Below are 72,089 nucleotides of genomic sequence, written 5' to 3' on the forward strand. Positions count from 1 at the left end.
TCTGAAATCTGCAGAGCAGAGCAGGGCAACTGGACAACTGGAAACTAAGAAAGGGTTTCTGTGTTGTAGTCTTGAAGATGAATTCATTTGGGAAACCACAGTCTTTGCTCTTGGGGCCCTCAACTGATTGGATGAGGCCTATCTACACTATGGCTGGTAATCTGCTTCACTCAAAGGCTGTGGATTTAAATATTAGTCATATATAAAAAACACCTTTACAGTGACATCCAGATTTGTTTGACCAAACAAATGGGCACCATAGTCTAGCCAAGTTGGCATATAAAATTAAGAGGTAAGAGTGATAGGGGAGGAATCTAGACTTGGAAACCTGGTGCTGCCACTGCCTGGGACAAAGAATACAGGAAGAGGAGGAAGGAGTTTTGAGAGGAAATAATGAGTTTGTATTTTGCCACACTGAATTTGAGATATCTATGAACCAATCATACCCACCAACATGTAGTGTCCTCAAGAAATACACCTTTGTTGTATAACCCTGAGATTTCAGGATTAATTTGACCCTTTAACATAGCCTTGGCTTATCATGACTAATACAAAAGCCAAGGCAATAGCATATTTGGCAGAAGAGAGAACAGTCACAACAGTGTCATACATATCAGAGTTCCAGAAAAGAGAACTTTCCATATATTTCCAGATGTGGAATTATTGAGCCAGTAAGTCCAAACACTTTAGGGGGTTTGGGTTCTAACAGGCTGACAGAGATTTTGCAATGTCTTTTGGATTAACTAACAAATATGTTTGTAAGATTAATAAAGCCAGTGGAGTTAACTTGAACTGGAAATTGACATCACAACACATACACATTATAGTATATTGTAGTTTGGCTCAAAATCTTGAGATGATGATATAAATGCTGATTGAGTTGTCTTTACCTGAGTTCTCCATTTATGTTTTGCAAGAAGAGCAGTATTAATATTTTCCCCTTAGTGCAAGAGATCTCCATTTCTAAACAACTTTTATCTTATATATTTAGTTCTAAACTTAATTTTTTAGAATTCTGGCTCCCCTTTCCTGACTAGGAAGAAGTAACAAAGGATGATTCGTTTCCTAGGCCAGATCCCACAGCCTATTTAACAACCTACAATGTGGCTAGACAAGAAATATATATTATTCCAGGACCTAAATACAACTTACATTATTGATTCTACCCATGGAGAAGCAAACTAAATGTCATTTTACATAAGGCACAATAATAGTCAAGCAGGAAGCTGTGCCAAGTATATATGCATTTTATTTGAAAAAGAAGAATGCCAAATTCTAAAAGTGCATTGATGCAAAATAAAGGAAGTCCAACTGACCCAAATGTACACATCTCATCACAGATTCCAAATATTTGTATAAATAAAAATGAAACATCTTATGAGACTAATAATTATAAAATGTTCCAGCTTGGAAAAATGAAGTTTAAAAAATCACTTAGGGACGCCTGGGTGGCTCAGCAGTTGAGTGTCTGCCTTCGGCTCAGGGAGTGATCCTGGGGCCCTGGGATCGAGTCCCACATCGAGCTTCCTGCAAGGAGCCTGCTTCTCTCTCTGCCTATGTCTCTGCCTCTCTGTCTCTCTCGCTCTGGCATGAATAAATAAATAAAATCATTTAAAAATAAAAATTAAAGATAAAAAATCACTTAAAATATCAAATATACACGAAAATGAGGCTCTGAGTATGTAGCATTTCCAATGTACTCCAGTCCTTCTTCCATATTATTCTCAAAAGAGGTCACCAGAACCTTCTAAGATTTATAAAAAAGACATTTGGGGGTATCCTTAGATACCAAACTCTCCTTAAGTCTTACTTAGTCCAAGTTGTGGTCAAAGCCAAGTCCATCAGTTCTTCTTAGCTATTTGTTAATGGCAGAAAATAAAATGTCTCTACATTCTCATTTATCCTTTTTTTAAAAAAGGATTTTATTTATTTGAAAGAGAGAGTGAGAGGATGATCATGGAGAGGGGAACAGAGGGAGAAGTGGAAGCAGATGCCCCACTGAGTAGAGAGCCTGACATGGGGCTGGATCCCAGGACCCCCGGATCATGACCTGAGCTGAAGGCAGATATTGACCAACTGAGCTACCCAGGTGCCTCTGCACCTCATTTATCCTATACAAATGGGGAATGAAGTAGTAAAGTGAATTTTTCTGATAACTACAGCTAGTACTTAAGCATGGTGTAATTATTTTTATTGACAATATTAATGAGAATTCTCCTATAGCATTTTAGAGACTACAGATGTGACAGATACTTCTCAGAGGTTATATTTCTACATTTTGGTTTTTAAGTGTTAAGGTTATCTAGGGTTCATACTCTCACTGTATTAAAGGTGAATTAACTTCTCAATATACAAAATGAAAACTCAGCAAAATGCTTTGATAATAAAATAAGTTAATACATAAGTAATGCCTATGAATTTATGGGCTTTGTTCTGAATGCCTTACATCTAATCCTCAAAATAATCTTATAGTGAGGTGCTATTATCATCCCAATTTTACAGAAGAGAAAAAAGGCACAGAGTGGTTAAGTAATTTATCCAAGTTCATATCCATATCCATAGCTAGGAAATGGTAGAGCTGGGATTCAAACACCAGTTGTCCAGCTCCAGAACCCCATGCTCCTATGTACTGCATATTGCCTTTCTAGATGGTGTGAGATAAATATGCTCCATAAACTATGTAGAAAGCCATAAACTACCAGGACTTTATCCTCTGATATAAATGTTCTCTTTGTTAATCTGCCATCTTGAGAAAGAACAGTCTCTGCGTACTACAATTTTTTTTTTGGTATTTTATAGGTAAAATTATGATGTATCATTTAACTCTTCTTTTACAAATTATTTTTCCCATTTTAAAAGTTGCCCTAACATCTATAATTGGAATTTCTCATGCCTTTTAAAGTTTTTCTTAACTTTTTAGAATATTTTTAATAATATGTGCTAGTAGAAAACAAAGATAAAAAAGTGTGAACTGGTGCAGCCACTCTGGAAAACTGTGTGGAGGTTCCTCAAAGAGTTAAAAATAGACCCAACAATTGCACCCTACGACCCAGCAATTGCACTGCTGAGGATTTACCCCAAAGATACAGATGCAGTGAAACGCTGGGACACCTGCACCCCAATGTTTATAGCAGCTATGTCCACAATAGCCAAACTGTGGAAGGAGCCTTGGTGTCCGTCAAAAGATGAATGGATAAAGAAGATGTGGTCTTTGTATACAATGGAATATTACTCAGCCATTAGAAACGACAAATACCCACCATTTGCTTTGACGTGGATGGAACTGGAGGGTATTATGCTGAGTGAAATAAGTCAATCGGAGAAGGACAAACATTATATGGTCTCATTCATTTGGGGAATATAAAAAATAGTGAAAGGGAATAAAGGGGAAAGGAGAGAAAATGAGTGGGAAATATCAGTGAGGGAGACAGAACATGAGAGACTCCTAACTCTGGGAAACGAACAAAGGGTAGTGGAAAGGGAGGTGGCCGGGGGGCGGGGGTGACTGGGTGACAGGCACTGAGGGGGGCACTTGACGGGATGAGCACTGGGTGATATGCTATATGTTGGTAAACTGGACTCCAATAAAAAAATTTTAAAAATTTAGATATGAACTGTTCATAACCACTGCTCACCCTTCACATAGTTATTAATAAACTTCTTGTGCCTGATGAAGAGCTGCAAAACTCAGCATCTTAATACAGCTGCCATTTGTCCCATGGATCTCTAGGCTGGCTAAGGTGGCCCTGCTTCATGCTGTCAGTTGTCAGGACCAGAGAGAGGGATGGCTGGGACTATTTCCATTGGTGATGTAGCAGTTTTAGAAAGTGAGGCAGGTCTTCTATGAGCTGTCATGGAAAGATCCTGCGTTCACTTCATTAAGTTATAAGAGCAAGTTACAGAACAATATACACATTATTGCCTATGTATGCCTAAAATCCCTTGTCTTTTTATAGTATGTCTACATATGAAAAAGCCTCAAATCAGCTTTAAAATGACACACATCAGACTGTTCATTGTGGTTACTATTGAAAACAGGGTTGAATTTTGGAGGAATGTTATAAGGGAGACTGTGATTGACCTGTGTCAGATTTTGAAAACAGGGTTGAATTTTGGAGGAATGTTATAAGGGAGACTGTGATTGACCTGTGTCAGATTTTTTTTTATGACTAGAATATATGTACTACTATTAGCTTTGTCATTAAAATGTTTAAATGAGCCTAGCAAGAGAAATAGCAGTTGCGTATTACTCAGATAAAGTTACTGCTACCCGATGCAACACAGAAAACCTGAAATCTGAATGGCTTAACATGACAAGATCTTTATTTCTCGTGTACATAAAACCTGACGGGGGTGATGTCAGGTGATCCAGAGATCCAGGCTGTCTCCATCATGTGGTTCCACATCTCAACACGGGCTCCCCATGTTTGCTGCTGAGTGGAAGAGAGAGCATGGAAGTGGCATACTCACAGTCATGTGCCTTGGCCTGGAGGTTACAAACATGCTTCTACTCACATATCAGTGGTAGGAGTTAGTCATATGACCCTTCCCAACTACAACTGGACTGGGAATGGAATTGCTTCTACATTGTAGGTGCTCAATTAAGAGCTACTGTAGCAATTGGTTATAACAACAAACTGTTCCCTTCTTGGAGGAGTTTTTGAGAAGGTTAAATTTACCCTGAAGTTCATCAATTATTTTCTACTGCATACAATGTAACAGATGCTTTCAAATATAGGATAGCTAATTCTCAAGAGGACCTTCTAGGGCAGCCCCAGTGGCGCAGCGGTTTAGTGCCACCTGCAGCCTGGGGTGTGATCCTGGAGACCTGGGATCGAGTCCCATGTCGGGCTTCCGGCATGGAGCCTGCTTCTCCCTCTGCCTGTGTCTCTGCCTCTCTCTCTCTCTCTCTGTCTCTATGAATAAATAAGTAAAATCTTAAAAAAAAAAGAGGACCTTGTAAATCTTAGCAGGAAGGGCTCACCCCTTGTCCCTCAACAGCACCTTTCTGCATGGCCATTTGCAACAACTTGTATAATCTCAGTAGGCTGAGACTTTTCTCTTACCTTTTGGCATGTGGTTAAAATCATGGCTACCCACCACCCGACTGAACATGCCTGAATACCTGATCAGATGCCATTAAGTACACTGTAAAAACAGCATTTTCCCTGGGACAGATACAGACAAGATTTGCTGGAAGAATGGTGAATTCTTTTTCCTTTTCATTGAAAGTTAGCATGTCTGCTAAGGACTCCAAGATGGGTTTTTAGAAATTTAGCCTCAGTAGACATTTTCTTCCATGGTGATTTCCTCAGTCCTTCCTCATCTACCACTTAGGAGGTAACTTTGGTTCTTGACCACTTAGTTAAGCTCACTCATCAGTGTATGAATTCGGTGGCCACATTAAAGTAAGAAACTCCATTAAAATCCTACTGCAAATATCAGGTTGTTTCCAAAAAAGTCCTCTCCAGCCTCAGAGTTACAAACAGACTCTGAACTTCCATGTCAAATCAGAATGTACCTACTAGCTGATTTGGTAAAAAAACAAAACCAAAAAGCCACAAACTTTGTGAGGTGGAAGGACCCAGGGAGTTTAGCTTTGCTGTCAGAATCACAGTATGAGTAGGAAATATCAGAGAGGGAGACAGAACATGACTCTGGGAAATGAACAAGGGGTGGTGGAAAGGGAGGTGGGCGGGAGGTGGGGGTGCACTTGATGGGATGAGCACTGAGTGTTATGCTGTATGTTGGCAAATTGAACTCCAATAAAAAAATAGAATGTGGTAAACTAGTTCTTGTAAATATTTAAGAATTAGTAACAAAGATATCATATTATAAAAAAAAAGAATCCCACTGAAGGACAGTTGCTGTCAGAGGGGACCATGGGGAAGAATGGGAGCTTCAGGGAGTCAGAATGCTCTAAGTCAGGGCGGGGGGTGAGGGGAATGGGCTGTACGTTCTACCAGGAGCAGATGCAACCTCCAGAGGAGGACACAGAGGGATCTTCCAGCAAGTCAGGTCCCAGTGTGGACGTGAGGGCCCTCTGGGGAGGTCCCAGGGGAGGGAGGTGTCCTGCAGGAAAGTGCCGGGACTGGACACATGTGCTGGGACCAGGGCAGAGCCAGCTCTGCAGGGACCCTGGAACAAGGGGCAGGAAGATCCTAGAAATGAACCTCATGGACAATCCCCAAATTGTGCTTTTCATTTTCACCTTCCTTATTCCTTTTTAAAGACTTTATTTATTTATTCATGAGAAACAGAGAAGTAGAGACATAGGCAGAGGGAGAAGCAGGCTCCCTGTGGGGAGCCCAATGCAGGACTCCATCCCAGGAGTCACGACCTGAGCCAAAGGCAGACTCTCAAGCACTGAGCCACCCGGGTCCTCCACCTTCCTTCTTTAGACGTGCTTTTAGTACTTTGGCCACAGGGTCCTTCTCTCATTGCCTGAGAGACATCATGGAACAGTGAGAAGAGAAAGTAAGAGACATGAGGTTGACCTCAGGCTGGGAGGAGCGGAACAGCATGGAACCAGACCAGGCTCCATTCCTGGTTCTATCAGTTCACCCGCTAAGTGAACTTGAGAATATTTCAAGCTTTTCATCTGCCAAGTGGATTGGAGAAGTCCTGTTCTGTAGGACTGTTGCAACATATGCAATATTTGTGAAGTACCTGGCATCGTGACTGGCAAATGTTGGGTCTTTAATAAATGTTAGTTATTATTATGCTTAGTCTTATACCAGAAAAAACTTTCATGTCTGGGATAGTTTTTTGTCCAGATGTCAGAGACTGCAGTGCTGTCTTCTTGAATGGCAGCTATGCACTGAGAAGACCCCAAAGTGTCCTGCCTCAGAGAATTTATGCTTCACTGTTCTCATTTGCCCCTGTTCCTCATAGCTTTTTTTTTAACTTGTCTTTTACGTGTTAGAGTTCATCATACCCATCTTTCTTATATAATAATGGCTCTTACACTCTAAAAATCTACGTGTAGGGTCTTTACCCTTAGCATCATCATTATTTACAGCCTCCCAAAGAACAGATGCTCAATTAATAATAAGAATAAATAGGGCACTAGGCAAGGAATGTACTTTATTACTATTTAATTTTATCTGCATTCATGAATAAGGACATTCAGATATATATCCTTGAATTTTACAAAAAGAAAGACAAAATGAATAAGACAATCCAAGATTTAACTACATTTTACTTTGTTTCTATTTTAAAACCACAGCTGTATTTTTGCTGGTTCTTTCATATTTCCAAGAATAATCCCCACTCCAACACCATATTATCTTGTTCTGGAACCCAAAGGAGATGCAAAAATTTTCAAGCTATATTACACAATACCAAAACTCTTACTCTTAAACCTGTTTAACTGCAATGTGTGATCTATGTCATTTATAAACTTATATTCTGAATCTAAATAAACATTCTAATGAAAGGAACATTTGTAAGCTACCAAGGACAATAGGAAAAATAAAAAGAAGATACATATTATGATCTTGCCAACCCCACCTTAGGCTCTCACTACTTAAAAGGTTGGCAGCCCTCATCAAACACAGAGGGAAGAATCTGCCTCAGCCCTCTCTAGGGAGGAGTGGAGCGGCTGGATGTGGCCCTGGAACGTGCACTGGCCTTGGTAGCAGAGGCAGCCTTAGCCGTGGCTCTGGCCTGGGCTCGCTCTTCCTCATCTCGCAGAGCCTCTTCATAATGGAATGGGAAGGCACTGGGGACAGTATCATGGACCTTCGCCAAAAACTCTAGGACTCTCATCTTGCTGGTCTCGGCATGGGCTCTCGGGCCCCACAGGAACTCGTAGCGTGGAGGATCACTACCGGACACCTGGCGGTATTCCAGGTACTTTTCCTGCACCAAATCTTGGGTGATGAGCTTCCTGGGCTCCCCAAAAACTACGTGCTTCCTTCCTTCATAGACGCCCAAGATATTCATGAATTCCCAGATATCCTCTTCAGAGGCTCGGTTGCCACTCAGGAAGATCACACTCAGAAGAGGCATAAGAAGACCATTCTTAGGAGGACCCCAGCCATTGCTCACATCGCCATCACTGGTGATGTCTAGGCTGCTCACGAGGGTATAGGAGTGACCACTGGGCTTGATTTCCTTTAATTCTAGGCCAAAGACCAGCTCCAGGTGCTCAGAGGCTTTCCCGAAGATGTCAGGGAAATCTTCCTTGTACCTTTTGTTGATGATCTTCAGCATCTCTGCCCTTATAATGGGTGCCTTCATTGCATACCTTTCTAGCATGAACTGCATCAATATTCCCACCTTCCTGGTTAGAAGATCATTGCGAGCGCTTTCAGGGGAAGTTGAGGCCTGGGAGGAATGTTTACCTCCGTCAACCCGGCTCTTGGCACCTGCATTAGATCTGCGGCGTGAACCACGTGCAGCAGAAGAGCTAGTGGCTTGGGATCCCTGAGGCTTCTGGGAAGCGCCAGCAGCAGAGGAGCTCGAGGGAGCATCCCCAGAAACAGAAGAGGGGGACTTATTGACCTCTTCTGTAGTGGCCTGAGTATCCCCAAGGCCCTGGCTCTCAACACGGGCCTGGCAGCGTTTCTTACGGGCACGGAGCTTACTCTTTTGGCCCCGAGGCATGACTAGGTCAGGGACAGCAGGCACAAGTGTGGGCAGATGATGCCGGCACCTGGAGCAGGGAATATGAGAGTGTGAGCACCACAGCAGGGAGAGACCACCTTGGCTTTTAAAGAAGGCACCTTTGTAGGTTCTGTGAGGGTATGGCTCTAGGACCCCACAGGGTTCTTGCTCTTGGTCATTCTGTCTCTTGAAAACCCAAGGGAGGAAATCAGAGTAGTCCTAGGACTCCCAGCACTAACAACAGGGGTGGTGTCATAAGCTACTCTTTCATTCGGGTATCGAGTGGTCTCCATTTCCTTACTCAGGGTCTTCACCTTGACTCCAAACCCTTCCTGGGGCTCTACTCTCTGCTGCTCTGAGGCCATAACCCTTAGACAAAGGTCCTCATATTTCTGGGACCTGAGTTGACAGCCTCCGTGAGCTGACTGGGGCCTATGCCTGCTAATAGCAGGGGCGAGACTCTTCACCCCCACTGTTCTGGAGTCAGTGGCTCCCTCAGACCCCATTCAGGACTTGACCTTGACTCCAGGTAGGATTTGGGATTCCTCCATCTCCCTGAGCCTACAAGCCTCAGAGCAAAAGGCCTCACCTCCCTGAGTAGCTAGAAAAGAATTCAGGGTGCTGCCCATCTGAGTACCTCACCTAGGGGCTCCCAGATCTGAGAGCCGGGGTGCTGCTGTGTGCAGCTCCCTATTTTGTGGAGAGGGGTGCTTATTAGCAATGATGGTCCTACCTTTACTCCTTTTAGAGCCCAAACTCGTCCCTCCGCCTATGGTGCTGCCTCCTTTACATAAAGGCCTTTCTTAAAAAAAGAAGAAAAAAGAAAAGAAAAGAAAAGAAAAGAAAGAAAAGAAAAGAAAAGAAAAGAAAAGAAAAGAAAAGAAAAGAAAAGAAGTCCTTTCTCTACCAAAACCACCCCCTAGGCAAAAATGAGGGGTTATCTCAGCCCGAATTACTCCAGGGCATTCCAGGACTGCCAGCAGGCGTGGGGCAGCTGCCTTTGGACAAAGGCCCTCTCCTCCCTGGGGCCGTGCAGTCCGTAAGGCCCCGAGGCCAAGCGGTAATGAGGCTGCCGGGACCGCTTGGCCTTATAGGCCGCTGGGACCTCCCTGAGCCGAACCGAAGGGTCAGGTTCAGGGACCCAACTTTATTATGGGAGGCCGAGGGGGGAGGAGGAATCTCTTCGGTTCCCCCTCAGAGTTCTTACCTTGAATTCAGATCAGTCCCGGGAATCCGGCTCCCGCCAAGCGCACAAATATGGCGCCCGGCGGTGGAAGCCCCACCCAGAACGGAAGTCGGGTGAACCGCATCCGGTGTTGGCCGCGGTCCAGGGTCTCCAAGGATCGAAAGCAGAGGCGGGGCTCTGTGCGACTTCACTGCTTAGGGCTCCTCACGCAGGTCCTCACCGCGTCTCTCTGGGCCTGGGCTTCTCTCTCTGCTGGCCCGGGCCTGCCAGCGCCCAGAGCCCCCAGCCTCCCCAGTCCTCTTGCTATTCCCCTGGCTACTCCTTCCTGGGCCACAGAAGCCTGGCAAGAGGGGCGGGACTCTGTGAGCCTCCCACTTTCAGGAGAGATTCCTTGACGGGCCATACCTGGACTGTAGTTATGGCCAAGACTTCTTCCCCTGTAGAGCTGGGACCCATCCTGTTAGAGAAGGCCATTCCTTCTCTGAGACTCACCAGGCAGAATGAGGGGACTCCAGTTAGAGCTCTTCTGGGTCCCCCAGGGCTAAGAATGATACAGGATTCTATTTAGTCCCCTTTGCTTTGGGGGTTCCCTCATAACACTCATGGTCTTCACATGAATTCTTATTAGGGCCCAGGTCCCTCCCTCTGCAAAACTGAGGCAGCTTCCATCAAACAGAGGCCCTCACCTTCCCGAGACTTTCCAAGCTAAAACCAGCCTGACATCACTGCCCAGGGCTTCCCAGGGAGGACAGCATAGGGGATGTTGTAGGGCCTCCTTTTATGCTGTGAGTGCTACTCTTAGTCCACATTTGAGGCCTCACCTTGACAGATGACCAATCCTGTAACTTCACTCTGCTTTCCTGTAGCTGCTTATCTTACATGAAGGTCCTCCTTTCCTGAGAATTCCAAGTTGAAAATGAGGCTGATCCTTGTCTGATCACAGTCTTTGGGTGCCTCCAAGAACAGATAGCAGAGATGTGATGCTATAGGACCTCAATGTTCTGGCTGGGTCCTTTCATCATTTCTCATTCATGGTCCTCACCATATCTTTCAGAGCCTGGGACTCCTACTAAGCTTAGGTCACCATCCTTAGGTCTTTGGATGACCCTAATATGTTGGGGGTAGTTGTCTCTTCAGGACTTATTCATGGGGGTCCTCATCTTGGCTTGTCTCTTGATTAAAGGCTTCCTGGGAAATGACATGTACTTGCAAGTGCTTGACCAATTTCTTTACTGCATGTCTTGCAGAAAATGAGTCCGTGTCCCAAGAGTGATGTAAGATTAGGAAAAAGCAGCATACATCTGGGAGCCCAGGACAGGTGTTGTGGTGTCTGAGGAAAAAAATAAAAGCTGATATATTCCTTCTCTTCACCAGCCATACTTGAGGTAGCTCTAAAAGATTTACCTTTAACAGAGAAGGATAGAGCCAGATGATTTTGTGAGTCTCTGATCTTTTGAGAATATCTGATTTTGCACATGGAGATGATCATATTGTCACTGTCTCTTTCTCTCCTTTATTCATATATCTTATTTGTTTTGGTATTCTTATTGCACTGGTTATGTATTCCAATCCAGTGTTTTGGTCACAGAGTTTTCCTTTTCACCATTTGAGATACATTTTGGAGTAGTAGAAGAAAGTGAATTAAGTGAAGCATGCTCAGCCTCAAGCTGAGAGGAGTGGAAAAGTATGAGCTTTGGACAGATTCAGACCAAAGGTCTAATCCCAGCCCCATCACTTACTAGCTCTGTGAACTGGCTGCATTAGCAAGTTCTATGGGCTTCAGGCTCTGCATCTGTGAAATGGGTTTGTTAAACTTGTCTCACAGGGCTGATGGGACATGGTTCATGTACATAAAGCACCTGGAAAGATGCCTGGAATGCACTGAGACTTTACACAATATCTGTTATTACCATGATTATGATTATTTTGACCTCAGAGGATACTACCCACCCTGATGGAATATGTTTTGATCTAGGAGATATCAGAGAATATATGTCACTCTAGAACATGGAACACCAAATCAGTCCAAAGTGCTGCTAACAGAGACTCTCTAAGTAAATTTCTCCCCAATAAATCATACTTCAAGTGTGGGGGTAGTCTTTTCCAGATGAATACAACTCAAATCTTCTAGAATTGGATTCAAAGATCAATTCTTTCTTCTCAGCTGCCCCTTTACCCAAAGCACCCTATCTTCATTAACTTCACCATCACCTAAAATCTATACCTCTCTTAGAGTTGGTAGAATTAGAGCCAAATAAAAAAACAAAACAAAACAAAACAATAACGCTGAATTTGAATGCTCTTTTAATAAAATGGGTCCTGACTCCCCAACTTAGAGCAAAGAGTTCCTGCCCAGTGGTTTCTGAGTTTCCATCCTCAAAAGAATACTGCCCTTATGACTCAGGAACTCCCTGGAGATGATGTGTAATAAAACACCTAGTGTGTGCTCTGTGTTCCCCTGCACTGGGGACAGAAGCACAGGATATGTTCCATCCGTGCCTTGGGTGGAGGTCCTCTCCGATTTACTCATGTCTCAAAGTAACTGTTAAAGGTCGTTTTCCATTCCAGACTTTAATCTCTCAACTGGAGACCTGGCTTCTGTTCGCCACTTCCACAGCCACCTTTAGCCCACCATACAGCTAACTTGAAATTACTTCCCATCGCAGAGCTTTCAGCTGCCAAAAGGCCCAAGTTGCCTTGCCCTGGGGAATTTTACACTAGAACTCATCTGGAGACCCCTTCCCTCCTTTTCATCCCTTATTTTTACTCGTCCTTTCGTTCTTAGGGAGTATCTTACCACCTACTTTATATGACAGCTGCTCTCAGACTCCACAGTTTTATAGGCAGGGGTTGGGTCTGTTTTTCTTATCACCGCCAGTACTAGGCAGGAGCCCTCCAAAGAGTAGGTGCTAAATTAATATTTGGGCAATTAAAAAGCAAGAGCGCAAGTCAAATTTATTGCGATTTAATTTCATTTTGACTAAGCTAAGCCAATCCGGGTACATATACTTCAATTTTATAAAGGAAGATTAAAAGGAATAAAACAAACCAAGAGCTGACTATATTTCACATTTTTTCTGTATCTTATGATCACACAGACATTACTGTGGAGGAATTCCCTGTTTTCACAAAAACTGCATATTCCACTGTTCTGTTACCTAGTTCTGAATGACAAGAAATGGTTCAAGTGTTTCATTTGTTTTATGAAATACTAAAATTCTTATTTTTAAACTTGATAAACTCCAATAAGTGTATGACTCATGTCATCTATAAACTTGGATTCTGAAGCTAAATAAACCTCTAACTGAAAGGAAAGCCATTGGGGGGAGGCAAGATGGCGGAAGAGTAGGGGTCCTCGTTTCATCTGGTTCCCCCAGCTTACCTAGATGATTTCCAAACCATCCTGAACACCTACGAATTCAACTTGAGATGTAAAGAGAGACCAGCTGGAAGGCTAGAGAGGGAAGTGATGGCTTCTGACAAGGTAGGAGGGCGGAGAAGAGGGCCGGAAGGGATATACTGGAAGATAAACGGGGGAGGGAGCCGTGGAAAGCCGCTGCAGCACAATCGGGAGCTTTAGAAATCTGCGCTTGAGTCTTCCCTGACTAAAAAGTGCTCAGTGGGGAAACAGGGCAGAGTCGCAGGAGGGGCAGTGGAGTCTCAATATTCCTGGGGACACAGTAAGAATAGGGGCGCCCAAGAGAGAGCTCACCGCAAACGTGGGTGGGCCCCCAGGAGAGCTGGACCGCAGCAACCCTCGCGGGGCTTCCGGGAGAGGCGGGCCGGGCCGTAGGCCAGCGACTGAGCTCAGAGCGCCCCAGCGCAGCAGCGGACACAGGCAGGCTATGCTCGTTCCCTCTGGGAGACGCGGACCCCCAAGGTGCAAGTTCGGAGGCTCAGTGCTCACCCCAGGGCGCTGCAGCGGACAAAGCTGGCTGTTCTCGTGACCTCTGGGAGAGGTGGAACCGGGCCGGGCACAAGATGGCGAACGCTCTCCTGCCGCCTGGCGCTCGTCAGCTTGTACAGGTCAGTGCCCCACGCCTGCCCCCGGAGGGTCTAGGCCAGTGTGCACGGAGAGACTGCGGTTCGGTGCCTGCGGGGAGCTCTTGGCTCCGGGGCTGGAGATGTGGCCGCTGCCACTTTTTCCCCCTCCTCTCACCTGGGAGAGGCATGGCCTCTAGGGCACAAAGGCCTCACAGGGACAAACAGCTTCACACTGAGCTGGGCCACCTGGCAAGGGGCGGGGCATCTCCGCTCAGACACCTGAGAATCAGCACAGCAGGCCCTTCGTCCCCAGAAGAACTGCTGGAAGAACTAGGGAAGAGCAACCCTACTGACCAAGCAGTGCTGGAGAGCGCCAGGACTGAGGGAAAATGGTATATAAAACTGGAGGGTTTTTTCCCTTAAGATTAATTTATCTTTCAGGTTAAAAATTCCCAATATTTTTTCTCTTTTCCTGCCTTAACTACAATATTTTATCGACTCTTTGATTTTAGGGTTTTTCCTTTTTGACTTTCATATTTCTACAATTACATGTCTTAGATATAGTCTTTACTTTTGGATTCCTTTCAACGTATTCAATTTAATTTTTGTAGATATATAAGTTATGGGGTTTTTTTGTCTTGTTTTGATTTATAATTGTGGAATTTAGTACCTTCTAACATATGGACCAAAATACACTCAGAACCAAGTGGAGCACTATGTTGGTCCATTCTGTGAGATTATATTCTTTCTTCCTTCCCATTCTACCCCGCCCCCTTTATCTGGTTTCTGTTTTTGTGGTTGCTCTTGTGTCTTTATATAAGTTTTGCTGGCTTATATAAATTTGGAATTTAGCACCTTCTAATATACAGAACAAAGTACACTCAGAACCAAGAGGATCACCCTCTAGGTCCACTCTAGGTTTCACTCTGTGAAACTATATTCTCTCTCTTCCATCATTTCCCCCCCACCCTTTTTTTTTAATATATTATTTTAAAATTTGTTTTCCACTTTCATGGTCTTTTTGTTGTTGTTGTTGTTTTCTTTTTCTTTTATTTTCTGGTCCCTGACCTCCTCGAGAATTGTCTAGGGTGTATTTTACTTAGGTAGTGGCTGATATTTTTGACTCTGCTCACTCATATAGACATTCTGCACTGGACAAAATGACTAGAAGGAAGAATTTACCACAAAAGAAAGAATCCGAAGTAATACTCTCTGCCACAGACTCAATGAATATGGATTTAAGTAGCATGTCAGAGATACAATTCAGAGGTACAATTAAAAAATTACTGGTGGCTCTTGAAAAAAGCATAAAAGACTCGAGAGATACTCTTACTGCAGAATTGAGATCTAATCAGGCCAAAATTAAAAGTACTTAACTGAGATGTAGTCTAACCCTAGCTTTAACTGCTAGGGTTAATGAGGTAGAAAAGAGTGAATTACATAGAAAACAAGTTGATTGGTGGAAAGGAAGCAAGGTGAGGAAAAAAGAAAAACAAGAGTCCACAAGGAGAAGCCTTGGGAAATAAATGATAGTTTGAGAGGGAATGATATTCATCTGATTGGGATTCTAGAAGATGTAGAAAGAGAGAGGACCACAAAGTATATTTGAACAAATCATAGCTGAGAACTTCCCTAATCTGGGGAAGGAAACAGGCACTCATATCCAAGACATAGAGAGGACACCCTCCCCCAAATAAACAAAGATGGATCAACACCCAAACATATAATAGTGAAGTTTGCAAATTTCAAAGATAAAGAGAAATTCCTAAAAGCAGTTCGAGACAAAATTTTTAACTTATATGGGGAGAAATATCAGATTAACAGCAGACCTATCCACAGAGACCTGGCAGGCCAGAAAGGGCTGGCAGGATATACTAAATGAGAAAATGAGATATATACTAAATATATACTAGATATATACTCATTTATATCATTTTTATATATATTATACTCATTATATATCATTATATATCTCATTTAGGTATATACTAAATGAGAATGAGTACTAAATGAGAAAAACATGCAGCCAATAATACTTTATCAAGCAAAGCTACCATTCAATATAGAAGGAGAGAAAAAGAGGTTCCAGGATAGACAGAAACTAAAAGAATATGTCACCACCAAATCGGCTCTCCAAGAAATATTAAGGGAGACCTTGTAAGCGAAGGAGGGAGCCCAAAGAAACAATCCACAGAAAGAAGAACTGTATAGGTAATACTATGACACTAAGTTCATATCTTTCAATAGTTACTCTGTGATTGGGCTAAATGATTGCATCAAAAGACACAGGTTATTGGACTGGATAAAAAAGCAAGACCCATCTATATGCTGTCTACAAGAGACTCATTTTAGACCTAAGGACATCTCTAGACTGAAAATGAGGGGGTGGAGAATGATTTACCATTCAAATGATCCTCAAAAGAAAGCTGGGGCAGCAAACCTCATATCAGATAAATTATATATATTTTACAATATTTTACTTATTTATTCATGAGCAACACAGAGACACACACAGAGAGGTAGAAACATAGGCAGGGGGATCCCTGGGTGGCTCAGCAGTTTAGCATCTGCCTTTGGCCCAGGGCATGATCCTGGAGTCCTGGGATCAGGTCCCACATCAGGATCCCTTCATGGAGCCTGCTTCTCCCTCTGCCTTGTGTCTCTGTCTCTGCTCTGTCCCCCCCGCTCTCTGTGTCTCTCATGAATAAATAAATAAATAAAATCTTAAAAAAAAGAAACATAGGCAGACGAGAGAAGCAGGCTCCCCGTCAGGAGCCCTATGTGGGACTTGATTGCAGGACCCCGGGATAACACCCTGAGTCAAAAGCAGATGCTCAGCCACTGAACACCCAGGTGCCCCAGATAAATTACATTTTATACCAAAGATTGTAAAAAGAGATGAAGAGGGACACTATATCATGCTTAAAGGGTCTATCCAACAAGAGGACCTAACAACTATGAATATTTATGCCCCTAATGTGGGAGCAGCCAAGTATATCAATCAATTAATAACCAAAGTAAAGATATTCATAGATAATAATATATTAATAGTAGGAGACTTCAACATGGCACTCTCAGCAAAGGACAGATTTTCTAAGCAGAATATCACCAAAGAAACAAGGGCCTTGAATGACACACTAAACCAGATGGATTTCACAGATATATACAGAACCTTCCATCCTAATGCAACTGAATATACATTCTTCTCAAGTGCACATGGAACTTTCTCCAGAATAGACCACATATAGGGTGACAAATCAGGTCTTAACCGATATCAAAGATTGGGATTATCCCCTGCATATTTTCAGACCACAATATTTTGAAACTAGAACTCAATCACATGAAGAGATTTGGAAGGAACTCAAACACTTGGAAGTTAAAGAGCATCATACTAAAAGATGAATTGATCAACTAGGAAATTAGAAATAATAAAAAAGATTCATGGAAACTAACAAAGATGAAAGCACAACTGTTCAAAATGTTTGGGATACAACAAAGGCGGTCCTAAGAGGGAAATACATCACAATACAAGCCTCCCTCAAAAAATTTTTGGAAAAATTTCAAATACACAAGCTAAACTTGCACCTAAAGAAACTGGGAAAAGAACAGCAAGTAAAGCTTAAACCAAGCAGAAGAAGAGAGATAATAAAGATTAGAGGAGAACTCAATGAAATAGAGACTAGAAGACCTGTAGAACAGATCAATGAAACCAGCAGCTGGTTCCACAAAATAATTAATAAGATAGATAAACCCCTAGCCAGACTTATTAAAAAGAAGAGGAAAAGACTCAAAATAATAAAATCATGAACGAAAGAGGAGAGATCACAACCAATACCAAGGAAATACAAATGATTTTAAAAACATATTATGAGCAGCTGTATGTCAGAAAATTAGGCAATATGTAAGAAATTAATGCATTCCTGGAAACCTACAAATTACCAAAACTGAAACAGGAAGAAATAGAAAACCTGAACGGGCCAATAACCAGTGAGGAAATTGAAGCAGTCATCAAAAACTTCCCAAAAAACAAAAGTCCAGGGCCAGATGGCTTCCCAGGGGAATTCTACCAAACATTTAAAGAAGAAATAATACCTATTCTACTAAAGCTGTTTCAAGGAATAGAAAGGGATGGAATACTTCCAAACTCGTTCTGTGAGGCCAGCATTACCTTGATCCCAAAACCAGACAAAGACCCCACCAAAAAGGAGATTATAGACCAATATCCCTGGTGAACACAGATGCAAAAATTCTCACCAACATACTAGCCAATATGATCCAACAGGAAGGAGCCACAATGTCCTTCGACAGATGAATGGATAAGGAAAATGTGGTCTATGTATACAATGGAATATTACTTAGCCATCAGAAAGGATAAATACCTACTATTTGCTTCGATGTGGATAGAACTCAAGGGTATTATGCTGAGTGAAATAAGTCAATCGGAGAAAGACAATCATTTTTTTGTTTCGCTCATATGTGGAATATAAGAAACAGTGAAAGGGACTATAGGGGAAAGGATGGAAACTGAGTAGGGAAAAATTAGACAGGAAGACAAACCATGAGAAACTCCTAACTCTGGGAAACAAAGGGTTGCATAAGGGGAGGTGGGTAGAGGGAAGGGGTAACTGGGTGACTGGCATTAAGGAGAGCATGTGATGAGATGAGCACTGGGTGTTATACTATATGTTGGCAAGTTGAATTGAAATAAAATATTTTAAAAAAGAAAGGAAAGCCATTTAAAATTAGGAAGAGGGAATCCCTGGGTGGCTCAGTGGTTTGGCACCTGCCTTCAGCCCAGGGCATGGTCCTGGGGTCCCGGGATCGAGTGCCGCGTCAGGCTCCTTGCGTGGAGCCTGCTTCTCCCTCTGCCTGTGTCTCTACCTCTCTCTCTCTCACTCCCTCTGTGTGTGTGTGTCTTTCATGAATAAATAAATAAAATCTTAAAAAAATAAAAATTAGGAAGAAACAGATATATCTTCAATGTATACATATTGTACAGGAACACAAACATGTTACACACTGTGTTCCTGCAAGTGCCACCTGGGTGGAGAGTGACTGACTGTCTTTGTTAACCACAAAGTGAAGAATCTGCCTCAGCCCTCTCTGGGAAGAAGAGCGGCTGAATGTGGCCTGGGACTCTGCACTGGCCATGTAGTAGAGGCAGCCCCTGCTACGGCTCTGGCTCAGGCTCGTGCTCTCTCCTCGTCTTGCAGGCCCTCTTCATTATAGCATGGGAAGTCCATGATCTTGGCAAAAACTCTAGCATTTTCATCTTGGTGGTCTCAGCGTGGGCTCTTGGGTCTGCCAGGAATTCCCAACACGGAGGATCACTGTTGGGCATCTGTCTGTACTCCAGGTACCTTTCCTGCTCCTAATCTTCTGTGATGAGCTCCTGGGGCTCTCCAAAGATTAAATACCTCATCTTGGCACAGATGCCAAGCACATTTTGTCCTCCTCAGTGGCGTAGCTGCCATTCAAAGATCACACCCAGGAGAGGCATGAGAAGCTCATTCTTAGGAAGGCCCCAGCCACTGCTCACACTGCCATCACTGGTGAGATCTAGGCTGCTCAAGAGGGTATAGGGATGACCTCCAGGCTTAGTTTCCTTCAGTTTGAGGCTGAAGACCAGCTCCAGGTGCCCAAAGATCCTCCTGAGGATCTCAGGGAAGTGCTCTCTCTACATTTTGTTGACTATCTTCAGCATGTCTGCCTTCATATTGGGCTCCCTCACTGCATGCTTCTCCAGCAGGAAGTGCACCCACTTGCTCACCTTCCTGGCTAGGGAATGTTTCAGTGAGCTCTCAGCAGAGGTTGGGGCTTCAGAGCAACTTGCATTTTCTCATCTTGGCTCTTGACACCTTGTTAAGACCTCGTGCATGAAATAGCTGCAGAAGTAATAATGGTGGATCGGGATCTCTGAGGCTTCTAGCAGTGCCAGCAATAAGGCAATCTGAGGGAACATCTCCAAAAGAGAGGAGGAGAGGGAGTACTCTTGCTGCAGTGGCCTAAGCCCTCTTGAGATCCTGGGCCTTACCTCAGGCCCAGTGGCATTTCTTGTGTTGTTGAACTTACTCTACTGATACTGAGGAATGATGACTCTGTGGTCGTGAGCAGTAGGCCTGACCATGGGTAATAAGTGCACCTGGACAAGGGGCAATGAATGAGATGATGTGTGAACCTACAGCAGGGACATTCCACCTTGACTTTCAGCAAAGCCACCTCTGCAGGTTTTCTTGAGGACACTCTAGAAATCTACAAGGCTCTTGTTCTCCTAGTCAGTCTGTTCTGAGAATTTGCTGGAGGCAGAGTGATCCTTAGGCTACAGCCTGCCAGCTCTGTCTTTTCCTGACTAGTGTGACAGCATGGCTGGCAGTGGGGCCACATGTGTTCTAATGTGGCAAAGGGGTCCTCTATTTACCTTCAAAATTATCATAATAACTTCTGGCAAGATTTCATATCCTTTCTCTCTGCTACACTGAAATTGATACCTTAAAGCTCCCTGGGACCCAGGGAAAATAGCAAGAAAGGCACTTAAGCCCACCACCCTTACCAGGAGGCACTCGGTGCTTATAGCTCTGTGGGGACCTCTCTGTACTGGGATTGCTAAATCCTGAGTATCCATTTAGGGTCCTCATTTAGACACCATACAGGGTTGTGGACTGCCCCTCCCCCACACTTTCTGCTGACTGGTGACTGGACCCTCAGACCAAGGATCTCACCTCTTATAGATCTAATATAAAAAGTGATGTGGATCAATGAAAGAAATACTTGATAAGCTAGACATCATTAGAATTAACACTCAGCCTTGCAAAAAATCATCAAGAAAACAAGATGAGCCACAGACTGGGAGAAAATGTTTGCAAAGGATATATCTGATGAAGGCTGTTATCCAAAATAAACAAAGAGCACATAAAAGTCATCAAAAAGAAAACCAGCAGTCCAATAAAAATGGGCAAAATATGTGAACATATATCTCATCAAGGAAGATATATAGATGGCAAAAAAGCATATGAAAAGATGCTCAGAATCATGTCATTAGAAAGTTGCAAATTAAAATAAAAATGAATTGCCACTGCATGCCTTTTAGAATGTCAGAGTTTGCACTGACAGCAGCAAATTCTGGTGAGGATAGGAAGCAATAGGACCTCTAATTCATAGCTGATGGGGATACAAAATGGTACAGTCACTTTGCAGAAACAGTTTGGAAATTTCTTATTATGCTAAACATATTCTACACTGTTGGTGGGAATATAAATCGGTACAGCCACTTGAAAAACAGTATGGAGTTTCCTTAAAAAATTAAAAGCAGAACTACCACATAATTCAACAGTCCTACTTCTGCGTACCTATCCAAAGGAACTGAAATCAGGATTTTGAAGATATATCTGCACTCCCATGTTCATTGCAGTGTTATTCACAATAGCTAAGACATAGTTGCAGCCTAAACACCTACTGATGGACAAAAGGATACAGAAAGGGTGAAACATACATACAATGGAATATCATTCACCCTTTAAAAGGAGGAAACCTTACTAGTTGCAACAGTAAAAAGGGACATTATGCTAAGTGAAATAAAGCAGACACAGAAGGAAAAATACTACATGATACCACTTAGATGAAGAATCTAAAATAATCAGATTCACAGAAGCAGAGAGTGGTGGTTGCCAGGGGCTGGGAGGAGAGGTCTTAAAGGTTACAAAGTTTCAGTTATACAAGTTAAATAAATCCTGGAGATCTACTGGACAGTATAGAGACCACAATTAACAATACTGTATTGTATACTTAAAATTTTGCTAAGAGGATAGATCTGTTAGAGTGTTCCTGTAACACATAAATAAATAAGGTGGAAGGAAACTTTTGGAGGTGATGGATATTTTCATAACATAAATTATTGTGACAGTTTCATGGGTACATACTTATCTACAAGCTCATCAATTGCACACATCAAATATGTACAGCTTTTTGTCTGTCAATCATATCTTAATAAAGTGGTTTTTAAAAAAAATCCAACTAGAGGCATCTGGATGGCTCAGTGGTTGAGCATCTACCTTTGGCTCAGGTTGTGATCCTGGTGTCCTGGGATCGTGTTCCACATCAGGCTCCCTACAGGGAGCCTGCTTCTCCCTCTGCCTAGGTTTCTGTTGCTCTCTGTCTCTTAGGAACTAATACATTTAAAAAAAAATTAAAAATTAAAAATCCAACTAAACATACTATACCATCTAGCTAGCATGCTCTTTGGTATTTAACCAAGTGAGTTGAAAACTTATATCCTCAAAAAAACCTTCACATGGATGTTTACAGCAGCTTTATTCATAGTTGCCAAAACTAGAAAGCAACCGAGATGTCCTTCAGCAGGTAAATGGATAAACCATGACATCCCAACAATGGAATACAGGCTTATCTTGTTTTATTGTGCTTTGCTTTACTGCACTTTGCACATATTGCATTTATTATAAATTGAAAGTTTGTGGCAATCCTGCGCCAAGACAGTCTCTTGGTGCCATTTTTCCAAAAGCATGTGCTCACCTTGTGTCTCTATGTTGCATTTTGGTAATTCTCACAATATTTCAAACTTTTGTATTATTATTATATTTGTTATGGTGATCTGTGACCAGTGATCTGTGATGCTACTATTGTAATTGCTTTAGGGCACCACACATTGCACCTACCGAAGACGGTGAACTTAGTTGATAAATGCTGTATGTGGTCTGACTGCTCCACTGACTGGCTATTCCCCCATCTCTCTCTCTCTCCTCAGGACTCCCTATTCCATGAGGCACGAAAATGTGGAAATTGGTCCAATTAATAACCCTGCAATGGCCTTTAAGTGTTCAAGTGATAGGAAGAGTCGCATGTCTCTCACTTTAAACCAAAAGCTAGAGATGACTGAGCTTAGTAAGAAAGGCACGTTCAAAACTGAGAAAGTCAAAAGCTAGGCCTTTTGCACCAAACAGTTATCCAGGTTGTGAATGCAAAGAAAAGTTCTTGAAGGAAATTCAAAGTGCTCCTCCAGTGAACATACTAATGATAGGAAAGCATAACAGCCTTCTTGCTGATATGGAGAAAGTATTAGTGGTCTGGACAGAAGATGAAACCAGCTATGACATTCCCTTATGCCAAAGCCTACTCCAGAGCCAGGCCCTAACTCTCAATTCTATAAAAGCTGAGAGAGGTGACAAAACTGTGTAAGAAAAGATTGAAGCCAGCAGAGGCTTCGTGAGATTTAAGGAAAAAGTTGTTTCCAGAACAACATACAAGGTGAAGCAGCAAGTGCTGGTGGAGAAGCTGCAGTAAGTTATTGGGAAGATCTAGCTAGAATCATTAGCGAAGGTTGGCTGCACTAAACAGCAGATTTTCAATGTAAATAAAACAGCTTTTACTGGAAGAAGATGCCATCCAGGGCTTTCATAGGTAGATGGGACAAGTCAGTGTCTGGCTTCAGAGCTTCAAAGTACAGGCTGACTCTCTTATTAGCGGCTAATGCAGCTGATGACTTGAAGTTGAAGCCAATGCACATTTCTCATCCCCAAAATCCTAGGGCCCTTAAGATTATGCTAAATCTACTTTGTCTGTGCTCTATAGAAGCAACATCAAAGCTTGTGTGACAGGACATCTGTTTACAACATGGTTTTCTGAATATTTTAAGCCCACTCTTGAGACCTCAGAAGAAAAGATTCCTCTCAAAGTATGACGGCTTATTGACAATGCGCCTGGTCACCCAAGAGCTCTGATGCAGATGTACAATGAGATGAACATTGCTTTCATGCCTGCTAACACAACATCCACTCTCTGGCTCATAAATCAAGGAGTAATTTCGACTTTCAATTCTTATTGCGTGAGAAATATATTTTGTAAAGCTATAGCTACTATAGATAGTGATTTCTTCGATGGGTTTGGGCAAAGCCTTCTTGAAAGGATTCACCATTATAAATGCCACAAAGAACATTCATGATTCATGAGAAGAGATTAAAATATCAGCAGGAATACAAGCTTGAAAAAAGTTGATGCCAAACCCCCCTTGGTGACTTTGAGGGACTCAAACCTTCAGGGGAGGAAGTAATGGCAGATGTGGTAGAAAGAGCAACAGAACTGGAATTAAGAGTGGAGCCTGAAGATGGGATTGCATCACTGCAATCTCATGATAAAACTTTAATGGATCAAGAGTTGCTTCTAATGGATAAACATACATACATACATACATACATACATACATACATAAATGTAGTTTCTTGAGATAAAAACCACTCTTGGTGAAAACACTTTAAAGATAGTTGAAATGACAACCAATGATTTAGAATATTACATGAACCTAGTTGATTAAGCAGCAGCAGAATTTGAGAGGATTGACTCCAACTCGAAAGAAGTTCTGCTGTGGGTATAAACTACCAAACAGCATCACATGCCACAGAGAAATCATTTGTGAGAGGAAGAGCCAATCAATGCAGCACACTTCTGTGTTGCATTGCATCATTTTAAAAAACTGCCCACCACCCCAACCTTCAGCAACACCACCCTGATCAGTAGGCAGCCATCAACATCGAGGTAAGACCCTCCACCAACAAAGAGATTATATGATTCACTGAAAGCTCAGATGGCTAGGACTTTTTTTAGCAATAAAGTATTTTTTAAATTAAAGTATGCATGGGACACCTGGGTAGTTCAATCAGATAAGTGTCCAACTCTTGATCTTGGATCAGGTTGTGATCTCAGTGTTGTGAGATCAAACCCTACATCTAGCTCTGCACTGGGCATGGAGCCTGCTTAAGATTCTCTCTCTCCTTCTGCCCCTCTCCTCTCTCCTCCTCCCTTAAAAAATTAAGGTATGTACATTGTTTTTTAGGCATAATACTATAGCATACTTAACAGATTATAGTAGACTATAAACATAACTTTTATATGTACTGGGAAACCAAAAAAATTCCTTTGACTCACTTTATTGTGATATTCACTTTATTGCTGTGAGCTGGAACCAAACCCGCAGTATGTCTGAGTTATGCCTGTATTGTTTAGTGCTAAAAAGAAATGAGCTAATCAAGCCATGGAAAGGCATAGAGGAACCTTAGATGTGTATTACTAAGTGAAATAAGCCAATCTGAAAAGGCTTATTTCTGTGTGAGTCCAACTATCTGACATTCTGGAAAAGACAAAACTACAGAAAAAGTAAAAAGATCAGTGGTTTCCAGGGGTTGGGGGAGCAGGGAGGAATGAAGGGACAGAACACAGAGGATTTTAGAGCAGTGACATTACTCTGTATACTGTAACGATGGATAGAAATCATCATACGTTTGTCACACCCCACAGAATGTGCAACACCAAGAATAAAGTCTAATGTAACTATGAGCATTGTTGAGCTACTGACGTGTGGATAGAAGTTCATAGATTGTAGTACATGTACAGCTCTGCTGCAGGATGTTGAAAGTGGGAGAGGCTGTATGTATCAGGGAAGAGGGTATATGGGAACTCTGTGATTTCTGCTCAGTTTTCCTGTGAACCTAAGCTTGCTCTAAAAAATGAAGTCAATTAAAAAAAAGTGATGCTGGAGGCCCTAGCCTCATATCCTACCCTGGGGTTTTAAGTCTTGAATGCCAGGGCAGGACCAGACTGTTTTTCCATCTATTCAGGGGTGGGTCATCCTCTTGGTTCTCACTCAGTTTCCTTGATTTGACTCCTGGCAGGGCTTGAGGTTCCTCTCTTTCTTAATCTGAGGACATTTCCCCCAGAAAAAGGCTTATACCTCCCTGAGACCTAATAGAAAGAGATGAGGGTGGCCTTATTTGGCCACACCTGCCATGGTTTCCCACAGGTGACAGCTGTGGCAGGCAGATTGAGGCCCTGTGATGGTGATCCCACTCAGGATTCTAACTCTGCACCCTAAATCTGACTTATGTGAAGCCCCAAGTCTCCTCTCTCTGCTGACCTGGGACCTCCCCACTTTCCGTTACCCCTGAGAAGATATGAAGCCACATATGTCTGACATTTATGGCTAGATTTCTCATGACAGTTTGAAGGGTTTTGTGAGTTTCCACTGATGTGGGTTTGGTGGTCTCTGAACTCTTCAGAGTTCACCTTCCTCTTGGCACACCTTGGAAATTCTACCCCTATTGACCTGATTCAATCAACCTCAGACCAAGAATCTTTACCTTTTTGACCTGTTAAGTGGAAATCAGATACAGCCACATTCTTCCCAGGCTGTTTGGGGGACTCTGGGGGCTGACAGCAGGGTCACACTGTTCTAGGTGGCTGCTTTCTGCTTTCTTCACTCCTTATTCAGAGTCCTCACCTTCATATGTATCAGAGACTGGGGGTCCTCTCTCTACTGACCTGAGGCCAGCCTCCTATGGCAGGATTCGCCTGTTTCCAAAAACCCTGAAGAATAAGTAAGGGGATACTCAGACCTATAACTTTGCCTGGCACGTTGCTCTCCACAGTCCTACTATAAAGGGATCTTCATCATGGCTCCTGTTTCTTGATTGAAGGCTTGCCAGGAAAGGCTATATCCCTGCAAACTCTTGACCATTTTCCCTATTGCAAACCCTTGAGAAACTAGTCCCTGTCCCAGGAGTGATGTGAGATATGGAAGCTGCAACACAAGGCAGAGACCCCAGAACAGATATGCTGCCAAAGGAAAAAAAATGCTTTAACCTATTTCTTCTCTTCAGTAACCAGACTTAGCTTTTAATGTAACTTCTGTTTGAATAGATGTAACTTTCTTTATGGAAGGAGCTAGCCAAGATGATTTTGTAAGCCCCTGATCTTTCGAGGTTGACTTTGGATATATAGATGATCCTATTGTCGCTGGTTATTATCCCTTTCTCTCCTTTATTCACACTTCTCAATTATTTTGAAATGGTAATTGCTCTGGTTATATATTCCAATCCAGTGTTTTGGGCACAGAGTCCTTTTTAGTACCTGAGATAATTTTTGTAGTAGTGAGAACAAAGGGGAATCAAGGAACATGAATTTGGCCTCATGCTGGGAGGAGTAGAAAAGTGTAGAATTCAGACTAATTCAAGCCAGGAGTCTGGTTCCAAACGTGTCATTTAGCAGCCATGGGCAAAGTACCAAACTCTGGGGGCTGTCTTTTCATCTGTGAAATGGGTTTGATAAGCTCTCTCTTGGGGACAAATAGAATGCCCATAACGCATATAAAAATACATGGCACATTGCCTGGCCTGTAGTGAGCTTTAAAAGAGCCAGTTCTTACTTTGATTAATTTGTCCCCCGGAGTTTCAACTCACTACAGTGAGATTTAATTTTTAATGCAGGGGATGTCAGAAACTCTGCAGTGCTCTAGAACAACAACAACCAAAAATTCTATTAGACACAATGGTGCTTAGCAAGGAACAGTAAGTAATATTTCCCAATTAAAGTATGTCATCCAATGTTGGCATAAGGTAGACTTTATTTTTCCCCCCTCATGTTTATCTAATATTTTATTCTTTTATATGTATATTTTTTATTGGAGTTCAATTTGCCAACATATAGTATAACACCCAGTGCTCATCCTTAGTAGATGCAACACAAAGCTCCGAAAATATATTTCAAGGCCCCAAAACTTACCTTTCTCCCAGCTGCCCTTCTTTCTAAACCACTTTGACATTCATTCATTCAACCACCAACAAAAATTTAGACTTTCCCTGGAGTTTGCCAAATGACATACAAGATAACCTAATTTGGATGATGTTTTAGTGGGCTCTGGCTCCCTCAACCCAGGGCCAAGGGTGCCAGTCCAGAAGGTTCTGGGCATCCACTCCAAGGGAGTACACACTTACTCCTCAGAGACCCTTTGGAGATGATGTAAACAAAACATCTAATTTGCACACTGTGTTCACCTACACCGAGACAAGAGCACAGGACACATTCCATCCCTGTCCTAGGTGATCTCTCTTGTCTGGTTTTCCCACAATTCCAAAGTAACTTTAAGGGCAGTTTCTGGACTTAGTCTTTCAACTCTGAAGCCCACCATGTGAGGGGCTGGCTCTTGCTCCCTCTGATCACAGCCTCATGGAGCACCCCACCCCCCCTGCCCCCACCTCCCCCACCCCCGCCCCATGCAGACAGCTTAGAATTACCTCTCACATAAGGACCTGCAGTCTCCGAGTGCCCAACACTGCCTTGCTTCAGGGGACTGACACTTAACTGCTCTCATCTGGAACCACCTCTCTCCTGTTTTACCCCGTGTTTTCATGTATCCTTTCGGTCTCAGAGTGTCTGTCACCATTCTTGCTTGTGCGATAAATGCTTCTTGACGCTATAATTTTATGGTCAATGTCTCAGTCCTTTCCTCAGCTCTCCCAGTGCTAGCATGAAGCCTTATAAGAGCAGATGCTTAGTCAATGTTTGGGGAACAAATGGCCCTGTGATCATGGGGTCTAATTCATGAAGGTTTAATTCTACATTCTTCAGTTAGTCAAGCACATACTGTTATTTAGAATTTTATAAAACATGGAGTAAAAGAGATTAGGAAGCCAAATACTGACCATCTTATTCTTCCCCCTCTCTATCTTGATTTCATGTGTTTTACTGCCTAAGTTTTTCACATTTTTAAGGGAAATGCATACTCCAATGTGATGTTATGTCATACCACATTACTAAATAAGATAGAATTTTTCCCAATTTGTTTTATAAAACAGCAACACTCTTACTCTAAAATCTGATAAACAATAAGTGAGACCAATGTAATTCATAAATTTAGACTATAGTGCTAGATAAGCCTTCATTTCAAAGTAACATTTGAAAAACAGCAAAAAATAAAGATCCTGATAAATCTCCAAATTACCCATACAGAACAAGAGCACAAAGGTATTATACACTGTGTTCCCGAAGTCACAGCTAGCCCTCACTAATCAGGACACTGACTGCTCTCTTCAGCCACAAGATGAAGACTCTGCCTCAACTTCATCAGATGTCAGAGAAGTTGCTGGAGAGTCCCTGGAAGATTCACTGGCTGTGGCATCCTTCTCAGCCCCGAGGGTAACCGCGGCCTTAACCCGCTCTTCCTCATCTCGCAGAGCCTCTTCATACCAAGAGTGGAAGGCACTGGGGACGGTATGATTAATCTTGGCCCAAAACTCTAGCACTTTCATCTTGCTGGTCTCGGCATGGGCTCTGGGGCCCCACAGGAACTCATAGCATGCAGGATTACTGTTGGGCACTTGGCGGTACTCCAGGTACTTCAGCTTCACCAAATCTTCAGTGATGAGCTTTTTGGGCTCCCCAAAGATGAAGTGCCTCTTTCCTGCATAGACTCTCATCTTATTCAGGAACTCCCAGATCTTCTCCTCAGTGGCACAGTTGCCCTTCATGAAGATCACGCCCAAGAGGTTCATCAGGAGTCCAGTCTTGGGAAATCCTCTGCCACCACTCACAGTCCCATTGTTGGGGAGGTCCATTTTGCGGACAAGGATATAGGAATCCTTGGTAGAATTGCCTTCCTTTAAGTCAACTCCAAAAACCACTTCCAGGTTGAAAGAGGCTCTTCTGAGGATCTCAAGGAAGCGATTTTTGTACTTTTTATTGACAATCTTCAGCATATTAGCTTTCGTAATGAGCTTTTTCCTTCTGTACATTTACATCAGGAACTGTACCAAAGTACCTGTTGTTTTGGTCAGAGGGTCTCCTGGAGACTGCATAATGGGGAGTGGAGCCTGGGAGGAACTTTGCTTCTTCTCAGTTTTGCAGTTGACTCCTTTGTATGGTCTTGTGTGAGAAACCCCTGCAGACTTGGTGGATAGGGCTCTCTGAGACCTCTTGAGAGTGCTACATGATCTAGAAGTGGGCTTTCTGCAAGTAGGAACTCCAGAAGGAGGAGGGGCCAAGGAGGGGAATGCTTGCTCCTTGGCTGCAGTGGCTAGAGCACCGTTTCGATGCTGGGGCCCACCTCGGGCTTGGTGGCATTTCTCACGAGTGTGGAACTTACTCTTCTGTTCCCGAGGCATGATGGCTATGGTCAGGGACAGCAGATATGAGTGTGGGTAGGACAGCAGGTGATCTGGGCATGAGAGAAGAGAGGAGGAGAGGGAGCACCTGTTCAGCAGGCAGAGATCACCTTGGCTTTGACCAAGGCCGCCTCTGCAGGTTTCTGTGAGGGTACTGCTCCAGGAGACCACGAGACTCTCGTTATGATCAGCCTGTACTCTGAGAATCCTGTGGAAATAAAGTGAGCCTCGGACTGCAGCCTGCCAGCCCTGCTTGGTGCTTACTGGGGTTGAGAGCAGCGGTGGGCAGGTCTAGTCCTTGTGGAATCCTCTTAACCCTGGAGTATGAGGATCTTTTTAATTCACATTCGGGACCAACACATCAACTTCTGGCAGGGCCCAGGGGCCCCCTCCTCTGTGCTGCTCTAAATTTACATCTCAAACCCAGGTCCTCCTCTTCTTGGGACCCCTCAAGAGAAACTAAAGGGGCACCTTGGCCCACTACTACTGCCTTGGCCTACTACTGCCACCCACTGCTGACAGTACTGTGGAACTCTCTGTTCTGGGGTTATTAGGGTCCTCAGTCTTTATTCAGTGTCCTCACCTTGGCTCTAGGCAGGGCCTGAGACAACTTCCTCTGCTGATCTGATGTCTCTTCCCTGAAACAAAGGCTCTCACCAACCTGATGCCTAATGTAGGCATCAAAAATAAAGTAGGGTTCACATACCCCTACTTCCATGTCTGGGCTCCCTAGTGCTGTAAACAAGGGGGGGTTCTCTGTTGGCTCTTCTTTGGGGTGAGTACCATCACTCTTCACTCAGGGTCCTCACTCTGACTCCTTGAAGCCCTGGGTCTCCTCCCTCTGCAGAACTGAGGCCGCTCAATTAGTCCAACAGCCTTACCTCTCTGGGACTTGCCATACAGTAATGAAGGGAGTGCCTCAGCCTAAGCAGCATTGGAGTTTTTCCCAGGGCTGAGTGAAGGGTCAGAATTTATAAGACACACATTTTAAAGTTGGTGCTCCCCTTAGTCCTCATTTAGGTCTCTGACCTTAACTACAGGTAGGACTTAGGCATCCTGCCTCAGAGTATAGTTCTCATTCCCTGAGTTCCTAAAGGGGAAATTAGGGTCCTCCATATGAGTACTCCCACCAAAAGCCTCCAGAAATAAGTGCAAGGTTACTACTTTCCCTAACTGAGGAGAGGTCTCCCATTAGTCTCGGGGACCTCACCTTCACTGCAGTCAGGGCTTAGGTCTCCTCCATCTGTAGGACCCAGGCTACTTCCTTAGACTGAGGCCTTGCCTACCTGAGACTTCCCAGGCAGGAAGTCCTATAGCTCTGCTGGGGCCTCCCAGGGCCAACAGCAGCATCGGGACTTAATGGAATGCCTTTTTATGGTTCTGGATGGTCCCTTCAGTCCCCACTCAATGTCTTCACCTTGACTCCAGACCAGTCCTGAGAATTCACCAGCAGGGGGCCAGAGGCCTCACCCCCAGACAAATGTCCTCACTTCCTGGAAACTCTGAATGGGAAGTAAAGATGAGTCATATTTGGCCACAACTGCTCAGAGTCTCTGAGGGCTGAAAGCAGGGGCAGAGCTCTGTGGGACCCCACTGTTCTGGAGTCGGTGGTCCGTAGGTCTTCACTCAAAGTCTTCCTTTTGGTATCTTTCAGAGCCTGGGACTCCTCCCTCCACTAAATTGAGTTCACCAAGCTCCAAACACAACAGCCTTCACTTCCAGGAGCTCTCAGGGAGTGGGGGGTGGCGGTTGTCAGTGACTGCCAAATAAAACTATCCCAGAATAGGGGATATGTAGGGGTCCAGCTTTCTGTCGTTATCTCTACTGGGAAGAGATCCCTTCATTAGCACTCAGGACCCCCCACCCCCTTGACTCTAGCGAGGGCCTATGTTTCCTTCATCTGCAGAATCAGGGCCACTCTCTTAGACCAAGACCTTCCTTCCTGAGACTTCCCAGGCAGAACTCGGCCTAACAGTTGTGCCAGGACTTTCCACTGCCGACCCCAGGGGCGGTACTTTGTGAGGCCACCACGGGGAGTGGTTCTTTCACTTCACATTTACGTCCTCACCTTGACTTCAGAGAAGTCCTCAGATTCCACTCTTTGGCGGAACAAACGCTGCGTCTTTCGGTTGAGGTCTTGATCTCCAAAGCGGAAGTTCCGATGAATCATATCCGGCCATGGCTGCCGAACGTTCTGAAGTCTGGCAGCAAAGACAAGGCTCTGTGGAATCACTGTGATCCCACAAACCTGGGACTCCTCCCCCTACTGACGCAGGTCTGCCAGGCCCCAAAGGAAACCCTCACTTTCTCAAGTCCCTAGTAATGAGTCAGGGTGCACTATTTCTGCTTACCTTTGCCTGGGGCCCCAGAGACTTGAGAAGAGGAGCGGAACTCTGTGAGCCTTCCTCTTTTGGGGAAGAGATTCTCTCATTAGCACTGAGGGTGCTCACCGTACTCCGGTTATGGCGAAGACTTCTCCTCCTGCAGAAATGGGGCCCATTCTGTTAGACAAGACCCCACCCTCCCTGAGACTCACCAGGCAGAAATGAGAAGCTTCTCAGGCTTATATCTCTGCCAGAGACCTCCCATGGTTAACAATGGGGGCGGGGGGCGCGTTGGGTTTAGCGTTGTCCTCTTCCTTCACTCAGGGACCTGACCTTGCTCCTGGCCAGAGGAGCTCCTCCTCCTTACTCTGCTCAGATCAAGGGATGCTCTTTCCTGAGACCTCCCAGGTAGAAGAGTGAGCCACATTAGGCCAGGGATATTTGGGTCCTAAGAGGTGGACAGCAGAGTTAGGTCTCTTTGGAACACCACTGTTCTGGAGTTGGTGGTCCTCACATTTATTACCCAGGGACCTCAACTAGATATCTATCCAACCCAGGATCCTCCCTCTACTGAAGTGTGGCCATTCTCCTTAGGATAAGACTTTGGCCTTGCTGAAAACTCTGAAGAGTAAAAGAGGGGATGCCCACTCTGATTGCCCTGCTAGGCATTCTAGGCCTGAGAGCAGGTTTGCCAGGTATCTGAATGACCCCCTATAATGTGAGGTGGTTGTTTTCCCAGTATTAATCATGGGGGGGGAGTATTGTCTCTCAGATTAAAGAATTCTTGGCCAACACCACATCCACGCAAACTAGAGCAGTGTCCCTAACGCAAGCCTTGCAGGTTACTATCTCTGACTTGATGTGAGATAGAAAAACCAAAACGTAAGACAGGGGACCCAAGAGAGAGGTAGGCTGTCAAAGAAAAATGATGCTGATCTTTTTTTTTTTTTTTTCAGTAATCAGAGTGAGCCTCAGAAAGGAGTCGTCCAGGATGGTTTTGTGATTCCCCAATCTTGAGGTTAACACTGCATGTGTAGATGATCACATTGCCACTGAATATTATGTTTCTTCTCTTTGTTCATGCCTTTGATTTACTGTGGTATTCTTAACTGCTTTTACTATGTATTCCAATCCAGTTCTCTGAACACAGAATCTTATTTTCTCCCCTGAGATACATTTGGACTATTAAGGAACACAAGGTTTGCTTTAGGCAGAGAAGAATGGAATGATCAGCGTGTGTTCTAGAGGAATTCAAACTAGGAAGTTTAGTCCCAGCCTTGTCACTTACTAGCCCTGTGAACTCCAGCATATTACCAAACTCCAAGACAAAGAAATCACAATCAACCACGATGATGTTTAGCGATGCCAATTATGTAATATATCCTCATTATACAGTGTGCATGTGTGTGTGCGTGTGTGTGTGTGTGAGAGAGAGAGAGAGAGAGAGAGAGAGAGACTTTCGCAGTTGGATTCAACTCAGTTCTCAGAATTTTTCTCAATGACTGATATTTTCCCTAACTTCCAGCTGCCCATCTATCTAAATCACCATTATTTTCATTCATTTAACCATCAGCAAAAATCTAGACCTTGCCAAATTGCATGCAAGATAAAGTGAGTGTTCCTTCGAAAAAGTGGCCTATGGCTCCCCCAATCCAGGGTAAAGAGCGCCAGTCCAGTGGATTCTGGACACCCCACCTCAAAGAAGAATAACTCTTATTGGTCAGAAACTCCCTGGTGAGGATGTACATAGAACATCTGGTCTATGCACCATGTTCAGTTGCACTGGGCAAGAGCAGAGACACCTACCACTCCTATACTACGTGGAGATTTTCTCTGGTCTAGCCACAATTCCAAATAACTTGTTAAGGACAAGCTTCTATTGAAGGCTTAGTCTTTTATCTCTGAGGCCCACCATCTGAGGGTCTGGCCCCTGCTTACCACTCCCATAAGCCTCATCCAGTCCACCATGCAATCTCACTTGAAATTGCCCCTCACTGAAGGGAGCAGTTTCCTAAAACTCCATGCTGCCTTGCCCCAGACTTGACTGCTTTTAACTCATGCCTCCTCCCCTCTTCAAACCCCTCCTTGTTCTTTAGGTCACAGAGAATATGTCATCATCTCTTTTGCTATGAGTGCAGAATCCAGACTCTAACATTCGAAGGGCAGGGGCTAGAATGTGTGGTTGCTGTTTTGAGGGTTCTTTCTTTTTAAAGCATCCCAGTACTAGCCTGAAGCCTTCCAAAGAGCTCATTCCCACTTAATTACTGGAAATGAATGAGAGTGAGCATGAGGTCTAACTCCCCAACATTTAATTTCTCTTGCACAGCTGAATAATCTAAGCAAGTCCAGGTGTATAACTTTTACTTTTGGAAGAAACACTAGAAGGAATTAGGCAAACCAATAATTGACAATCTTTTCCTTATTTATACATCCTTTTTTTCCCTCTTAATGATGAAATATTTATAAAGTGCCTACAGTATACTAGATACAGTGCTGAGACACAAGCCCAAATAAGACAAAATATCTGCTTCTTTAGAAAACTACTTTATTGAGGTATGACTGATACCCCAAAAGCTTAGAGATAAGCATACACCTGTGGACCACCATCACAATCAATGCCATAAACATACTCATTACCTCCAAAAATTTTCTCCTGCCCTCTTTATTATTATTTTTAAAAATATTTTATTTACTTATTCATGAGAGACACAGAGAGAGGGGCAGAGACATAGGCAGAGGTAGAGGCAGGCTCCCTGAGGAGAGCCTGATGCAGAACTCGATCTCAGGACCCCGGGATCATGCACTGAGCCAAAGGCAGATGCTCAACCACTGAACCACCCAGGTGCCCCCTCTTTGTTACTTTTTATGAGTACAATAACAACATAATATCTACCCCCTCAGCAAATTTTTAAATATCCAATATGACATTGTTATCTATAGGCTTTATGCTCTACAGTACATTTCTAGGACTTATGCACCTTATAGAACTGAAACTCTGTACTCCTTGACCAATACCTCTTCAATACCCCTCCTCTCAGCACCTGGCAGCCACCATACTGTTCTGCATCTATCAGTTTGACGATTTTAGTTTCCTTATATAACATGTATTTGTCCTTTTGTGTCTGGCTTACTTCACATAGCATAATGTCTTCCAGGTTCACCTCTGTTGTTGCAAATGACAAGTTTCCTTCTTTTTAAAGTTGAATAATACTCCATTGTATGTATATGACATATTTTCTTTATATACTTGTCCGTCAATGAATGTTTAGGTTGCATCCATGTCTTGGCTATTGTGACGAATGCTGCAATGATCTTGGGATGCAGATATCTCTTCAAGATCCTAATTCCAATTTCTTTCGATATAGACCCAGAAATAGAATTGCTGGATCATCTAAGAGCTGTTTTTAAGGAACCCCCTACTGATCCATAGTGGCTGCGCCAATTTATATTCCCATCAATGGTGTAAAATGTAAAAGAGTTGTCTTTCCTGGGGCACTTGGGGGGCTCAATGGTTAAGCATCTGCCTTTGGCTCCAGTCATGATTCTGGGGTCCAGGGATTTAGTCCCACATCAGGCTCCGCATAGGGAGCCTGGTTCTTCCTCTGCCTATGTCTCTGCCCCTCCCTCTCTCTCTCTAATGAATAAATAAATAGAATCTTTTTTTTTTTAAAGAGTTGTCTTTCCCAAATACTTGCCTGTAATCAGCTTACTCTCTACTTTGGGAGAGAGCAAGATAATAAACTTTTTAATTGTAGTTGGGCTAAGAATACCTAATGTGAGAACTACACTCTTAATAAACTTTTAAGTACACAATAAAATATTGTTAAATATAGGCACAATGTTTTCCCCCTAAGCACATTTTTTTCTTTTAAAAATTTAAAAAAAATCAATTAATGAACATATAGTGTATTATTAGTTTCAGAGGTAGAGTTTAGTGATTCATCAGTTAGGCACAATGTTTTACAACAGATCTCTAGAACCTATTCATCGTGCATAACTGAAACTATGCCAGTTCAACAACAACTTCTCATTTCTCCCTGACTCCCAATCCCTGGCCACCACCAGTCTACTCTATGTTTCTGTGTGTTTGACTATTTTGGATGCTTCATATAAATGGAATCATGAATTATTTATCCTTCTGTGACTGGCTAATTTCATTTAGAATAATGTCCCCCAGATTCATCCATGTTGTCTTATGTAAGATTTCCTTCATTTTTAAGGCTAATAATATTCCACTGTGTGTATATACCACATTTTCTTTATTCATTTATCTACTGGTGGACATTTGGGTTGTTTCTGTATCTTGGCTACTGTGAGTAATGGCATAATTAATGGAGGAGTGCAGATATATCTTTAAGATTCTGCTGAGTGAAGTAAGTCAATTGGAGAAGGACAAACATATGATTTCATTCATACGGGGAATATAAAAAATAGTGAAAGGGATTATAGGGGAAAGGAGGGAAAATGAGTGGGAAATATCAGAGAGGGTGACAAAACATGAGAGACTCCTAACTCTGGGAAACGAACAAGGGATAGTGGAAGGGGAGGTGGGCGGGGATGGGGTGACTGGGTGATGGGCACTGAGGGGGGGCACTTGACAGAATGACCATCATGTGTTATACTATATGTTGGCAAATCAAACTCCAATAAAAAATATACAAAAAAATAAAAGATTCTGATTTCACTTCCTTGGGTATATACTCAGAAGTGGGACTGCTGAATCATGTGGTAGCTCTCATTTTAATTTTCTAAGGAGCCTCCAAACAATTTCTCCATACTGGCTGCACCAATTCACACTCCCATCAATGATGCACAGGGTTCCCTTTTCTTCACACGCTCACCAACACTTGTTACTTCTTGTCTTTTTGATAATAGCCTTCCTACCTAACAAGTTTGAGGTGATATCTTATTGTGGTTTTGATTTGCATTTCCCTGATGAGTGGTGTTGAGCACCTTTCATATACCTATTGAACATTTGGGTGTCTTCTTTGGAAAAATATTTAAGTTCTTTACTCATTTTTTTAAAAATGAGTTGTTTGCTATTGAGTTGTAGGAGTTCCTAATATAATTTGGATATTAGTCCCTTAGATATATTGTTTACTTCTATTTCCTCCCACTCCCACAGATTGCCTTTTTGTTGTTACCATTGTTGTACAGATGCCTTTTAGTTTGATTAAGTCCCACTTGTTTTTGCTTTTTTTGCCTGTATTTCTGTTGTCATATTTAAAAAATCTCTTCCAAGACCAATGTCAAGGAGATCTTTTCCCTAGTGATTTTGTGGTTTTGAGTCTCATTTTTAAGTCTTTAATCTATTTTCCATTAATCTTTGAGTATGACATAAGTAGCATCCAATTTAATTCTTTTGCATATGGATATTCAGTTTCCTAACAGCATTTAATGAAGAGATTATCCTTTCACCATTGTGTATTCTTGGTGGCCTTGTCACAAATTACTTGACCATTTATGCATGGGTTTATTTCTGGGCTTTGTTCTGTTCCATTGATCTATGTCTCTGATTTTATACTAGTATAACACTGTTTTGTTTTGAGAAAGAGAGTACATGAACAGAGGGTAGGGTAGGGACAGAGGGAGTTAGAGGGAGAACATCTTTTTTCAAGATTTTATTTCTTTATTAGAGAGAGAGAGAGAGAGAGAACACGCAAGCAGGGGGAGCGGCAGAGGGAGAGGGAGAGGTAGGCTCCCCACTGAGCAGGGAGCTCCATGCAGAGCTCCATCCCAGGATTATAGGGCTTGACCTCATGACCCTGAGATCATGACCTGAGCCAAAAATCAAGAGTCAGATGCTTAAATGACTGAGCCATCCAGGTGCCCCAACACTGTTTTGATTAATATACTTTTGTAATATAGTTCAAAATAAGTATAATGCCTACATCTATGTTCCTTTTTCTCAACATTACTTTGCTATTCAGGGCCTCTTGTGAATTCATATGAATTTCAGGTTTTTTTTTTATTTCTGTGAAAAAGTCCATTGGAATTATGATAGCTATTGCATTGAATCTGTAGATCACTTTGAGTAGTATGAATATTTAAAAAATGTTGTTTCAATCAGTGCACATGGGATATCTTTCCTTTTATTTGTGTATTCATTTTTTTCCTTCAAGGTGTTATTGTTTTCAGTGTACGAATCTTTTGCCTCCTTGGTTAAATTTATTCCTATTTTATTTTTGACACTTTTAAATAGAACTGTTTTCTTAATTTCTGTTTCAAATATTTTGTTGTCAGTATATGGAAGCACAACTGATTTTTGTGTTTTTATTTTGTATCCTGCAACTGAATACGTTTATTAGTTCTAACATATTTTGGGTAAATGGGATGTTCACCTCAATCTCTCCTACATGGGGAGAAGTCATAATCTCTCTCAGGGCCGATCTGTGCCAACTTGAGGGAGGGGATGATGCCAAGGAAGCCTAATTACTGCTCCTACCCATTTCAAGTGTAGTTTATCTCAGTTTAATGCTAACATGTAGTATCACATATTCTTAAATAGATTCTGGACCTTTAATAAAGGTATTTTTCACTTATATTATTGTTAACTTTGTGCTTCTGTGGCAAATAAGGGCTGGAAATTTTTGTTCCATCACCTTGCTGATGCCCCAAACTTTTATTTCTTGATACCAACAATTCTACCACAGGGTTCATTCACATTTGCAAGAAAATCTCCATTCATATGACATATTATTTTGCTCCAGACCACAAAAAGAGATGCAATGTAGGGCACCTGGGTGCCTCAGTCAGTTAAGCATTTGACTTATTTTTTAAAAGATTTTGTTTATTTATTCATGAGAGATAGAGAGATAGAGAGAGATAGAGGTAGAGGGAGAAGCAGGCTCCATGCAGGGAGCCTGACGTGGGACTCGATCCCAGGTCTCCAGGATCAGGCCCTGGGCTGAAGGCAGTGCTAAACCGCTGAGCAACCCGGGCTGCCTGCATTCAACTTATTATTTCAGCTCAGGTCTTGATCTTACGGTCCTGAGATCGAGTCCAACCTTGGGCCCTGTGCTGGGTGTGGAGCCTGCTTAAATATTGTCTCTCCTTTTCCCCTTACCCCACTCCTCACCTTGGCTCATGCATGCACATGCTCTCTCTCTCTTTCTTTCTCTCTCTCTCTCTCAAAAAGAGGGATGCAAGGATTTTTATTTTTTTGTACAAAATATCAGAATGTTTATACTTATCCTGATCAATAGCAATACATGTGTGATACATATTATTCATAAATACAGATACTGAAGTCATATAAAGCTTCTATTTCAAGGAAGAGTATTTTAAAAATACCAAAAAGAAACCCAAAAATAAAAACAGATAAATCTCCCAGTTAAGTAATGCAAGAAGGGAAAGAAGGCATAAATGTTTTCCTTCCATCCAGCCCACCTAGGTGCTTAACTACTTAGAATGTTCATCTCTCTTTTCACCACAAAATGAAAAATCCCCACCCAGACTTCACTAGACGTGGGAGTTGCTACTGGTCTCGGCCCTGGCACATGCCCTGACCATGGCAGTAGTGCCAGGCCTGGCTGCAACTCTGGCTTCTATTCTCTCTTTCTCACTTCTCAAAGCCTCTTTACACTTCATAGAAAGTATACTTTAGGGATCCTTGGGTGGCGCAGCGGTTTGGCGCTTGCCTTTGGCCCAGGGCGTGATCCTGGAGATCTGGGATCGAATCTCACGTCGGGCTCCCGGTGCATGGAGCCTGCTTCTCCCTCTGCCTATGTCTCTGCCTCTCTCTCTCTTTCTGTGTGACTATCATAAATAAATAAAAATTAAAAAAAAAAGAAAGTATACTTTATAATTCATATGGAATTCAGGATCTCCAAGTTCTGACAGCAGGAACTGGACTCTAGGCCATCAGTGTTGTGGGCGGGTGCTTCCTTCATTCTTTTTAGGGAACTCACATTTATATATGACAACTCCCTCTTTTGATCTGAGACTGCCATCCTTAGACCAAGGCTCTTAAGATCCTGACAACTGTGATGAAAAAGTGAGGAGATTTTCAGCCTGACAACTTTTCCTGGAGGCCTCTAGGTCTGAGAGAAGTAAGGGGCTGCTCTCTCTGTAACACCCAATATTCTGGGATGTTGCTTTCTCCGTTCCCCACTCCTGGTTCATGGGTATCCTCCTAAAAGCTCTTGTCACTTCTATTAAAGGCTTCTTGGGAAATGTCACATCCTTGAAAACTCTTTTGAGCAGTTTCCCTACTCCAAACTTTGCAGAGAATGGGTCCTTGTTCTAGGAGTTATATGAGATGGCATCCACAGCACAAATCAGGGGGCCCAGGTAAGTAGGCTGTAAGAGAAATATATTGGTATATTCCTTCTCTTTCTTGGCCAGAGTTAAGGTCTCATGTAATCTCTAATACATTTATTTATTTATTTATTTATTTATTTATTTAATAAATTAATTTTTTATTGGTGTTCAATTTACCAACATACAGAATAACACCCAGTGCTCATCCGGTCAAGTGTCCCCCTCAAGCCCGTCACCCATTCACCCCCACCCCCCGCCCTCCTCCCCTTCCACCACCCCTAGTTCGTTTCCCAGAGTTAGGAGTCTTTATGTTCTGATATTTCCCACACATTTCTTCAGCCATCCCTTATATTCCCTTTCACTATTATTTATATTCCCCAAATGAATGAGAACATACACTGTTTGTCCTTCTCCGACTGACTTACTACACTCAACATAAGACCCTCCAGTTCCATACACGTTGAAGCAAATGGTGGGTATTTGTCGTTTCTAATGGCTGAGTAATATTCCATTGTATACATAAACCACATCTTCTTTATCCATTCATCTTTCCATGGACACCGAGGCTCCTTCCACAGTTTGGCTATTGTGGACATTGCTGCTAGAAACATCGGGGTGCAGGTGTCCCGGCGTTTCATTGCATCTGTATCTTTGGGGTAAATACCCAACAGTGCAATCGCTGGGTCGTAGGGCAGGTCTATTTTTAACTCTTTGAGGAACCTCCACACAGTTTTCCAGAGTGGCTGCGCCAGTTCACATTCCCACCAACAGTGTAAGAGGGTTCCCTTTTCTCCGCATCCTCTCCAACATTTGTGGTTTCCTGACTTGTTAATTTTCCCCATTCTCACTGGTGTGAGGTGGTATCTCATTGTGGTTTTGATTTGTATTTCCCTGATGGCAAGTGATGCAGAGCATTTTCTCATGTGCATGTTGGCCATGTCTATGCCTTCCTCTGTGAGATTTCTGTTCATGTCTTTTTCCCATTTCATGATTGGATTGTTTGTTTCTTGGGAGTTGAGTTTAATAAGTTCTTTATAGATCTTGGAAACTAGCCCTTTATCTGATATGTCATTTGCAAATATCTTCTCCCATTCTGTAGGTTGTCTTTTACTTTGTTGACTGTATCCTTTGCTGTGCAAAAGCTTCTTATCTTGATGAAGTCCCAATAGTTCATTTTTGCTTTTGTTTCTTTTGCCTTCGTGGATGTATCTTGCAAGAAGTTACTGTGGCTGAGTTCAAAAAGGGTGTTGCCTGTGTTCTCCTCTAGGATTTTGATGGAATCTTGTCTCACATTTAGATCTTTCATCCATTTTGAGTTTATCTTGTCTATGGTGCAAGAAAGTGGTCTAGTTTCATTCTTCTGCAAGTGGATGTCCAATTTTCCCAGCACCAATCATTGAAGAGACTGTCTTTCTTCCAATGGATAGTTTTTCCTCCTTTATCGAATATTAGTTGACCATAAAGTTCAGGGTCTACTTCTGGGTTCTCTATTCTGTTGCATTGATCTATGTTTCTGTTTTTGTGCCAGTACCTCACTGTCCTGATGACCACAGCTTTGTAGTACAACCTGAAATCTGGCATCGTGATGCCCCCAGATATGGTTTTCTTTTTTAAAATTCCCCTGGCCATTCGGGGTCTTTTCTGATTCCACACAAATCTTAAAATAATTTGTTCCAACTCTCTGAAGAAAGTCCATGGTATTTTGATAGGGATTGCATTAAACGTGTAACTTGCCCTGGGTAACATTGACATTTTCACAATATTAATTCTGCCAATCCCTGAGCATGGGATATTTTTCCATCTCTTTGTGTCTTCCTCAATTTCTTTCAGAAGTGTTCTATAGTTTTGAGGGTATAGATCCTTTACATCTTTGGTTAGGTTTATTCCTAGGTATCTTATGCTTTTGGGTGCAATTGTAAATGGGATTGACTCCTTAATTTCTCTTTCTTCAGTCTCGTTGTTAGTGTATAGAAATGCCACTGATTTCTGGGCATTGATTTTGTATCCTGCCACGCTACCAAATTGCTGTATGAGTTCTAGCAATCTTGGGGTGAAGGCTTTTGGGTTTTCTATGTAGAGTATCATATCATCAGCGAAGAGGGAGAGTTTGACTTCTTCTTTGCCAATTTGAATGCCTTTAATGTCTTTTTGTTGTCTGATTGCTGAGGCTAGGACTTCCAGTACTATGTTGAATAGCAGTGGTGAGAGTGGACATCCCTGTCTTGTTCCTGATCTTAGGGGAAAGGCTCCCAGTGCTTCCCCATTGAGAATGATATTTGCTGTGTGCTTTTCGTAGATGGCTTTTAAGATGTCGAGGAAAGTTCCCTCTATCCCTACACTCTGAAGAGTTTTGATCAGGAATGGATGCTGTATTTTGTCAAATGCTTTCTCTGCATCTAATGAGAGGATCATATGGTTCTTGGTTTTTCTCTTGCTTATATGATGAATCACATTGATTGTTTTACGGGTGTTGAACCAGCCTTGTGTCCCGGGGATAAATCCTACTTGGTCATGGTGAATAATTTTCTTAATGTACTGTTGGATCCTATTGGCCAGTATCTTGTTGAGAATTTTTGCCTCCATGTTCATCAGGGATATTGGTCTGTAATTCTCCTTTTTGGTGGGGTCTCTGTCTGGTTTTGGAATTAAGGTGATGCTGGCCTCATAGAACGAATTTGGAAGTACTCCATCTCTTTCTATCTTTCCAAACAGAGTTAGTAGTATAGGTATGAATTCTTCTTTAAACATTTGATAGAATTCCCCTGGGAAGCCATCTGGCCCTGGACTTTTGTGTCTTGGGAGGTTTTTGTTGACTGCTTCAATTTCCTCCCTGGTTATTGGCTTGTTCAGGTTTTCTATTTCTTCCTGTTCCAGTTTTGGTAGTTTGTGGCTTTCCAGGAATGTGTCCATTTCTTCTAGATTGCCTAATTTATTGGCGTATAGCTGTTCATAATATGTTTTTAAAATCGTTTGTATTTCCTTGGTGTTGGTAGTGATCTCTCCTTTCTCATTCATGATTTTATTAATTTGAGTCTTCTCTCTCTTCTTTTTAATAAGGTTGACTAATGGTTTATCTATCTTATTAATTCTTTCAAAGAACCAACTCCTGGTTCTGTTGATCTGTTCCACAGTTCTTCTGGTCTCGATTTCGTTGACTTCTGCTCAAATTTTAATTAACTCTCTTCTTCTGCTGGGGGTAGGGTCCATCTGCTGTTTTTTCTCAAGCTCCTTTATGTGTAAGGTTAGCTTTTGTATTTGAGTTCTTTCCAGTTTTTGAATGGATGCTTGTATTGTGATGTATTTCCCCCTTAGGACTGCTTTTGCTGCATCCCAAAGATTTTGAACGGTTGTGTCTTCATTCTCATTAGTTTCCATGAATCTTTTTAATTCTTCCTTAATTTCCTGGTTGACCCTTTCATCTTTTAGCAGGATGGTCTTAACCTCCACGTGTTTGAGGTCCTTCCAAACTTCTTCTTGTGATTTAGTTCTAATTTCAAGGCATTATGGTCTGAGAATTAGCAGGGGACAATCCCAATCTTTTGGTATCGGTTCAGACCCGATTTGTGACCCAGTATGTGGTCTATTCTGGAGAAAGTTCCATGTGCACTTGAGAAGAATGTGTATTCAGTTGAGTTTGGATGTAATATTCTGTAGATATCTGTGAAATCCATCTGGTCCAGTGTATCATTTAAAGCTCTCATTTCTTTGGAGATGTTGTGCTTAGAAGACCTATCGAGGGTAGAAAGAGCTAGATTGAAGTCACCAAGTATAAGTGTATTATTATCTAAGTATTTCTTCACTTTGGTTATTAATTGGTTTAAATATTTGGCAGCTCCCACATTCGGGGCATATATATTGAGGATTGTTAAGTCCTCTTGTTGGATAGATCCTTTAAGTATGAGATAGTGTCCCTCTTCATCTCTCACTACAGTCTTCGGGGTAAATTTTAGTTTATCTGATATAAAGATGGCTACCCCTGCTTTCTTCTGAGGACCATTGGAATGGTAAAAGATTCTCCAACCTTTTATTTTCAGGCTGTAGGTGTCCTTCTGTCTAAAATGAGTCTCTTTTAGACAGCAAATAGATGGGTCCTGCTTTTTTATCGTCTGAAACCCTGCGCCTTTTGATGGGGTCACGTTCAGAGTTACTATTGACAAATATGAGTTTAGTGTCATCATGATATCTATTCAGTCCTTGTTTTTGTGGATTTTTGCACTGGACTTCTTCTTAAAGGGGAATTTTAAGAGTCCCCCTTAAAATTTCTTGCAGAGCTGGTTTGGAGGTCTTTCAGTTCCTGGCTGTCTTGGAAGCTCTTTATCTCTCCTTCCATTTTGAATGAGAGCCTTGCTGGATAAAGTATTCTTGGTTGCATGTTCTTCTCATTTAGGACCCTGAATATATCCTGCCAGCCCTTTCTGGCCTGGTAGGTCTCTGTGGAGAGGTCTGCTGTTACCCTAATACTCCTCCCCATAAAAGTCAGGGATTTCTTGTCTCTTGCTGCTTTGAGGATCTTCTCTTTATCTTTGGAATTTGCAAGCTTCACTATTAAATGTTGAGGTGTTGAACGGTTTTCATTGATTTTAGGGGGGGATCTCTCTATTTCCTGGATCTGAATGCCTGTTTCCCTTCCCAGATTAGGAAAGTTTTCAGCTAGGATTTGTTCAAATACATATTCTGGCCCTCTGTCCCTTTCGACGCCCTCCGGAACCCCAATTAAACGTAGGTTTTTCTTCCTCAGGCTGTCGTTTATTTCCCTTAATCTGTCTTCATGGTCTTTTAATTGTCTTTTTTCCTCAGTTTCCCTCTTTGCCGTCAACTTGTCTTCTATGTCACTCACTCGTTCTTCCACCTCGTTAACCCTCGTCATTAGGACTTCTAGTTTGGATTGCATCCCATTCAATTGATTTTTAATTTCTGCCTGATTGGATCTAAATTCTGCAGTCATGAAGTCTCTTGAGTCCTTTATGCTTTTTTCTAGAGCCACCAGTAGCTGTATAATAGTGCTTCTGAACTGGCTTTCTGACATTGAATTGTAATCCAGATTTTGTAACTCTGTGGGAGAGAGGACTATTTCTGATTCTTTCTTTTGAGATGAGGTTTTCCTTCTAGTCATTTTGCTCAGTGCAGAGAGGCCAAAAACAAGTTGTATTGGGAAAAGGAGAAAAAGAGAGAGAAAGAAGAAAAAAAAGAGAAAAAGAAAAAAGGAAGAAAAAAGGAAAAAAGAGAAGAAAAAGAGAAAGAAAAAGAAAGAAAGGGGAAAAAAAGGGCGGGGGAAGCAATCAGAAATCAAAAAGAAAAAAAAAAACCACGAGGGAGTATCTTCTGATTCTGTATACTTTAAGTCCCTTGACTTCCCCTGGAACTTGTCCGTCTAGCTGGTCTTCTGGGGGAGGGGCCTGTTGTGCTGATTTTCAGGTGTTAGCACTTGGGGGAGCTTCTCTGCCCCCTGCCTGGTGCAGGGCTCAGAGGGGGTTGTTTACCCCGTTAGGCCCCAGGAGGAAAAACTCCAGTGGCGGGGCCAGCTCTGGAGCCCTGGAGTCACCCCCGCAGGAACTCCGGAGCTCTCCTCTGCAGGGGCCTGGAGGCTCCGGGGCAGGGCCGCCGCCCCAGCCCCTCCTATCTGCTCCCGGGTCAATGTGTGCACCCTGCAGCCCTTTAGGGAGCCCGATGCACTCTCCTGGGCGCGCAGGTGTCTGTTAGTGTCCCAGGGAGCCTGAGGGCATCCCCGCCCTCCTGGGGTCCTGCTCTAACTCCCTGCGGGCGCCTTTCTGCCCAGGAAGGTTGGTGCGGCTCCTGCTTCTCCCAGACGGGGCTCTCCTGTCCTGGGGACACTCGCCCCGGCCTTAGCCCGGCTCCTCGCTGGGTCCCTCCCCTTTGGAGGCCTTTTGTTTCTTTATTTCTTTTTCCCCCCCCGTCTTCCTACCTTGATAGAAGCACGAACTCTTCTCACGGTAGCATTTCAGCTGTTCTCTCTTTAAATCTCAGGCCGAATTCGTAGATTTTCAGGATGATTGGAAGGTTATCTAGGTAATTTGGTGGGGACAGGTGATTTGGGGACCCTACTCTTCCGCCATCTTGCCCCTCCCCCTTCACATTTATTTTTTATAAGGAAGTGGCTGAGTCAGATAATTTTTTTGAGCTCCTGATCTTTTCTGAAATCACATATGTAGATGATCCTATAGCCTGCAAATATTTCTTTTTTCCCTTTATTCATACCTCGTATTTATTATAGTACTATTATTGCTCTGGCATATCATAATATATCTGGAATGGAGTAGTTGGTTGCCTCATCCCTCTTACACGATTCCTTTTTAATTTTTAAAGTTTTTATTTATTAGAGAGAGAGAGGGTATGAGAGAGAGAGAGAAAGGAGACAGAGAGAGAACATGAGCAGGTGGGGAAGGGCAGAGGGAGAGGAAGGAGCAGGCTCCTTCCTCCGAGCAGGGAGCCCAACTTGAGACTTGATGCCAGGACCCTGAGATCATGACCTGAGTGAAAGGCAGACGCCTAACAGACTGAGCCACCCAGGCTCCCATATTCTTTTTTTGAAAGATGTATTTACTTATTTTAGAGAGAGGATGAGCATGCGAGGTAGGGGAGGGGCTGAAGGAGAGAATCTTCAAGAAGACTCCCCACTGAGCATGGAGCTCAATTCCATGACCATGAGATCATGGCGTGAGCTGAAACCAAGTTGGACTCTTAACCGACTGAGCCATCCAGATGCCCCCTCATATAGGATTCTTACCTTGACACTGTAAGAACTGGGATTCTACTTCTGAACAACCAGCTTGTAAACCAAGGTCCTCATCTCCTTGAGATGCTCCAGGCAGAAGTCGGGGGGCACTTGAGCCTGTCAGCTCTTGCCTGTGCCTCCCAGGCTAAGAGTAGAAAAGGGGTTAGTTGTAGCCCCGTCAGCTGTGGGTTGGGTGATCCCCATGTCAACACACAGTGTCTTTACTTGGAGCCTGCCCTTTTCCTGGGCCTCCACCCTCTCTGCTGATCTGAGGATATAGCCCTCAGACAAAGGCCTCATCTTCCTGGGACCTCAGCTGAAAGTCAGTGTTAGCCACAAGCAGCCAAAAGTCTCTGAACTCACTGAGCTGACTATTGGGACAGGATTTTTATGGGATTGCACTGTCCTGGCTGGGTCATTTCTTCATCCTCTTTCAGGTCTATCTCCATAATTTCTGATAGACTGATACTCTTTTCTCTAGTGACCTGAGAACTCTGCCCTTAGATGAATGCTCTTATGGCAGTGAGAAGCCTTAAGAATAAGTGAGGGTATGCTCATCTTGAAAACTGTGTCTGAGACCCTCCATGTTTAAGAACAGATGGGTTTGAAGCCCCTGGCACCCCCTGTGTTCTGCGGTGTTAGTCTCTCCAATCCTCCTTCTACATGGGGCCCTCACCTTTTTTTAAATTTTTTTTTATTTTTTATTTTTTTTTTTGTCTCTAGGACTTATGGCTTCCTGGCAAATTCCACAGCTCTGCAAACTCTGGAGCACTTTATGCTTTGCAAACCTTGTAGAGAATGCATCTTTATCCTGGGAATGATATGAAATGGGGAAGCTGTAGCACAAGGCAGGAATTCCAGGCCAGGTGGTGTGGGGCTGTCAGGGGAAAAAATATATTGATCTATTCCTTACATTCACAGCCAGGTAAAGATTCTCATGTAACTTCTATTCTGGTAGATTTACTTTCCATGGGTAATAGATTGTCCAGACTGATTTTGTGAGCTCCTAATCTTTTGAGGTTATTTAATAATGCAAATGTAGATGGTCACACTGTCACCTAATCTCATCATTTATTTATACTTTTCAATTATTTTGGTATTCTTTTTGCTCTGGCTATATATTTCAATTCAGGAGTTTGGATACAAAGCCATTCTTTTGATCACCTAAGACAAATCTTGAAGTACTGAAACTAAATCTTAAATAAGAAACACAGGCTGTGTCCAGGGTGGGAATAGTAAAACAGTGTGGGCTCTATAATCATCTAGTCCACCTTCTCATGCCCTAGCCCTATGAATTCTGGCACATTGTCAAACTCTAACTCTATGAGCCTCAGGCTCTTCTCTATGAAGTAGGTTTGATAAGCCCTATCTTGTAGGACTGGTGGAGTGTGTGTAATGTACAGAAAGCATCTGTTGCCGGGCCTGTCTTGTGCTTAGACATTAAGGAATGGCAATTACTGTGATTATTTTGACCTCAGACATTATCATCTATGTAGCTGAGGGTTTTTTTGTTGTTTATTTTTACATCTAAGACATGTTGAAGAATATGCAGTGCTCTGGCCAAGAAAACCTCCCAATCACCCAAAATTCTCCTTAGGAATGAAAACTAAGTAGTATGTTCTCCTCGCCTCCTCTTTACCATGCTTTTCACTTGTTCTTTATGAAGTACTATCTCACCCTCTTCCATAAGGACAGCTGCTCTTAGAATCTATAATTGCATGGGCAGAGTCTGGGTCTTCTTTGACTAAATATCCCCAGTACAAGGATGAAGACTTCCCAAGAACAGATGCTCAATGTCTGTTTAAAATAAGAGACACAAGTAAATAGGTCTGATTCACTATAATTTATATTCTCAAACATTTTTTAAAAAGATTTTATTTATTTATTCGAGAAACAGATAGAGAGAGAGGCAGAGACACAGGCAGAGGGAGAAGCAGGCTCCATGCAGGAAGCCTGACATGGGACTCGAACCCGGGTCTCTAGGATCACGCCCTGGGCTGAAGGCAGTGCTAAACCACTGAGCCACCCAGGGTGCCCTATATTCTCAAACATTCTTGACAAACATAAACAAATTCAGGTATATGTCTTTTAAGTTTACAGAAAGTAAAGCAAACCAAGAATTAACCAATTTTTACTCTATCTATCCATCCATCCATCTTCTGTTCCCAACTATTTTAGTGTGGAACTCTTTCAAATATCTAAGGATATTCCTATCCTAGAGCCATGTTAGCTTATTCTGGATCACAAAAGTGATTTAAGGATTTCCAATCTCTATTTCAAAAAAATAAAACTCTTACTCCTAAACCTGATAAACAGCAATAAATGTGTGATCCATATCCTTCATAAATTTATATTCTGAATCTAAATAAACTTTCTGTTGAAAATAACACTGCTTGAAAAACAAAAACAAAGCTAGCAAGTTATGTGTGTATAACAGGAACACTAGGTAACAGGCCTTTCCAACCACAAAGTGAAGAATCTGACTCAGCCCTCTCTAGGGAGGAGTGGAGTGGCTGGATGTGGCCCTGGAATGTGCACTGGCCTTGGTAGCAGAGGCAGCCTTAGCCGTGGCTCTGGCCTGGGCTCGCTCTTCCTCATCTCGCAGAGCCTCTTCATAATGGGGCAGGAACACACTGGGGACGGTATCATGGACCTTCGCCAAAAACTCTAGGACTTTCATCTTGCTGGTCTCGGCATGGGCTCTCGGGCCCCACAGGAACTCGTAGCGTGGAGGATCACTACCGGACACCTGGCGGTATTCCAGGTACTTTTCCTGCACCAAATCTTGGGTGATGAGCTTCCTTGGCTCCCCAAAGATGAAGTGCCTCTTTCCATCATAGATGCCCAAGATATTCAGGAATTCCCAGATACCTTCTTCAGAAGTGCAGTTGCCATTCAAGAAGATCACACCCAGGAGAGGCATAAGAAGCCCATTCTTAGGAAAGCCCCAGCCATTGCTCACATCGCTATCACTGGTGAGGTTTAGGGTGCTCATGAGGGTATAGGAGTGACCACCAGGCTTGATTTCCTTTAATTCTAGGCCAAAGACCAGCTCCATGCGCTCAGAGGTTCTCTTGAAGATTTCAGGGAAATGCTCCCTGTACCTTTTGTTGATGATCTTCAGCATCTCTGCTTTTTTAATGGGCTCCTTCAATTTATACTTATACAGCATGAACTGCACCAACAACCCCACCTTCCCGGTTAGAGGATCTTTGGGAGCACTCGCAGTGGAAGTTGAGGCCTGGGAGGAATGTTTACCTCCCTCAACCTGGCTCTTGGCACCTGCATTAGATCTGCGGCGTGAACCACCTGCAACAGCCCTGGTGGTGGTTGGGGCTTCCTGAGGCTCCTGGGAAGTGCTAGCAACAGGGGAGCTTGGGGGAACATTCCCTAAAACAGAAGAGGTGGAAGGAGTGGTCTCTTCCTCCTCTGCTGTGGTGGCCTGAGCACTCTGGAGACCTTGGGTCTCATCTCTGTTACGGCGGCGTTTCTCACGAGCACGGAGCTTACTCTTCTGACCACGAGGCATAATGGCTGTGATCAGGGATGGCACGCAAGAGTGTGAGACAGGTGATTTGTGCACCTGCAGGAGGGAGAATAAGATGGTGCTATCACCTTCAACAGGTAGATTCTACTTTGGCTTTATTATTTTTTAAATATTTTATTTACTTAGAGAGAGAGAGAGCAAGAGAGCGTGCGCACAAGCAGGGGGAGGGGCAGGGTAGAGAGAGAAGCAGACTCCCCACTGAGGGGCTCTATCCCAGGACCCCAGGACCATGACCGGAACTGAAGACAGATGTTTAACCAACTGAGCTACCCAGGCACCCCCCCACCACACACACTTTGGCTTTATTAAAGGCCACCTCTGAAGCATCCTTGAGGGTGCTGTTCTAGGACCCTACAAAGGCTCCCATTCTCTTGGTCAGCCTGTCCTCTAAAAATCCCAGAAAGGAACCACAAAACCCTCAAAGTGAGTCTTATTTGCATCCTACTAGCCCTGCCTTGGGTTTACTCAGGTGAGAGCAGGTGTTTGCTGTGAGGCCCCCTGTGTTCTGGCATGCTGGGTCTTCTCAGTTTATCTTTAGTATTATGTCAACTCTTGGTAGAGCTGGGAACTCTCCCCTTTGCTACTATAAAGTTGACACCTCAAAGCTCCCTGGGACCCAGGAGAAGGAACTAAAGGGGTGCCTCGGTCTACCTCCCTGCTAGGGGATATCCAGTACTGTGAACTCAAGAAGGTCCTCTCTGGCCTGACTTCACTGGGATCCTCAGCATCATTTAGGGTCCTCATTGTGGCTCCTTGAAAGGTTTAACACCACTCCCCTCTGTTGACTGGTGGCTGCACCTTCAGACTAATAATACCATTGCCTTTATAACTGATATAAAGAAGTGAGGCAGATGTTCAACCTGACAGCCTTTCCCTCTGAGTTCCTGGGATGAAATCAAAGGGTTAAGATGGGCACTTCGATGTCTCCTCTATTTAGGATAGGATGAACCCTTGATTCCTCACTCAGGTTCCTCAATTTGGCTCCTGGTAGAGAAGCTCCACTTTTTTTTTGAATTAGTGCTAATGTCCTCATAGCAAGAGCCAACTTTCCTAAGTCCCAATAAGAAGAATGAAGACCACCTTATCTAACCAAACATGGTCCCCCAAGGGTAAAAGCTATTGCAGGAAAACTAATGTCCTATGGCAGGTGATCCCCTATAGGATCCCCACTCAAGGTCTAAATCTGACTCATGGTAGGGTCTAAGATTTCTTCCTCTGCTGGCCTAGAACCACTCCCCTTGGCCCAAGACCCTCACTGTCCTGTTACCATGGAATGGGAACTGATGAACACCTCTGCCTGACATCTATCCTTGAGGCTTCCCAGGCCTGATAATAGGCAGGATGCTTTGGGGCTCCAATGATATGGCATGGGACATGCCCAGAGTTCTCAAGGTCCTCACTATGCCACCTGGCATAACCTCAAATCCTATCTCTGCTGGCCTGAGGCTGCCTGCTTTGACCTGGCCCATCACCTCCCGGACATGTTCTGGGAAGAAGTGAGTATAAGGTATCATGTTACCATGCCCAAGTATCCCAGGTATGAAAACAGGACTAGGCCTTTATGTGGCCCCCTTCTTTTTGGGAAGAGTCCTCCATCCTCACTTAGTATCACAACCTTGACTCCTGTTGGGGACTGGGTCCCTTTTGCTGAGTGGGGCTTATTCCACGAGACCAAGGCCCTCCCCTCCCTGAAATCACCTCCAGTGAAAATGAGGAGGCACCTCAGCCTGCCAGTTCTGCCCAGGGCCCGCTTTGCTGAGTTTGGGAGTTGTCTAGTGTAACCCTCAATTCCCTTAGTTGCTAGAAGGGAAATCAGCTCTCTTGACGTCTGTCTACCCTTCTGGGAACCTCCCAGGGCAGAGTGCATGGGGGCTTCCTAGTATGGCCCCTTCTGTTACGTAAAGGTTTACTCATTGTACTCGGGGCCCTAATCTCAATCCAGTCAGGCCCTAGTTCCCCTCCGTGTGTAGAATCGGGGCTACTCCCACAGACCAAGGCCTTGTCTGTGAGCCTTTCTAGGCCAAATTTGGCCTTATAGGCCGCTGGGACCTCCCTGAGCCGAACCGAAGGGTCAGGTTCAGGGACCCAACTTTATTATGGGAGGCCGAGGGGGGAGGAGGAATCTCTTCGGTTCCCCCTCAGAGTTCTTACCTTGAATTCAGATCAGTCCCGGGAATCCGGCTCCCGCCAAGCGCACAAATATGGCGCCCGGCGGTGGAAGCCCCACCCAGAACGGAAGTCGGGTGAACCGCATCCGGTGTTGGCCGCGGTCCAGGGTCTCCAAGGATTGAAAGCAGAGGCGGGGCTCTGTGCGACTTCACTGCTTAGGGCTCCTCACGCAGGTCCTCACCGCGTCTCTCTGGGCCTGGGCTTCTCTCTCTGCTGGCCCGGGCCTGCCAGCGCCCAGAGCCCCCAGCCTCCCCAGTCCTCTTGCTATTCTCCTGGCTACTCCTTCCTGGGCCACAGAAGCCTGAAAGCAGGAGCAGGGCTCTTGGAGGCATTCTGTGGGTTTGGTTTTTTTTTTTTTTTTTTTTTTTTTTTTTTAGCATGAGAGGTGCCGTGGGAAGCGGCAGAGGGAGAGGAAGAGAGAGCATCTTAAGCAGGCTCTGTTCCCAGGGCAGAGCCCCACGCAGGCCTAGATCTCACTACCCTGAGATCATGACAGGAGCTGAGATCTAGAATCTCACGCTTAATGGCCTGAGCGACCCAGGTACCCCCTAGAAGGCCTTTTTTATTTTATTTTATTATTATCATTTTTTAATTTTTATTTATTTATGATAGTCACAGAGAGAGAGAGGCAGAGAGACAGGCAGAGGGAGAAGCAGGCTCCATGAACCTGGAGCCCGATGTGGGATTCGATCCCGGGTCTTCAAGATCGCGCCCAGGGCCAAAGGCAGGCACCAAATCGCTGCGCCACCCAGGGATCCCCTATTTTATTTTATCTTATTTTATTTTATTTATTTATTTTTTAGAAGGCCTTTTTTAAAAAAGGAAGTTGTCCCCTCATCAGCACTCAGGGTCCTCATCTTCAATTAAGGCCAAGACTCTGCCCTTGGCAGAACTGGGGCTTTCCTTTTCAGACCAAGGGCTTTTATACTCCCTGAGATCCCACAGGTGGAGTCAGTGCTAGCTCTTTGGAGGCCCCCTAGGGCTTGGAATACGATGGGGCTCTGTTTGATACCCTCTGCTGGTAGGATGATCCCTACTGAACAATCAGGGTCCTTATTGTGACTCTTCTTAAGGTCTGCAAATCTAGAGCTGTCCCCACCTATGTGAGACACTCCAGCGAGACTGGGGGCAGGTGGGGGTTCTTCTACCTCACGACTCTGTCCTGGGCAGCCCAGAGCCAACAGCACTGGGGGAAATTTGTCTGGATCCTCCATTCTAGGGTGAGAGATTCCCTCATTCTTTTTTTTTTTTTTAAGATTTTATTTATTTATTTATCTATTTATTTATTTACTTGAGAGAGAGAGAGAGAGAGGAACAGACACAGGCAGAGGGAGAAGCGGGTTCTATGCAGGGAGCCTGACGCGGAACTCGATCCCGGGTCTCCAGGATCAGGCCCTGGGCCTAAGGCGGCGCTAAACCGCTCAGCCACCCGGGCTGCCCTGATTCCCTCATTCTTATTCAGAGTTCTTGGGACTCCTCTTTCTACTGCCCTGAAGCTGCATCCATCAAATCAAAGTACACAGGGGAACTTTGATTTCTGGGGACCTCTGAATTAGAACTCAGAATTAGCCACGTCCAAAAGAGTATGTCTGTTCTCCTATAGTAGAGGACCCAAATCAGACTTTCTGGAATCCCATTGTTCTGGCTGAGTCCTTCTATAATTCCTTTATATCTATCAGGGGCTGGGACTCCTCCTTCTACTGACCTGACATTGTTCTTTGGCCGAAGCTCTTAAGTCCTTGAGAGGCCTGAAGAATAAATGAGAGCATGCTCAACCTGACAATGCTGTCTGAAGCCCTCTAAGTCTGAAAGCAGGTGGAAGCCTATGTGTGATCGCCTACATTCTGGGATATTGGTCTCCCAAGGCCTCTAACATTGGGCTTTTCATCTAGGTTCCTGACTCTTGGATTAAAGGCTTTCTTGGAGATGGTACATCCTTACTGACACCTGAGCAGTTTACCCTCCGCAAACCTTGATCCCTGTCCTAGGAGTGATGTGAGATGGGGAAGCTAAAGCACAAGGCAGGAGTCCCAGGAAGGTGATGGGTTGTTAGGGGGGAAACGTGCTGATATTTTCCCTTTCTTCATCAGCCAGACTGAGGCTCATGTAAATTCTTTTCTGATAAATTTATACTGTATGGGGAAGGAATTGTCCAGGATGATTTTATGAGTTCCTCATATTTCAAGGTTATCTGACATTTCATGTGTAAATGATCATATTATCACCATGTATTCTTTTCTTTATTCATGCCTCTCACTTATTTTGGTATTCATACTGCTCTAGGAATATATTCCAACCCAGTAGTATGAGCACAGAGTCCTCCTTTTGATTGCCTAAGATACATTTTTAAAGGATTTTATTTATTTGAGAGAGAGAGAGAGAATACAAGCAGAGGGAGAGGGAGAAGCAGGCTCTCCACTGAGCAGGGAGCCCAATGCAGGCCTGATCCTAGGACTCTGGGACCATGACCTGAGCCAAAGGCAGACAGTTAATGACTGAGCCACCCAGGCACCCCAATACATTCTTTAGAAGGGTGAAATTGAATTAAGAGACTAAGGTGGGCTCTAGACTAGTCCAGACTAGGGGTCTAGTTTCAACCCTGCCCCTTAATAGCTGTGCAAATTCATACACATTACTAAACTTCGTGAGTATCAGACTCTGCATCTGTGAAGTGGGTTTGGTAAGCTCTGTCTTAAAGGATGGTGGACTGTAGTTAATATGTGTTAAGTGCCTGGCATGATACCTGGCTGATTGACAATTCAACATGGCACTTATCAGTATGATGAATTTGAACCACAGTGATACCATCCAGGATATTTTTTTTTAATCCAGCAACTGTCAGCAAATATGTAGTGTTCTGGAATGAAGAAAATCCAACCAGTCGAAATGCTGATTAGCAAGGAAAACTATATATTTCCCTATTACATGATAAATCATTCAATATAGGCAAAAGGTACAGTTTCCCAGTTAGATGCAACACAAGGCTCCTAAAATTTGTGTCAAGGATCAACAATATCCTACCCTCCCAGGGGCTTGTCCATCTAAACCACCCTTGTTTTCATTAATTTAACCTACACTAAAAAAAACCTTGAATTTGCCTAGAATTTGCCAAACTAACATGGTAACTTCAGTTGAATGCCCTTTTGATGGAGTGGGCTCTGACCATGCCAGCCAGGTACAAAGAGTGCCTGGTAGCTTCTTAACATCTCACTTCAAGGGAGAATCACCTTTATTTCTCAAAAATTCCCTGGAGACAATGTGATTAAAACATCCAATTTGCACACTGTGTTCACTTACACCAGGACAAGAACACAGATATATTCCATCCCTGCCCCAGGGGATTTCTCTCTGGTTTCCCCACAATTCCAAAGTAACTTCAAGGACAGTTTGACATTCCAGGTTTCCCTCAGGGCCCTCACCATGACTCCTGGCAGCACCTCAGACACTCACTCTGCTTACCCGAGGCCATCTCCCTTCATGTCAAGGCCTTTACCTCTCTGAGACTCTTAAGGGGAAGTGAGGGGACATCTCATATGACTATCTTTGTGTGGGTCCTCCTAGAGTTGGCAGCAGGACCCCTCTCTTGGGGGTGGTTTCCTCACCCCTCATTCTGATTTCTTACCTTGACTCCTCTCAGAGTATGGAATCCCTCCATCTGCCAGAGTGGAATTGCTCCTTCAGACTAAGGACCTCACCTTCTTGAGTCTCCTGAGGAGAAAATAACACAAGACCTGTTGGTTACAGGACCTGTTGTTTTGTTTTGTTTTGTTTGCTTTTATATACGAGATGCTTGGCAAATGTACTTGAGGGAGAAGTTACTTGAAATTCTGCTTAAGCCTCCCAGATCTCACAGCAGGGGTGGGGTAGGACTCTGAGAGCCCTCTCTTCTGGAGTTATATTATTCTCAGTTCATATAGGCGGTACTCTGCCAAACCACTGCACCCAGAGCAAAGCAAGTTTGAGGGCCTGCAAGGAACCTATTGGGGAGGGAATGACAGCAGTGACGGGTGGAACAGTAGAGTGCACCTGCACGAATCGCAGACATTGTTACAGGGAATCAAATGTACCTCCCCATCAGTGCTGCAATGGTGCTTACAACAGCATTTCCAAAAATAGGGCCTATGAGGTAATATTAGATGCTACTTTAAAAAAAGGTCAAATCATTTTAGAGTAAGCTGGCTTAGAAAAGGTGAATAGGTTTGATTTTTAAGAGTTTTTATTTTTTAGATTTTATTTAAATTCAACTTGCCAACATATAGTTGAACACCCAGTGCTCATCTCATCATGTTTGAATAGGTTTTAGTTTCTGGTTTTGTTTTTACCATGAGACTTCCCAGAACCCTCAATATACCAGTATGTACTGAGAGACTCCAAGGGGGATAATGGAACATAATGAGTTTTTTTAAACATATTTGACTGTGGGAATCATGTTCTCCTGCCATTTTTTTTTTCACACTGAGTCTCAGGATTTCAACACAGAGTATTTTAGAGATACTGTCTATAATGTTCCTGGCAGACCCTCAGCTTATCTTCTTGAATGTTTTCGGTGCAAGTTGTTTTTGGTGAAAGTACAGTGGTCCTTGGATGGGACAAGAATACAGGCCAGGGACATTAGCAAAACAAAGTATCTACTTTAATGCCTATAAAGATGATATCTAAAGTGCAATGACATTTCTTTTAGTAAGTGACACAGAATATTAGCTCTTCAGGTATTTTTCCAATACTTCAACTTAGAGTTAATAGGATTCAACCACATTTATACCTTGCTTGAGACACCTGATCAGTAGAGACAGTCTAAGGGTTATGTTAATATAGGTCACCCCTGAATTTCCCAGGAATGAGACTGTATTAAGGCTACTAAAAGGAGACTGGATGCATATTTTCTAAGCCCCCAAGCTCCCAAGGAGGGAAAGAGGCTAGAGCCAGACAACTGTAAGAAACCTAATCAAAAAAGGTATAAGCACAGGGTACATGTTCAGCCTCAGTGGTGAATGGGAATGTCTAGAAAGCAGACAGGAAAACCCTATCTTATGAAATGGCTTTACAGTGTGAATGGAATAGGAATGTAGTAATGTGGAAGCTATACAAGTGTCTAAAACTCATCTAAGTGGTATAGGATACTGCGTATTTCAAAAGACCTAATTCTGGGCCCCTCTGAATATTGGGACTGAGGTTATTGCTATTCTTTCTGCTACTCTGATAATGATTATTTCAGAAACCAGAGCAAGCCATGTTCATGTAGAGGCATACATAGTAGATGTATCTGGGAAAAACAAAGGCAGGGAATGGAGATAGGGGCTTAGAGCTATGACCCAGAGATACCTATAGAAGTCTAGATGGGTACTGCTGAAAACACATAGCCATTTTCCTCTTTACAGTTCCAATAATTTTTAAAACTAAAGCAATTTCCTGGGAAAAACTGGAACACAAACCAGCCTTTATCTTATGATTTGGACTTAATATACACAGGTAATTTAGAAGTGTGTTGATTTGATCATGTTACTTTCTTAAATGCTATATTTCAAAACATTTTCAAGTAAAAGAGATACAAGGTAGTGGCTCAAGATAACTGGCATTTAAAAAACAGCATATGGGTAACATATTTAGAGCTATATTTATGGCTTCTCCTGGGTAATTTTAGTATTCATTAGTGCCTTCATCTCCCAGTGGAACAAAACTCATGAATGTCATTAATATATTGTTTTAGTCATGTACTAGCTAATTAATAAAGATATTAAATATAACCATTTCTGAAACCTGTGCCTCCAGCATATATTTTAGCAATGCCTCATCATTGAGATTTTAGTATTTTAATACTTCCTTCTATAATATTTGGGTAGGTATATGATCTTAAAATATAAAATTCTTCATCAGGGAATTGGGGCAGGGCTTTGTGACTTTACTAAATATCATTTCAGTTGAAAACATATCCTTCGAGTAGCCACTGAGATTGAAAGGCAACTTCAAGTTATATAATTATGTGCTACCACATACCATTCTTTCATTGTAGAGCAAGAAACCCAGAACAAAATAAAAACATCTTAATATTTAAGCAGGTTATCATATTTTCAAAGTCCCAGTTTTGTTTTAGAGAATCATTCTTATGTTTCTCCTAACTGGTTTGGCCATTTTATTATAAAAGTCTATTCAAAAATATTAATGTTTAATCTTCAAAATGATCATTGTAGAGAGGTAGGAAAATAGGAAAAGCACAGGGAAAAACAATAACAACAACAATATGATCTCTACTACTCAGGAACATCTGCTGCTATCAAACTATTTTTTATTTGTTATTAGGCAATTTTGGAGGACTCTGAAAAAAATTTCAGCTTGGCATACACAACCACTTAAGTGAACAACAGAATCCTACCACCTAGTTCTTTTCAGTTTGCAGATGGGTAAAGAAACTCAGCCCCACGAAAAGAATACTGCTCTTTAAATTATTCCTCCCCACTTTTCTTCATCCAATGACTATATACTACTGCTTTGATTACTGCAGGGCTTTGCTTAAGCTGTTGACAATGACTCTTCTTTTAAAAAAGAATCCTATGGAGAAAATTGCATAGGATATTCAGAGAGCAAGAATAAAGGGAAATGAAGATCCTCCCTAAGATCTGAACCACCTTTAGGTTTTGTCAGTGATTGCCAGAGAACACTTGAAATAGAATATCATTTTTCTCCAAACTTTAGTCCACTAAACATTCAATGACCAAGTGGCCTACATATGATATATGCTTATTTAATTATTTTGATGTGATGTGGTGTTTGTGACTGAAAGCTAGAGGTCTAGATCAAGTGTCTGTGATCTAGAGAGATGGGGCCTTAAGTTCTGAATTCTATAAAATGAGTTTCCAAGTCCAAATTGGTAGAACTAAGACTCCCCTGGCTTTCAGTTCCTGACTGAAGATGGAAGCCAAAATGGATCCACACTAAGAGTAATCAAGACCATCCTTCTTTAATGACAAAACTCACTAATTATTCAAAATACAGAACAATATCAAATAATCAACAAAAGGTACAAAAGATATCACAATATAAATTAATAACTAAATGTTGCTGAACTTCCAAGAGCTCTGTCTAAATTAGAGGAGATTCGTGTGAAATTTCAAGTCCATTCACACGTCTAGAGTACACAACCATACTGCAGAGAGTCACACAAATGATGCAGGGGAAAAGTGGATTTGTGTATGATAGGAAGGAATGAGATGGGAAATGAGAACACTGGAAATGGGAAAACATAACTCTAGACCAGGGAAGTGCTGAGTTCTTTCCAGTCTTACAGTATTAGCTGAGATAAAGCAATGGATAAAAGAACTTAGTAGTTCTTAACAAGCATTGGGTTCCATTCCCCCTGGTAATAAAAATCACTTTGAGACTTTATGAAGAATACAGATTTCTAGGCCCACTGCAACCCCTGAATCAAGAGGAGCCTTGTAATCCAGATTTTAAAACAAGCCTCAAGTGATTCTGCTGAGAAACCTAATTTGGAACCACACTGTTGTTACCCACACTAATATCTTGTTAGCACTTCATTAACAAGTGTTAAACTCTTGGAAAATAAAGCTTTATCAGAAGATTAAAAAAAAGTGTTTTCCATTTAAATTCAAATATACTAATCAGAAGTCTATCAATACCCTGGAACTTCTATGAAAAGGTTTGGTTATCGTTTTCAACTGCTGAGTTCTTCAGTAATGAACAGTTTTTAGCTGGCTGTGGACATTTATTCAAATACAGGCCTCAAACTGTCCAGATTGTGTCAGGATGGATAAAGAACAGCTCAGAATGTTACTTGAAACCTTGTTAAGGCACTATTAATATTTCAATTTTTTTGGTAGGTAAGAATAAAAACAGAGTTTAGGTCACACATAATTTTCTTTTTCCATTCTTTTTAAAGACTTCTCCACATATTTAACTTTTCATTTCTATACTTATAATTTTCTTTATTGCCTTACACTTAAAGTTGAAAGTAGCCTTACTTACAGCTGCAAGTTGTGTCTACAGGTTATGTGTAGAGGTTACATTTCAGTTGTTAATTAATTATCCAATAGGTATTTTTCTTCTCTTTCAAATGAATTTCCAAGAGGAGGAGCACAGATTCTACTTCTTTAATATCCAGAATATTCAAAGTTATTTCTTAAATGTAGTGGACTCTCAATAATGACTTACTCAACAGATTTTTTAAAAACATTGAATTTTCTTAATTGAAAGAAAGTGTATCTAACTGTGCTGTTCAATACAAAAGCCAACAGCCACACGTGGCTATTTAAATTTAAATCTAAAGGAAACAAACTAAATGAACAATCTAGTTCTTTTGCTCTACTATGCACAATTTCAAGTGTTCAGCAGTCATATGTGGCTCCTACACTGGACACCACAGATACAACACATTTCTGCCAACGTAAAAAATTCTACCGGACAGTGCTGATCTATACAAATTCTTTCTCCTTACTTCCTTTTCTCCAATTATTCACCATTTTATTTTTTAAAAAAATTTAAAAGATTTCATTTATTTATTCATGGGAGAGAGAGAGAGAGAGGCAGGCAGAGACATAGGCAGAGGGAAAAGCAGGCTTTATTCAGGAAGCACAATGTGGGACCCAACCCCGGGGCCCCAGGATCACGCCCTGAGCCAAAGGCAGACGCTCAACCACTGAGCCACCCAGGCATCCCTAATTATTCACCATTTTTAAAAAAGATTTTATTTATTTGGGGGAGAGAGAGTGAGAGCAAGAGAACATGAGTGAGGGGAGGGGCAAAGGGAGAGGGAGAAGCAGACCCCCTGCTGAGCAGGAAGCCCAACTGGACACTGTGCTGGATCCCGGGACCTTAGGGCCATGATCTGAGCTGAAGGCAGGGATGGTTAACTGACTGAGCCATCCAGGGGCCCCTCATCATTCTTTTAATAATCATTATTTTAGACACCTTCTAATGGGCCAGACCATTTATATTAGAGCTCTATTGGTGTCAAGAGCATAATGATTCCTGCTCTTAAGGAGCTGATGGTCTAGCTAATAAGCTATTTAATGTGTACATAATGCAATGACTGCACAGAATATTTTTTATTAGAAAAACTCATCCAGGGGATTCCTGGGTGGCTCCACGGTTTAGCGCCTGCCTTCAGCCCAGGGAGTGATCCTGGAGACCCGGGATCGAGTCCCATGTCAGGCAGCCTACGTGGAGCCTGCTTCTCTCTCTGCCTGTGTCCCTGTCTCTGCCTCTCTCTCTCTCTCTCTCTCTCTCTCTGTCCCTTATGAATAAATAAATAATTTTTTTAAAAAAGAAAAACTCATCCAATAAATGCTTTGAATATATGGACAATTCACATATGTTAACTCTTCTAATCTTTTCAATGAACTATCAAGTTACATAAATCTCCAGTTTACAGATGGCAATAATACTAAGTTACAGAAAAGTTAGGCCACATTGACTGGTAAATATTCAGAATATCACCCTTAAAGAGGTTCTTGTTTATCCATAAATTTGGAGCACATAGAGTTAGATTTTCTTGTTGTTATTGTTCTTGTTCATTTAAACTTTCATCCAAACACTGATTAAGTTAACATGATTTTAAAATACATGAACATATTTTTAAAAAATCCAAGTCTTGTCACCAAGAAGCTCAAACACTACTGAGGAAATAGAGATACAGATTTTAACAACACAACATAATAAATGCTTCATTGCAATTAAGTGGAAGAACAAATGGAATCACAGAGGTATCCTAGACTGTTCAGAGCAAGTTTCACTGAGGAATTGGCACTTAATCTGGAAAACACCAGGAGAAGGCCCTTCTGAGAGAAGAGGACAGCAAAGGTAGAAAGATAGAAAACACCCTGGCATATTCCAGAACATGCCACGAGTCAAAGATGGATCCTCTCTGCTTGTTAAAGTGAAGGAAATAAGTCGGCTACCAAATCTCCGATCCTGGTTTGCAACTCCAGTGACTATTTTAAGCATGCACCCTCCACCCCCCAATATGGAAACTATTAGGTCTGTCTGTAGTTACTTTAAGTTGAACAGAAAGTATAGAATTCCCATATATTCCATCCCCACAACAGTATACCTTATTGTTAACATCTTGCATTGATGTGCTGCATTTATTACAACAGATGAACTATATTGATATATTTTTAAATTTAAATTTAAATAACATATGCAGTATTATTAGTTTCAGATGCAGAATTCAATGATTCATCAGTTGCATATAACACCCAGTGCTCATCACATCATGTGCCCTCCTTAATGCCATCTCCCAGTTACCCCAACTCGTCACCCCCCTTCCTTCCAGCAACCCTCAGTTTGTTTCCTAGAGTTAAGAGTCTCTTATGGTGCTGCCTCCCTGTTTTCCTCTTATTTTGTTTTTCCTTGCCTTCCCCTACATTCATCTGTTTTGTTTCTTAAATTCCACATGAGTGAGATCATATGGTCTTTGTCTTTCTCTGACCTATTTCACTTGGCATAATGCCCTCTAGTTCCATCCACATCATTGCAAATGGCAAGATTTCATTCTTTTTTGATGGCTGAGTAATATTCCATTGTGTATATATACCACATCTTTTTTTCCTTTCTTTTTCTTTTTTCTTTTTTTTTTTTTTACATCTTGTTTATCTGATCATCTGATGATGGACATCTTGGGCTCTTTTCATATTTTGGCTATTGTGGACATTGCTCCTATAAACATTGGGGCACATGTGCCCCTTCAAATGCCCGGTTTAGTACTTATTAAGTAAAGTTCATAGTTTACATTAAGCAACAGTTCTTTGTTGTAGAGTTTCATGGGGCTTGCCAAATGGGTAATGTCATATAGTCACAATTATAGTATCAGACAGCAGATTTTCACTGCTCTAAAAAATCCCCTATGTTCCACCTATTCATCCTTCCTCTTTCCCTTAACCCCTAGCAACCACTGATCTTTTTTTACTGTTTCCATAGTTTTGCCTTTTCCAGAATATCATATAGTTGGAATCATAGAGAATGTAGCCTATTTCAGATTGACTTCTTTCATGTAGCACTATGCATTTAAATTTCCCCAGTGTCTTTTCATGGCTGGTACCCCATGTCTTGCTATGTCTGAATAATATTCCATTGTATGATTAGATCACAATTTGTTTATCCATTCACCTATTGAAAGACATCTTGGTTGCTTCTAAATTTTGACAATTACAAATAAATCTGCTATAAACATCCCTGCTCAGATTTTTGTGTGCACATAAGTTTTCAACTCATCTGAATAAATATCAAGGAGCACAAATGTCACATTGTATGTTAAGACTATGTTTAGTTCTGTAAGAAGCTTGCAACTTCTCTTTCAAAGCAGTCATACAATTTTGCATCACCACCAGCAATGAATGAGAGCTGCTGTTGCTCCACATCCTCACCAGCATTTGGTGGTGTTGGTGTTTTAGATTTTGGCCAATCTAATAGCTGTGCAGTGGTATCTCCTTGTTTTCATTTACAATTCCCTAATGACATATGAAGTGGAGCATCTTTTCTCATGTTTATTTGCCATCTGTATCTTCTTTGGTGGGATATCTGCTCAGATCTTTTGCCAACATCTTCATTGGGTTGTTTGTTTTGTTGTTGTTGAGGTTTAAAGGTTCTTTGTATATTTTGGATAACAACCCTTTAGCAGATGAACAAAACAGTTTTATTCCCATCTTCCCAATCTGTATCAATTTTCTTTCCTTGTATTGTCTTTATTGCATTAGATAGGTGTTCCAGTAAAATTTTGATAGGGAGTTTTGGGAGGGAACATCCTTTCCTTGCTCCCCAACTTAGGGTGAAACCATCTAGTTTCTCACTATTAGGAAGGATGTTAGTTGTAGTATTTTTGTAGATGTTATTTATCAAGTTGAAGAAACTTCCTTTCTATTCCTAGTTTACTAAGAGTTTATTATCAATGAGTGTTGGATCTTGTCAAATGCTTTTTCTCTATTGATATGATCATATGATTATTTTCTTCTTTAGCCTGCTGATATAATGGGTTATGTTAATTGATTGTCATAGTTTGAACTACCCTTGCATACCTGAAATAAATCACATTTGGTTGTATAATCCTTTGTATACATTGTTGGATTTGATTTGCAAATATTTTGCTGAGAATTTTCATATCTAGGGCCCTGACAGATATTGGTTTGTAGTTTTCCTTTCTTGTAATGTCTGCCTATTTGGGTACTAGAGTAATGCTGGCTTCACAGAATGAGTTAGCAGGTATCTATTTTACTCCTACTTTTTGGAACAGACTGTAGAGAATTGGTATCATTTGTTCCTTAGATTCTTGGCAAAAATCACTAATGAAACCATCTGGGCCTGGTGCTTTCTGCTTTAGAAGGTTATAAATTACTGGTCTCAATTTCTTTAACAGTTATAGGCCTACTCATTATTTCTCCCTGTGGGAGTTTTAGTAGATGAATCTTTCAAAAAATAGGCCCATTTCATCTAACTTATCAACTTTGTGGGTATGCGGTTATTCAAAAATATCCTTTTATTATCCTTTTAGTATCTGTGGCATCTGTGATAGCCCCTCTTTCATGTCTGAAATGATTAATTTGTGTCTTATCTCTTTTTTTCTTGATTAGCCTGACTAGATGTTTTGATATTTTCAGAGTGCCAACTTTTGTTTTCATTGACTTTTTGCTATTGGTTTCCTTTTTTTCAATTTCAAAGATTTTTGCTCTTATTTTTACTTTTTTTCTGCTTACCTTGCATTGAATTTGCCCTTATTTTTCTAGTTTTCCTAAGGTAGTGAAAGATATATTATTGATTTTAGATCATTCTTTTCTAATATATGCATTCAATGCTATAAATTTACTTCTAACACTGGGTTTGTCACATCTCATTAATTTTGACAGGTTTTATTTTAATTTTTGTCTAGTTAAAATATTTACATTTTTTCTTGACTTCTTTGATTTACATGTTATTTAGAATTGTATTGTTTAATCTCTAAAGATTTTTTAAAAAGATTTTATTTATTTATTCATGAGAGACACTGAGAGAGAGGCAGAGACACAGGCAGAGGGAGAAGCAGGCTCCATGCAGGGAGCCTGACATGGGATTCGATCCTGGGTGTCCAGGATCAGGCCCTGGGCTGAAGGCGGTGCTAAGCCACTGAGTATCCGGTCTGCCCAACATTTAATTTTAATACAGGTTAGCTTAGGGGGGCACCTGGGTGGCTCAGTGGTTGAGCATCTTCCTTTGGCTCAGGTCGTGATCCCAGGGTCCTGGGATTGAGTCCCGCCTCAGGCTCCCCACTGGGAGTCTGCTTCTCCCACTGCCTATGTCTCTGCCTCTCTGTGTCTCTTGTGAATAAGTAAATAAAATCTTTTAAAAAAATAGAGGGTATCTTAGGGATCTGGTCTAACTTAACAGAAGACTAGACTGAGCCAAAGAATTAGAACATTCTCACCTATGACCTAAACATCTAGGATGATCCTATTTCCTCTCTTTAATCAGAGAGATAATTATTGGAAAAACACATGTCTTGATGGAGGAAGATGTTCCTGAAATGGAGATCACTTAAGTTTAGGACGCTTTCAATAATGTCATGAACTTCAGTCATTGTTTGCTTTGCATCAGTTAGCTCTCTTCAGTCAGCCACAAATGGGGTTTTCAAGGACATCTGGATTGTAGAAAACTTTAGCCAATGTATCCTTGACATTTCACTAGAGTAGCGAGGAGGGAAAGATACTAATATGAGAGCTTATTACGTACACTTTGTATTTTACCCCAGGATCACACCTCGGGCTGAAGGCATGGTGCTAAACTGCTGAGCCACCAGGGCTGCCTTAATCTCTAAAGATTTTTGTGATTCCCTTCCCAGCAACCTATTATGATTTCTACTTTAATTCCATGGTGGTCTGAGAGCATAGTTTTATGGTGTCTATTCTTTCATACTTGTTAAAGTGTGTTTTATGGCCCAGAATGTGGTCTACTTTGGTGAATGTTTCATGTGCACTTGAGAATAATGTAAATTCTACCATTGTTGGACCAAGTGTTCTATAAATATCAATTAGATCCAGTTGATTGATGGTACTATTCAACTATGTCCTTACTGATTTTCTGCCTGTTGGGTCTGTCAACTACTGATAGGTGTTGAAGCCTCCAATTATGTAGTGGATTAATCTATTTTCCCTTACATTTTATCAATTTCTCCCTCGTATATTTTGATGCTCTGTTATTAAATACATACACATTATAGATTGTTCTGTTTTATTGGAAAATCAACCCTTTTATCATTATGTAATGCACCTCTTTATCAGTGATAAGTTTCCTTGCTACAAAGGTGCTTTGCCTAAAATTACCATAGCTACTCCCGCTTTCTTTTGATGAGTGCCTGCCAGGTCTATCTTTCTCTATTCCTTTACATTAAATTCATCTGTCTTTATACTTAAAGTGTGTTTCTTGCATACAACATCTAGTGTGGCCTTGTCTTTAATCACTCTTACAGTCTCTTTTAATTAGTGTATTTAGACCACATTGAAGGCGATTACTCATATATTTGGATTAATATCTATATTTGTAGCTGTTTTTTTCATTGCCTTTTTTTCTTTGTTTCTATTTTTGTCTCCCACTCTTTTACTGCCTTCTCTGATTCTAACTGAACATTTTACATGATTCCATTTTTTCTTGTCTTAGCGTATCAGTTATACCTAAAACAAAAACAAAAAACTTTTTAGTTGTTGCCCTCAAGTATGAAATATACATTTGCAACTAATCCAATTCCACATTCAAATAATATTATATGGCTTCACAGGTAGTGCATATGCCTTATAACAGAGTATTCTCACTTCCTTTTTCCATCCCTTATTACATAGCTGTCATTCATGTCACTTATAACTGAAAACACTGTTCTAGTATTATTTTGAACAAATGAGCTGTTAGAGCAATTAAAAATAAGAAAAAAGACTTTATTTTACTTTTATTTATTCCTTTTCTAACATTCCTTCTTTCTTTGTATAAATCCAGGTTTCTGACCCCATTGTGAAGAACTTTTAACATTTCTTGCAAGCAGGTCAACTGGTGACAAATTTCCTCAATTTTTGTTTGTCTGAGAAAGTCTTTATTTCTCCTTCACTTTTGAAGGATTTTTTCTAGATACAGAATTCTAGGTTAGTGGTTTGTTTTTTTCAATACTCTAAATATTTCACTTTGCTTTTTGTTTGCATGGTTTCTGAACAGAAGTCCAATTTAATTCTTATCCTTGATCTTCTATAGATAAGGCATTTTTCCCCCTGGCTTACTTCAGGATTTTCTTTCTTTCTTTCTTTCTTTTTTCTTTTCCTTTTTTTTTTTTTTGAGTTTTCTACAGTTTGGATATGCCTAGATGTAGATTTTTGGGTATTTGTCTTGCTTCTGCTCTGTACTTCCTGGACCTGTGGTTTGGTGTCTGTGTTTAATTTTGGAAAACTGTCAGCCATTAAAACTTCACATATTTCTTCTGTTCCTCTTTCCTCTACTGATACTGATATTACATATATACTATACCTTTTGTAATTGTCCCACAGTTCTTGAATATTCTGTTCAGTCTTTTTCATTCTGTTTTTCTCTTTGTATTTCAGTTTTAGAAGTTTCTATTTAAGCTCACTGCTTCTTTCCTTGGCTGGGTACAGTCTATAAATAAATCCGTTAAGGACATTTTTCATTTCTATTGGTGTTTTTGATTTGTAGAATTTTCTTTTGATTCTTTCTTAGAATTTCCATCCTTCTGCTTGCATTACTTTTCCCATCAGAGGCCTTAGCATATTAATCATAATTATTTTAAATTCCCAATCTCATAATACCACACCCTCTGCTATCTATGAGTCTAGTTCTTATGCTAACTTTGTTCATTCAGATTGTCTTACAAGACTTTTTGTGAAAGCTAAACATGATATACCAGGCAAAAGGAACTGAGATAGTGAGAGTTTTAGGTTTATCTTCCTAGGAGTTAGACTGTGGTTGTGTTTACTGCTTGCTATAATTGTGGTCTCAGATGCTGTAATTTCCTTTAGTATCTTTGTTTTTTCTCCCTGATTGCCTTTGGATTTTCCCAGCAATGTTTTAAATAGGGTCTGGGGCGATGGACACCGAGGCTCCTTCCACAGTTTGGCTATTGTGGACATTGTTGCTATAAACATCGGGGTGCAGGTGTCCCGGCGTTTCATTGCATCTGTATCTTTGGGGTAAATCCCCAACAGTGCAATTGCTGGGTCATAGGGCAGGTCTATTTTTAACTCTTTGAGGAACCTCCACACAGTTTTCCAGAGTGGCTGCACCAGTTCATATTCCCACCAACAGTGCAAGAGGGTCCCCCTTTCTCCACATCCACTTCAACATTTCTTGTTTCCTGTCTGGGGCATCTAGTTCTTTTAGCTGTAATCCCCCTTATTATACATAAGCCCTATTGATGTGGTGGTAAGGTGTGGGGGGGAGGGGAAGCATTCTATAGTTTTATGGTTAGATCTTAGCCTTTTAGTGAACCTAAGTGGGTATTTCCTTTCCACCATACGGAAAGCTAGAGAGAGTCGGGTTGAGTATGTCCCTTTCCCCATGTCAGTTGGCTTTGGTAAAACTGTAGTTGATTAAGTTCTGAAAAATAATTTTCCTTGAGGAAAGGCCTTGTTAAGGAGAACAGAGGGCTTTGGGGGAATTTTAGAAGTGTGGCTTCCCCCTCCCTAAAATATGAAGGGATTTTTCTGAGATTTCACTGAGAATTTGGTAGGGCTTCCTGGAGGAAAAGGTGGGGAGGCTCCTGCAAATAGGCCCCCTTGGAGTTTTTAACTCTCAAGCTACTCTACACTGAACCTCCAGAAATCCTTCAATTTCAATGTAATGTTTTCCTACTATTCTGGCTCTAGCTGTGGGCTTCTGCTAACAACCAAGATGTAATGAAGGCCTAAAAGTTCTTGCTTCCATTTGAAGTTGCAGTGTTCTGACCTTGGCATGGAACAGACAATTATTTCCTAGCCTGGTTTTCTCCATCTTATTATATCTCTAAACGGTTAAGCCACATGTCAAGAGGTCCTAACTACAGACTGAACTATGCCTCCCTAAAATTCATATGTTGAAGCCCTAACCCCCATGTGCCTGTATTAGAGATAAACCCTCTAAGGAGGTAATTACAGTCAAATGAGGTCATAAGGGTGGAGCTCTCATCTGATAGAACTGGTGTCCTTATAAAAGATGAAGAAACACCAGAGATCCCTTTCTCTTCACCATGTGAGGACTTAGGAATTCCTGAGATGTCTCAGCATTAACTGAACCCTACTAGAACCTCAATCTTGGACTTTCCAGCCTCTAAAACTGTGAGAAAATACATTTCTGTTATTTAAGTGACCCAATCTTTGGTATTTTGTTATAGCAGCTCTAGCAAATGACAGTCCTTTGTTGAGTAATGTAACATGGTTTATGGAAGAGTTTGAGTTTGGTGGTATCTAAAGTGGCTGCAGTGTTTCCAATCACTGTCTTCTCTCATGCACTGTTGTGTTTCCCTTTTCAGTACAGCAATATGATCTTACGAAAATTCCATAGCCTTGTGGCCATATTTGGTTACTAAAATTTAGTTCAAGTTAAAGCATCGATTTCAAAGTTGTTTTAAATCTCATCTTTTCCCCTTATCCTCAGGTCAGGTTTGAGTGGCAGTCTTGACTGTTGGATTTGAGCTGGGAGGTGCAGGGAGGGTCTGGCTCTGAGACATATCTTTCCTCTCTTTAAAGCTTAGCTTCTCAGAAGTTATCCTTGCTTCTTTAATGTTGACTGGCTGAAGATGCAATGTGTGTGGCAGTGCCCAAATCATTGACTTTTTCATTGGACCACATGCAAATTCTTCATGGATCTCCAAGAAGCCTCTCTATCTCTACTATGCTACTATTCCCTGACAGGACAGGCCCCCATGTAACAGAACATCCTACGGCCTCTTGCTGATGAGGTGTCACCTCCTAGTAGCTAGCCTCCTTGACTGGGCTATTAGCAAAATATTGCTCTAGCCAGGTAATCTTGAAAGTGATTGCTGGAAATTCATCCATTTTTTCCCATGCCAAAAGGAGGGAAGGCAGACTGTTCTACTGCTTCTTTCTCTCTGCAGTCTCTCTGTGTTTAACCCTATTTGTCTTTCTCAGATAAGCACATAGCTGAAATCTTAAACTGTGTTTAAGATTTAATTTATGTTAAAAGAGGAGGTCTTTAGGAATAAAATAGGAATAAAATGGACTCTTTAACACAAGGACAAACTAATGACCTTGTGAATTCATGTTTGGAAATACTATTTTACCCTCTAAATCTTGAACTGTTATTCAACTTCCATGGGATGAATCTTTTACTTAATTAATTCAACAAATATTTACTGAGCACCGAAAGTATACAATGCATATAAATAAAATTGTCCAGAATTCTCCCTGCCCTCAGATATTTCAGGAGAGCTGAAATATATACGTAAATGATTTTAATATCAAGGTAAAAGATGATAGGTGACATATGAGAGTGTTCTGAGAATTCAAAAAGAAGAAATAACTCTATTTTTTTTTTACTTACCCATGAAAGACTTAGAGAAGAGGACACTTGATCTGGGTAGGATTTATATATCAGAGAAAGAAAAGATATCCTAGATTACAAAATAATAGCACAGAAATGGAAAAACACTTGAAATTGTCGGGGAAAGATATCTTTTTAAGGTATCTGTCCTAAGATGTTAATATTGGAAATAGTTTTAGGGAAAAGAAGACAGGAAGGAGTAGTAAGAACTACTTAAGCAGTTGGGTTTTTCCACCTTTAAACAGGTCTGTGTAGTAGTTTGCACAAACTGGATACTGATAAATCTGTTAAATATCAATTATGCTTAAATTTCTCATTCTTTTCTACTAAATTAATAGACATTAAAGAGTTTTGTAAAGCAAATTTATATCTTTATAATTTTTTTAGTTGGTCAATCATTCACTATGTATATCTAGCCACCATGAGAAATACAAAAGTCATAACAATTTCACCCCACAAGAAGCTTAAAATTTATTTTCCTTATTCTGATTTGTTGTTTTTACCCAGATAGGAAAATAACATGCTCAAGAGCCTGATTTGATCATAGTTTATTATTCAGTCTGACCTCCAACATACACTATTACTGTTCTTTCCACTCCTGTCATTAAGAAAATGTAGGAATAACTTCCAACATAATGGAAAGGAGTGAAAATGAGTGGGAACAATTAGAGAGGGTGACAAAACATGAGAGACTCCTAATTCTGGGAAGTAAACAAGGGGTAGTGGAAGGGGAGGCAGGCAGGGGGATGGGGTGACTGGGTGACGGGCACTGAGGAGGGCACTTGACGGGATGGGCACTGGGTGTTATACTATATGTTGGCAAATCGAA

The 72,089-nt window shown here is 42.1% G+C and overlaps 3 protein-coding genes and 1 pseudogene across 3 annotated transcripts; all 4 read right to left on the reverse strand.

Moving 5' to 3' along the window:
- Positions 1-7,080: 7,080 nt before the first annotated feature.
- LOC144307795 (melanoma-associated antigen B1-like) lies at positions 7,081-9,970 on the reverse strand. Its single transcript, XM_077887812.1, has 2 exons — positions 9,818-9,970; positions 7,081-8,659 (listed from the first exon to the last, which is right to left on the reverse strand). The coding sequence occupies exon 2, from the start codon at positions 8,608-8,610 to the stop codon at positions 7,585-7,587; it is 1,026 nt and encodes a 341-aa protein (XP_077743938.1). The 5' UTR covers positions 8,611-8,659; positions 9,818-9,970; the 3' UTR covers positions 7,081-7,584.
- Positions 9,971-18,963: 8,993 nt separating this feature from the next.
- Positions 18,964-23,297, reverse strand: LOC144308948 (melanoma-associated antigen B1-like; annotated as a pseudogene).
- A 4,576-nt stretch (positions 23,298-27,873) lies between these two features.
- Positions 27,874-30,277, reverse strand: MAGEB3 (MAGE family member B3). Its single transcript, XM_077887376.1, is given in 1 exon segment — positions 27,874-30,277. A coding segment is annotated over 1 exon segment (1,071 nt). The 5' UTR covers positions 29,719-30,277; the 3' UTR covers positions 27,874-28,647.
- An 18,628-nt stretch (positions 30,278-48,905) lies between these two features.
- LOC144307853 (melanoma-associated antigen B4-like) lies at positions 48,906-52,855 on the reverse strand. Its single transcript, XM_077887900.1, has 2 exons — positions 52,736-52,855; positions 48,906-50,620 (listed from the first exon to the last, which is right to left on the reverse strand). The coding sequence occupies exon 2, from the start codon at positions 50,564-50,566 to the stop codon at positions 49,532-49,534; it is 1,035 nt and encodes a 344-aa protein (XP_077744026.1). The 5' UTR covers positions 50,567-50,620; positions 52,736-52,855; the 3' UTR covers positions 48,906-49,531.
- Between the last annotated feature and the right edge of the window lie 19,234 nt (positions 52,856-72,089).

Source organism: Canis aureus, chromosome X, assembly GCF_053574225.1.
Source record: "Canis aureus isolate CA01 chromosome X, VMU_Caureus_v.1.0, whole genome shotgun sequence".
NCBI lineage: Eukaryota > Metazoa > Chordata > Mammalia > Carnivora > Canidae > Canis > Canis aureus.

Coding starts and splice junctions, on each gene's coding strand:
- LOC144307795 (XM_077887812.1), bottom strand. CDS start 8,610: ATGCCTCGGGGCCAAAAGAGTAAGCTCCGTGCCCGTAAGAAACGCTGC.
- LOC144307853 (XM_077887900.1), bottom strand. CDS start 50,566: ATGCCTCGTGGTCAGAAGAGTAAGCTCCGTGCTCGTGAGAAACGCCGC.